This window comes from Bubalus kerabau, chromosome 21 (assembly GCF_029407905.1).
Source record: "Bubalus kerabau isolate K-KA32 ecotype Philippines breed swamp buffalo chromosome 21, PCC_UOA_SB_1v2, whole genome shotgun sequence".
NCBI classification, from domain to species: domain Eukaryota; kingdom Metazoa; phylum Chordata; class Mammalia; order Artiodactyla; family Bovidae; genus Bubalus; species Bubalus kerabau.
Window position 1 is genome coordinate 62400121 of NC_073644.1, and position 72089 is coordinate 62472209.

At 38.4% G+C, this 72089-nt stretch overlaps 1 protein-coding gene and 1 long non-coding RNA gene across 3 annotated transcripts; both read left to right on the top strand.

The window, feature by feature from the left end:
• The first annotated feature begins 7374 nt into the window (after positions 1-7374).
• LOC129636056 (uncharacterized) lies at positions 7375-21751 on the top strand. Of its 2 annotated transcripts, none has more exons than XR_008706604.1 (4): positions 7375-7735; positions 8590-8732; positions 12222-12546; positions 21213-21751. It is a non-coding gene; the product is annotated as an uncharacterized LOC129636056 (long non-coding RNA). The 2 variants fall into 2 exon arrangements; XR_008706605.1 differs by lacking the exon at positions 21213-21751 and adding an exon at positions 19649-19731.
• Positions 21752-29300: 7549 nt separating this feature from the next.
• On the top strand, positions 29301-56236 carry LOC129636047 (glutamate decarboxylase 1-like). The gene is made up of 14 exons (XM_055559316.1): positions 29301-29371; positions 33761-34038; positions 36346-36436; positions 37699-37811; positions 38136-38251; positions 40077-40156; positions 42660-42714; positions 43406-43522; positions 44324-44388; positions 44490-44568; positions 47662-47811; positions 54463-54570; positions 55312-55401; positions 56063-56236. The coding sequence occupies exons 1-14, from the start codon at positions 29301-29303 to the stop codon at positions 56234-56236; spliced, it is 1587 nt and encodes a 528-aa protein (XP_055415291.1).
• Positions 56237-72089: the final 15853 nt, after the last annotated feature.

The following is a 72089-nucleotide window of genomic DNA, read 5'->3' on the forward strand; positions in this document are numbered from 1 at the left end:
TGACAGGCAGATTCATTACCACTGAGTCACCTGGGAAGCTCATGAGGAAGAAGTACCTTTTATTTCTCTGCAGTCTTTAGCTCTCCTACACCTGGTATATACCCAGGGAAGATCCTGAAAGATTTGCAAGAGGGGGCAAGACTTCAGGCTTTGCTTTTCTTTCCTCTAGAGAAGTATACAGAGAAGACTGAGACATGATGTAAACAAGCGTGATAATGTCTGGGGTGTGTGTAACTATGTGCTGAAGTTTGGTAGCACTCGCATGACATTGCTCTTTCCTAAGATTTGCAGAATCTTTTCGTTGTCCCTCTATCTTCTTGCCCTTGAATATCACACTTATAGGCATATATTCAAATATAATGATTATTTTGTATCAATTTAGTAGAATGGTTTATTTTGGATGAAAAAATAAATCCTCACATACTATCCATTTGAGTCATAGAAAAGTATTCAAATTTGCATTTTTCTTTACTAGATTGTGTTTCTTGGATTCTAATAAAAAGAATTCTAAGATATAAGGTGAAGATCTCACGTTATATTGTATGATTTTTCTATTAACTAATATAACTATTTGCTAATAACTAATTATTATTTGTTATTATATTATAACTATAATATATAATATAATATAATATAATATATTTTCCAAGACTGGAAAAGGCCAGTTTTCATTCCAATCCCAAAGAAAGGCAATACCAAAGAATGCTCAAACTACCGCACAATTGCACTCATCTCACACGTTAGTAAAGTAATGCTCAAAATTCTCTAACCCAGGCTTCAGCAATACGTGAACCATGAATTTCCAGATGTTCAACCTGGTTTTAGAAAAGGCAGAGGAACCAGAGATCAAATTGCCAACATCCGCTGGATCATGGAAAAAGCAAGAGAGTTCCAGAAAAACATCTATTTCTGCTTTATTGACTATGCCAAAGCCTTTGACTGTGTGAATCACAATAAAGTGTGGAAAATTCTGAAAGAGATGGGAATACCAGACCACCTGACCTGCCTCTTGAGAAACCTCTATGCAGGTCAGGAAGCAACAGTTAGAACTGGACATGGAACAATAGACTGGTTCCAAATAGGAAAAGGAGTACGTCAAGGCTGTATATTGTCACCCTGCTTATTTAACTTCTATGCAGAGTACATCATGAGAAAAGCTGGACTGGAAGAAACACAAGCTGGAATCAAGATTGCGGGGAGACATATCAATAACCTCAGATATGCAGATGACACCACCCTTATGGCAGAAAGTGAAGAAGAACTAAAGAGCCTCTTGATGAAAGTGAAAGAGGAGAGTGAAAAAGTTGACTTAAAGCTCAACATTCAGAAAACGAAGATCATGGCATCTGGTCCCACCACTTCATGGGAAGTAGATGGGGAAACAGTGGAAACAGTGTCAGACTTTATTTTTGGAGCCCCAAAATCACTGCAGATGGTGATTGCAGCCATGAAATTAAAAGACGCTTACTCCTTGGAAGAAAAGTTATGACCAACCTAGATAGCATATTCAAAAGCAGAGACATTACTTTGCCAAAAAAGGTCCGTCTAGTCAAGGCTATGGTTTTTCCAGTGGTCACGTATGGATGGGAGAGTTGGACTGTGAAGAAAGCTGAATGCCAAAAAATTGATGCTTTTGAACTGTGGTGTTTGAGAAGACTTTTGAGAGTCCTTTGGACTGCAAGGAGATCCAACCAGTCCATTCTAAAGGACATCAGTCCTGGGTGTTCATTGGAAGGACTGATGCTGAAGCTGAAACTCCAATACTTTGGCCATCTGATGCGAAGAGCTGACTCATTTGAAAAGACCCTGATGCTGGGAAAGATTGAAGGCAGGAGGAGAAGGGGATGACAGAGGATGTGATGGTTGGATGGCATCACTGACTCTATGAACATGGGTTTGGGTGGACTCTGGGAACTGGTGATGGACAGGGAGGCCTGGCGTGCTGCAGTTCATGGGGTTGCAAAGAGTTGGACACAACTGAGTGACGGAACTGAATGACTAATTGCTATTTATTAATAACAAATATTGCTATTTAAAGAATCAATGATTTAGTTTTCGTTACTGTTGCTGATATTCACTAGAATGTGAAATAATAAATGTCAATGTCTCCAGCAAAACATAGGACAGAGCCAAAATGGATCCTTTCCATTATAAATAATAAAATGTTGCATAAAATATAAGAACACTTAAAATATACAGATGAGGTGTAAAGAAAAAAGATTTGAGTACTAGAAATAGATAAGACCCTCTATGCCAAGTCAGGAGACTAAAACTGATGATTTTGAAAGCTCTGAAAATGGAAAGAGGGAACAACAAGACCAGATGTAAAGCCTAGAAATTTGGAGCAGAGGTTCTGACTCCATATGGAGACTTGGACTTTTAATTAAGTCTTATAAATAGATTAAAAAATCCTAAGTAAAACCAGAAGACTAGGACCTTGAGATGTTCCCTCTTTAGTGAAAACGAAACAGGAAAAAAATCTTTTAACCTGCCTTGAAAAGTAGAAAGAAGCTTGTAATTTGCCCCAGGTATAGGCTGCCCTATTGGAGTGAGGTATGCCTTTTAAAACTGAAAACAAAAAATGTGACCCATGAGTGATGTTCAAATTAATTATCAAATGATGCAGCATATTTGATCATTAGAATAAAGAAGAGAAACACATGATCATCTCAAAAGCTACAGAAAAAAGCATTTGTGAAAGACAAACACCTTTCGTAGTAAAAACAGTCAGCAAACTATGCTTAGAAGAGAACTTTGTCAAACTGATGAGTGTCATAAATGAAAAAAAAACCCACAAAAATTATAGCTAATATCGTATTTATACATGAAAGACCAGATGTTTTCTACCAAATCCTGAATAAGACGAGAATGTTCGCTGTCTTACCTCTACTCAACAATATACTGAAAGGGTGTAGTCAGTACAAGAAAAAACAAAGGCGTATGGACTGGAAAGAACAAAGATTTTCTCTACTTGCAGATGACATGCCATGATTTTAGATCTAGAAAATACCAGTGAATCTAACCCCACAAGTCTGTTAGAATTAATAAGAGAATTAAGCAAAGCAGCATGACATGAGATCCACATTAAAAAATCAATTGTATTTCTATAAAATAGCAATCAGAAATCCAAAAATAAAATTTAGGAAATGATTAAATATACAATGCTATTAAAAGGAATCACATATCAATACTTGAAAATAAATTTAACAGAGTAAATGCAAGATTTTACATTGGAAATTGCTGGAAATACATTGGAAATTACATTGGAAAGACCTTGTTGAAAGAAATTAAAATAGGTCTAAATAAATGAAAAGCTATTGTGTGTTCATGGACTGAATGACCCAATATTGTTAATAAGGCAAATCAAACCCCTATAAAAACGCCAGTTGTTTTTGTTGTTGTTGTGAAAATTAACACTCAGATCCTAAAAATTCACATGAAAAGGCTGGGAACCTAAATTAGAACATAAACAATCTTGGAAAAGAACGAAGAGGGAAGCCCCACATAAACAAGGATGACGGCTAGAAAATACTTTTGAATATATATAGGAATTTTTTAATGTAATAGAGATAGCAGTATAAAAACCAATGGAAAGGTGACCCTGTCAGGGGAGGCACACTGACTGAAGCCGCCCATGCGGCCAGGGACCGCAGCAACCACTCGCGTGAGCTGTTTTACAACAGGAGGTCCGGGTAAGGAACCCGGAACTAATAAGCCTCCACCAACCGGAAGAGGTCAGGAAAGGTCAAAGGGAGACACCACCTGTCCGACCACCTCCCAGAATCCTTCTCTCTGGCATCCATCTTGGCTGAATTAGGCGTGCACCACCAGGAAGGACTCTGAGTCAGAATGATTCGCTAAAGACAACCCAGAAACTAATCCCATCACCATAAAACCTGAGACTGCCAGCCATGTGGTAGAGCTGTTCTCCTGGGTTCCCTTCCCCTACTTCTCTCCACCTGGGTGCCTTTTCCCAATAAAATCTCTTGCTTTGTCAGTACATGTGTCTCCTCAGACAATTCATTTCTGAGTGTTAGACAAGAGCCCAGTTTTGGGTCCTGCAAGGGGTCCCCCTACCTGCAAAAAGATGGATTGTTCTATAAGACTGATGTTTACCATTGAACTATTTATATGGTTAAAAGCTTAGATCCCTGCTCATAGCATCAGATCAGATCAGATCAGTCGCTCAGTCGTGTCCAACTCTTTGCAACCCAATGAATCACACCACACCAGGCCTCCCTGTCCATCACCAACTCCCGGAGTTCACCCAGACTCATGTCCATCGAGTCAGTGATGCCATCCAGCCATCTCATCCTCTGTCGTCCCCTTCTCCTCCTGCCCCCAATCCCTCCCAGCATCAGAGTCTTTTCCAATGAGTCAACTCTTCGCATGAGGTGGCCAAAGTACTGGAGTTTCAGCTTTAGCATCATTCCTTCCAAAGAAATCCCAGGGCTGATCTCCTTCAGAATGGACTGGTTGGATCTCCTTGCAGTCCAAGGGACTCTCAAGAGTCTTCTCCAACACCACACTTCAAAAGCATCAATTCTTCGGTGCTCAGCCTTCTTCACAGTCCAATTCTCACATCCATACATGACCACAGGAAAAACCATAGCCTTGACTAGACAGACCTTTGTTGGCAAAGTAATGTCTCTGCTTTTGAATATGCTATCTAGGTTGGTCATAACTTTCCTTTCAAGGAGTAAGCGTATTTTAATTTCATGGCTGCAGTCACCATCTGCAGTGATTTTGGAGCCCAGAAAAATAAAGTCTGACACTGTTTCCACTGTTTCCCCATCGATTTCCCATGAAGTGGTGGGACTGGATGCCATGATCTTCGTTTTCTGAATGTTGAGCTTTAAGCCAACTTCTTCACTCTCCACTTTCACTTTCATCAAGAGGCTTTTGAGTTCCTCTTCACTTTCTGCCATAAGGGTGGTGTCATCTGCATATCTGAGGTTATTGATATGTCTCCCGGCAATCTTGATTCCAGCTTGTGTTTCTTCCAGTCCAGCGTTTCTCATGATGTACTCTGCATATAAGTTAAATAAACAGGGTGACAATATACAGCCTTGATGAACTCCTTTTTCTATTTGGAACCAGTCTGTTGTTCCATGTCCAGTTCTAACTGTTGCTTCCTGACCTGCATACAAATTTCTCAATAGCATAGACAACATTAAAAATCTGAAAGTAAAAAGTAAAAGTTTAAAACTTAGAAAAGTACAGATAAACTAGCAAGAGAAAGTAAGTCAATTATGAAATCAATAAAAAACACAGGCGTTCACTGAAGGGGAACCCCAAGAGCCAATAGACACATGAAAAACACCTGATCTTACTGTTTATTAGGGAAATGGAAGTCACGACAGCAGCAAAATATGATTTTCACATAATCGGCATACCTTAAAACTCTGATAATGTCAAGTCTTAGCTAGAACGTGGTGAATCAAAACCTCTCCTACTGGGCTTGTAGGAATGTAAATGTTTGCACTGTTTAGAGGAGCAGCTGGCAATTTCTAGTGAAGCTGAGCTCTGCCTGTGTTTTGATCCTGCCATTCTACTTACAGAATTAAAATCTATTTAAAAGACCTGAACATATGTGCAGGTGAGCATACCAGCGTGATCATTCTAGCCTTTTTTGAAAAAGCAAAAACCAGTGAAAAAATAAATGTTTATCAATATACACAAGGAACACCTTACTATGGCGCTTTTATACAGTAGAAAGAAATTTAATTAATTCCATTCAGAACTGATAAATCTTAAAATCTAACATTGAGGTTAAAAAAGGAAGGTAAATCGTATTATGGTGTAAATCTTAGAAATACACAGAGGAATTGTGTTTGTTATTTATAGATAGTGAATATGTATAAGGTTATAAATCATAATGAGAAGGATGTGCATGGTTTCCTCACGAGGGGACAGGTCGATGGTGAGAGAGAGATTTTTAATCCTTTTTGTAACACTTTATATAAATTTTATTTTTATGTATTCAAAAATCTATATAATAGAGTGTATTACTGTTTACATATTCACATTTTATAATAAATGTGTATGTAAAATCCCAAAGTAAATATGGTGAAGCGATGTTAAAATCTGGGTGGTGAGCACATTGCTTTATTGCTCTTTGTACTTTTATCATGTTTGAAATCCTTCATAATTAAAAATAAATATATGAAAGACTTCTTTTAAAGTAAAAAATATCACTTGCTCCTGGTACTATCAAGAACTGAGTAAGCACAGGGCATGTTTTAGTTTAGTATATATATGTAATAGAAGGCGGGGCTGCTTTTTTCCCAGCTCTGAGGAAGCAGTTAAAAACCAGACTGAGTAATAATATGTTCTTATCATCTTAAGTTGCTTCTAAAATACTGAAAACCAGATATCTTTAAAATGGCCATGTCTAAAATAATATTTATCTTTTCTTTCATATGTGTAAGATTTAATTTGGATTTACCCCTGTACTAAATCTGTGGTCCTGGGTTTATGAAGTAAAGATTATGAATTTATACTTTGTATATACTAGAAGAAATGTAAGCATTCTAGGGAAACAAATGTGTGCCTATAAATCACTGCTATTTACAGAATGAATACTATTCATTAGTAACTCAATAGCCAGTACACTAATACCAATGTTTTTTTTTCTTTTTTTAAAGACAATATCCTTAATGCTTAGAATGGTGAATAGCACTTAGTAATCAATTAGTTATTAATTTTTTATCAAATAAATGAGAGAATGAGTGAGTGGGAACATTATTTCATTTGACCTTCAGATCTTAATGAAGGTATTAATCTCTATGAAGTTAATGAGGTTTTTCTAATTTACCCAAATTCACACCATAAATCGTTGCTTCTTTCACAGTGCCCCTTGGACCATCCTCCAAGAGAGGAATAAGGGTTCCCATCCTACAGAACAGGGTTCCTGTGGATGTATCGGCAGTAAAATCTCCAATCGGGCTGTTTTTTCTAGCAGGTAGAGATACTGTGACCTCCGGAAGTGGGTTCTCCTGCCTCTTTCCTACAGATTAGCGGTGGGAGAATCTGAAGATTTTCTCTTTGGAGAGAGAGTCTGCCCTCATCTCTGTATTCAGTTCTTCTTCTCAGTTAAGAGAAAACTAAACACAAAATTCAATCGCTCTATCTTCCATCATTTCATAGAAATATATCTCCCTGAGGAGCTCAGTACGTGTGCACGTAGTGGGTAACTGAGGCTGTATGATAAAGGACCAATAACTTCTCTTCATCTCATATGTGAATCTCAGGTTAAGTGTTATCCTGCTAAATGGCATTCAGTTTGTTAATGCAAGTTTCAGGCCTGTGTATTTTAGTAGTAATCTTTCTATTCTCAAGCCTTTAAACAGATAATTATATATTTACCTTGGTCAAGAAGCAATGTAGTTCAGTCTGTAAAGAATCCGCCTGCCAATGCAGGAGACCAGGGTTCGATTCCTGGGTCGGGAAAATCCTCTGAAGAAGGAAAAGGCTACCTGCTGTAGTCTTGTTGCCTGGAGAATCCTAGGACAGAGGAGCCTGGCAGGCTGCAATCTATGGGTCCCAAGAGTCAGACACGACTGAGCAACTCGGCACACACAAATATGTTTACCTTGTCTAGTGAGGACCAGCCCAAGTGACACGGCAGGGTGAGATAGAGGCTGCTCACCTGCTGGGGGAGAGAGGAGAACGGGATCACAGGTGGGGGAAAGGGGCTGAAGATGGAAGCTCTGCAAACTGTTCCACTCTCCAGGTAGGTCCTTGCTGGGCCTTTGGTGGGAGGCCTCTCACCTAAGACCAAGAAGGACAGGTGGCTGGCTTTGGTTCTGGGGTCTCTAGACTGAGGCTTCGTGACCGTGGCTCTCGAGAATCTAGCGAGGGGATGACACGTGCTCACAAATGACTGTGATGTGACGTGTGATATGGCAGGACACAGAAGGCCCCTGTGCGGAAAGGAAGAAAATGATTAGATTTCCTTTCAGGAGAGAATGTGTGGGTCACAGTACCAAAAGACTTGGAGATTAAGGTGAAATTTCTCATGACTGCTAACAATTTGGCAGCGTTTTTGACGTAAGGAGAAGAAATGGGATAAAAAATGCAGTTATCTCAATCAAAAGAGGCAATTAAATATATATGGCCTGCATCAAAAAATGAGTGTTATGAACAAACTGAGGATTATTGAGTGTGGATAAATGCTTTCTCTTATTGTGGGAATCCTGGATAATCACATCTAAAGCATATTTTCTCTGTAAATGTGATCTCTCCAAGCCAAGACATATGTTCCCCAGAACTGAAAAACATGTACCGCCTGACCCATTGTAAATTTCTCCACTTCATTTTAAATAATTTTATTAATAATTTTGCTATATTTGTAAAAAAAATTCCTGTATGAATGATTCAGCAATATGATTTTCTTAATACACTGCGAAAGGGAAAAGCACAGGTTGGACTGTCAATAGCTAAAAAGTACTTTTGTCTCTTAATACATACACTGTAAGAGGGAGAAGCAGCATAGAGTAGAAGCTATTAGTTAAAAAAATAGTTTTGGTAAACGAAGTGGGAGACCGGGTCTTGCCGAGTTAAGTGCTTGAATTCCATCCTGCACAGGCTTCCCGCATCTGATTGCAAGTCCAAGAGTGCCATCTACTTCCCATTTTCTGTACAAAATTCCAGTGTTTGGAAAACAACACAGAATGATCCAGAAAACAAAACTCTGACCTCAGATTTATGATTTACATCTGCAAAATAAAGTAAGTATAACAAGAAAAATTTAGTCATATAATCTTTTATCTAAAATACATAATTCTCAATGTTTTCTATTTCTAAATCAGCAATATCTTTTGCTCTTTTTTAAGAAGATAGGTGTCTGGTATAGGTTGCTGGAAAAAAATTAAGTCTTACATATTATGACACTTTTAAAGCCATATCTGAATTTTAAGTAATTTTGGGATTTTTTTTTTTTTTAATGTGATCTCTAATGGTTGTCACTGCTTGGAATTAGATTTCCGGAAAACTTGCTCCTGTACTATGTTTATCTTTGAGATCAAATAACTCTTGAGTTGCCAGCTGTTAATTGTCATTAGTCATCTTTACTTAAATTCATCATATGTTTAGAAACAGCACCCTTTTCTAGATGATTTCTCCTAATAAAAGTAACATAGCAATTTCTTTTGATGGATTCCACTTTTATTATTCAGTGTTCTTATTCAATTTGATTTTTAAGGGTATTGATGTGTGAGGAAGAAGTTTGTGGAGTAGAGCCAACTCAGTTACTTCTGAGCTTGGCCCATGGTCACGGTGCCCTAATTGATATGAATCAACAGTTTCCATTAGATGGAGAATTTTATTTTGTGATTAAAGGTATTATTTCATAGGTAAACATTTTGAGTCCTGACGAAGAAGTTCAGGACTGTAAATGTTTTTAAGGAAAAAACAATAATTGATTTATTCCAGATCATTATTAGCTACTTAATAAATAACATTGGGAGGAGGGCACAGCAACCCACTCCAATCTTCTTGCCTGGAGAATCCCCATGGACAAAGAAGCCTAGTGGGCAACAGTCCAAAGTGAAGTCATTTGGTTGTATCCGACTCTTTGCAACCCCATAGACTGTAGCCTACCAGGATTCTCCGTCCATGGGATTTCCCAGGCAAAAGTACTGGAGTGGGTTGCCATTTCCTTCTGGGTCACAAAGAGTCAGACACGACTGGGCGACTAAGCACAGCACAGCATATACCACTGGGCTTCCCTGGTGGCTCAGTGGTAAAGAATCTGCCTGCAATACAGGAGGCGTGGGTTCAATGCCTAGGTTGGCAAGATCCCTTGGAGGAGGAAATGACAACTCACTCCAGTATTCTTGCCTGGGAAATCCTAAGGACAGAAAATCCTGGTGAGCTACAGTCCATAGGGTCACGAAAGAGTCAGACACGACTTAGTGACTAAACAACAATATACACCATCACATCTTGGGAACCAGAGATACAGAGGTGAATAAATTGAGAGCCTCACTCTCATGGGGACGTTAGAGAAGGGTGTTCAGATAATAAAATCGTCAATAATCAAATGAATTTTACACTTTCAGATAGTTTTGAGTGCTCTGAGAAATTACAGCCCAGTGACATGAGAGTTACAGGTCAGGAGGAATGGATAATTTACAGTGGGAGCACTCAGAAGACTTGTCTGAAAATATGAGGCAGTATCAATATTCAGAATTGCACCAAAACTCATATAACTAACATCATTGGTGTGAGAACTTAGAAATTCTTATTTTCTTCTCTACAGGATGAATGCAAGAAAAAAAATGGGAACTGACATAAGGAAAATTTGGGATTATAGCTTGGTGCTATTTTTGCATTGGATTTAACACTTGGCACAATTTGAAATTAGAATGTTTTAGCAGTCTTTCAATTACCCCTTTTGGGGTGTGAAATGATTCTTAATTATGTTATTTAAATCACATGTAAGTGGCTAGTCTGAGGTCTTTGGTTTATGTTGACTTTGTGTTTTAACTAAAAGTCTGATACTGTAACATACTTAAAGTCAGGTGAATTTAGATAATCGATATAAAAACATATGTACTATTTATTTTTCTTGTTTTAGTTATCTACTATTTATGCTTTCCTTCAAAACAGTCTTTTACCCTGACTATTTTTTGAGCATAAAAAACAAACTGAAATTAATTGCTATTGACCACACCTACTCCCTGATAAGGCTATAAGGAAGGTTCTACTGTTCATCTGCTTGTGCTTGGTATCTGTGAAGTTTCTAAGTGAAACAATTTGCTCTTCAGTCACTAAGTTTTGGACTCTTTGTGACCTCACGGACTGCAGCACACCAGTCTCCCATCCTTCACTATCTTCCATTGATTGCAGAAACTCAAGTTCACTGAGTCAGTGACAATATCCAACCATCTCATTCTCTGTCACCCCCTTCTCCTCCTGCCCTCAATCTTTCCCAGCATCAGGGGTTTTTCCAATGAGTCATCTCTTCACACCAGGTGGCCAAAGTATTGGAGCTTCAGCATTAGCAACAGACCTTCTAATGAATAATGGCTGCTTGTAAATTCAATTCTGTAAGATTCATGGCTTGCATTCTAAGGCAAGAGAAGTCTAAATTAAGCCCCAGCATTTTTAATAGATGTTGAAATTGCAGGTTTATAAAAATCATGCTGCAGTCCTTTTATGAAAACCAATAACACATTCTATATTTTTCTTGGCTGATAAGAAAATTGTAGCTAGTCTCCAAAATAACTGTAATCCATCATGTGGAAATTGGAGGTTTCAAAGGGAAGATTGATCCAGTATTTTCACTTTTGCAGGCAGGATGAAGTTATTTGGATCCCAGAGAAACTAACACAAAGGCAGATTCTGGTTTAAGAGAATATGATGTATCATTTGACACAGATACTTCAGAGGAGATGCTCTATCTTTGGTAGAGTAATTAAATGAGATGATCTCATGATGAAATGTATTGCTAACTTATTTATACTATAGATGATTGCTATAAAAATTAAATTGAAAAACTTGCTGAGTTCTTTGCTAACATCTTGGCTTTCTGTGCATCACTGCTAAACAGAAATACAACAACAGAAAGAAGAAGGAAAGAATGGCTTTATTACTTTCCAGGCAAAGAGGGAACACAGTAGCCTAGCGCCCCAAGAACTGTGCCCCTCTCCCTGGTGAGTAAGGAGAGGTTATATAATCAGGCAAGGTTATGTGATAAGGATTAAGGCAGTAACAGTAACTTTGCATTCTTTCTGCTGCAAAGTTCCAAGAGGAAGAGGTTGCTGACAAGATTAGAATGTGTAGAGTCATGCAAAATGCCAGGCTGGATGAGTTACAAGCTGGAATCAAGATTGCTGGGAGAAATATCAACAACCTCAGATATGCAAATGATACTACTCACATGGCAGAAAGCAAAGAGGATCTAAAAAGCCTCTTGATGAGGGTGAGTGGAGAGTGAAAACATTGGCTTAAAACTCAACATTAAAAAAAACTAAGCCCATGGTATCCAGCCCCATCCCTTCACAGCAAATAGAAGGAAGGGGAGAAGGTGGAAGAGGTGACTGATCTCCACGTCTCAGGCTCTAGGATCACTGCGGACAGTGACTGCAGCCCTGGAGTTAGAAGACGATTGGTTCTTGACAGGAAAGCTATGACAAGCCCAGACAGTGTAGTAAAAAGCAAGGACCTCACTTTGCCGACAAAGATCCGTGTAGTCAAAGCTATGTTCTTTCCAGGAGTCATGTATGGATGTGAGAGCTGGACCATAAAGAAGGCTGAGCACTGAAGAATTAACACTTTTGAACTGAGGTGTTGGAGAAGACTCTTGACAGTCCTTTGGACAGCAAGGAGATCAAACCAGTCCATCTTAAAGGAAATCAACCCTGAATACTCATTGGAAGGACTGATACTGAAGTTGAAGCTCCAACACTTTGGCCACCTGATTTGAACAGCTGATTCATTGGAAAAGACCCTGATGCTGGGAAAGACTGAGTCGGAGAAGGGGGCAACAGAGGATGAGATGGTTGGATGGCATCACTGATTCAATGGACATGAACTTGGGTAAGCTCTGGGAGACAGTGATGGACAGGGAAGCCTGGTGTGATGCGGTCCGTAGGGTCCCAAAGAGCTGGACATGACTTGAGTACTGAATACACAACACAGAGTCTTGGGTGGTGAGTCTTCTAATCTTAATGAGCTTCCCTGGCCTTTTAAATCTTGCCCCAGGTAGTTTCGTTGCTGGAGCTCCCTTGATTAGCAACTGATCTGCCCCTTGGAACTCAGGAAAAGTCATGGAGGCTGGAGTCTTGCCTGCAAGAAATGCAGGACATGTCGGGAAGTCCAATAGGGTACTGCTCAGCATCAAGTTGATATAAGCCATCTAGTCGAGTTATTCAAGTTTATTCTGCTCATTACTATTCTCTCTCTCTCTCTCTCTCTGTCTTTCTGGATACAAGTCTTCAAAAAGTAATGGAAAATAAAGTAAATTTAATTATAGGATATTAATGCCAATTATATCTTTCAACTGGAAGACACTGTATTTCCTTTCCATATGGTAAATTTTATAAAAGAACAAAGGAATAGTTCAAACAATACTTGAATGAACAGTAATTGAATTTCACGCCCCATTAGCCAAATTTAAGGATATTCCCATTGTCTCAGAGCACAAAGCGTGGATTTCATTATATTCAACATAGAACAATATCCTTTAGAATGGGCAACTTTCTGAATTTTGAGAGACTGTGGGTGTTTATGAGTGCTCAGTTGTGTCCGACCCTATATGACCCCAAGGACTATAGCCCAGCAGGCTCCTCTGTCCATGGGATTTCCCAGGCAAGAGTACTGGAGTGAATTGCTGTTTCCTACTCCAGAAGATGTTCCCAGTCCAGGGACCCAACCTGCGTCTCCTGCAGCTCCTGCAGTGCAGGTGGATTCTTAGCCTCCGAGCCATCAAGGAAGCCTGCTGACCTGATCTTTGAGAGGCTAAATAAAGACAAATATATTTTTTAAAAAGCAAGTTTCTTTCTGACAGTTCATCTCAAATAGCTGCTGGTAAAATTAAACTCCACCTAACATTCAACTTTCCCACACATGACCCTGAAACACATTAGATAAATACCTGTACTTTTCAGCATTAGCAGTAATTTGGAGGTAAAATAGTTATGCTTTAACTCAACTCTCTGAGTGTCCACGTTGTGTGTGCATGTGTATGTGTTAGAGGTTGAATCACCTGTAGTCACCTTCTTCTTGGTTTTCATGGTAAGAAAATAATTGGCCCTTGGTCTTGACAGAGCAACATTCTACTCCCCCTACGGGGGAGCCTGGAGGGCTGCCATAGAGGGAGACACAACTGGAGTGACTTAGCAGCAGCAGCAGCAGCCTCTAGAACTGAGAGAAAATAAGTTCCTGTTGTTTAAGCTACTCAACCTATGGCAATTTGTTATGGATGCCCTAACAAACTAATACAGATTTCATTGATCCTTATAGAAATCTGGCCTTCCCTGGTGGCTCAGACGGTAAAGAGTCTGCCTACAATGCGGGAGACCCAGGTTCGATCCCTGGGTCAGGAAGATCCCCTGGAGAAGGAAATGGCAACCCACTCCAGTACTCTTGCCTGGAAAATCCCATGGACGGAGGAGATTGGTTGGCTACTGTCCATGGGGTTGCAGAGAGTCAGACACGACTGAGTGACTTCACTATCACTATAGAAATTCAAAACTTTTCCAACTTCAAAACTTCCTCTATTTTTGAACCTATATGATTCACTTTTATCACACAATTTTTTTCTTCCTCTTGAGAATCAGGCTTCTTAACTTGTAGGCCATTTTACCTGTATTTCCTCCACTTTTAGTCAATTATTCAATTCGTTTCAATTTGCATTCTACCTCAAAGGTATTGAAACTTTTTTCCTTTCTTGTCTCCAGATTTTAATCCTGACGACCACTCTCTCCTTTCTCAAATGCTTCCTTAACTTGTTTTTTATAATATCATATTATGTTGATTTTCTCTCCACCTCTTACTGATGATCACACCATCTTCAGCTCTACTGGGCTCCTGTTTCTCTTTGATATTTGTTTATTTAGAGTTCAAGCCACGACTGTCTTCAATTCTTATTTTACTTTCCATGCTCAGCATTTCAAAGTTCTAGTTCAAGTTCCTGGGCTTTAAAGTCATTGGGAAAATAAACTAATATTCTAAAATGACCTATTTAAGCCAGGACTCATTTTCTGTCCTTCCTGACCTTTCTCCTATTCCTGTGAATGACAGCATTGTATATTCACTTTCCCAGATGAGCAACGTGTCGACCCTTACTCCTTCTTCTCCCCAACATCTCCCATTAAATAGTTCAGTACTTTTGGCTTTTCTTCTTCAGTAGTTCTATACTTTTATACTTCTCTTAATTACATCTCTACTATCTTGATTCCCTAACTTCCAGTCTTGACAGACACTGCATTTATAGTCATCAGTTTGAAGCATTAATATGACTTTAAAGTTATCCTACCTAAAATCTTTCAGAGGTACAAAGGCCCAAATTATTTAGTATGATATATAATGTCCTTTCTGGTTCTGTCTATGCCACCAAGTTTAACGCTTCTCTTTCCCCAGCCTTCATAGTCTATTTTCAAGGGGAATCTGTTTAACACAATTTCACGTTCTCTGATCTGGTCCATTTAAAATGTAATCCCTTTAGTCTGCATCCTCCTCCCTAACCCTTTGCTTAGCTAATTGGTATTCATCCTTCTGGTCATAAATTCCACATTTTCATTTTCTGTAACTTCCCAGAGCATACAAGACGGAATTAGGTTCGCTTCCTATGCAATTCCTTGGGATTTTATGCTGACATGTTTCAGTATTTAGACGGGGAAGCAGTCATGGCTGCTTTGAGGTGATCATTTGTCAGTGGTCTTTCAGTTTACATCAATTTCTGGACTTCTTAAGAGACAATAAATAGCTATTAAATGAAATAATAAGTCAATGCTTGAGTTTTGCATTAGAGGATATTTCTTACGCAAAACTCATGCAGCTTGTAAAAAAAAAAAAAAAAAACACATCTATTTTCAACATTTCCCTACCACACAGCATGGAGCTTGGCATATTATAAATTTTCAAGGACAATATGAACTTGATAAAAACAAAGAAACCCTAATAAATATAACTATTTTAAAATTAGCTTCCCTGCTTCTATGTTAACAATGATATATGTTGTTAGGAAATAATTGACAACATATTTTGGGAGAAAATTATTGAGAATTAGCAGTGACATTTCTTAAACACTCTACTCTGGTGTTCCATTAATAATACCCTAGACACAATCTTATTGTGTTCTTTTCCTCTGTTTTGACTTTGTCAGTCTTATATTTGTGTCTCCTAACATGTCATTGTAGATAAAATAAATAGCAACAAGTCTCTTATATGACTTCAAAAATCCATTTTTCTTAAGTAGAGTCACGTTCATAAAACTAGGCTCTTTATGATGGGTAAAGAAAATTGCTAACTTTAAATCTTAACATAAATTCAAAGAGCTAGGGTGTGTCAGTGACATCCATGAGAAAATGTTTTACAAAACAATGTAAGTCTTCCAATAAAAGAAAAAGAAATGTATTTACTTAGCTAAAAACATGTTATAAAAATAAAATACACACCAAAAATAAATACTATAAGGTGTGGCAGCAATAGATTCCAGACTTTGAAGGAGTGAATGAAGACAGAATGATAGTCAGCAGCCAAAAACAGTCAACAAAGAAGCAGCAGGAAATGCTAAATATTTGCAAAGCTATTTACATACACGAGCAATTGAAACTACAGGTGGGTTTTTGCAAAACCTTTGAGATGCAGTTAAGTTTCTAAAACTCTTAAAGTCAAGTTTCTCATTGGTGAGATTGGTTTAGTAATAATTGCTAAAATCTCAGAAAATCACAAAAAATTGTGAATATCAAACTAAATAATCTGTGGATGCTCTTAAAAAAAAATACACATTGAAGAAACAAACATTGTCTACTATGGGCCAGGATAACAGGCTAAATTATGGGAGTAAGGGTGAAAAACATCTGCTGCTGCTGCTGTTAAGTCGCTTCAGTTGTGTCCGACTCTGTGCGACCCCATAGACAGCAGCCCACTCAAGGCGAGAACACTGGAGTGGGTTGCCATTTCCTTCTCCAATGCATGAAAGTGAAAAGTGAAAGTGAAATCGCTTAGTCATGTCTGACTCTTAGTGACCCCATGGACTTCAGCCTACCAGGCTCCTCCGTCCATGGGATTTTCCAGGCAAGAGTACTGGAGTGGGGTGCCATTGCCTTCTCTGGTTCTAGAGGCTAGAAGTCTTGAGATTAAGATGTCAATAAGACTGGTTTCTTCTGAGTCTGCTCTGTTTTCTTGGCTTTGTAGCTGGCCGTCTTTCTCTGTCTTACTTGTTCTTTTCTCTGTGTATTTCCGTGACCTGATTTCTTTTTCCTATAACAACACGAGTTATATTGGATTAGGATCCATCCTAATAACCCCGTTTAACTCAATCAGCTATGTAAAGACCCTATTTCCAAACGCAGTCGCATTCTAAGGTACTGGGGGGTAAGACTTCATCATATGAGATTTGTGGGGACTCGACCCCACCCACAGAACATTCTGTTGGAGCTATGTTTCCTGTAAAGGGGAAGGAGTTGGAGTCAGAGGAGAAAGAAGGGAATCAAGAGGGAGTGAAGTCCCCATGGGAGATAGAATAGAAAAAGATGCAGATGAGGACCGGCCATCGAGGAGGGGTCGTTAAGGTAACAGAAACCAAAATCCAGATAGATGCAGGTGCCTTTAGTGTGCAGAGGTACTGGAGCTCGATGGTTGTTATCACTGCAGGAAGAAGAACTATGGTAGAGGAGTTGGGCTGAAATTTTGAGGAAGATCTACTGGGTGGGAAAGAGGCTAGAAAACAATAAAGCAAGATGTTGAGAATATTGACAAGAGACTACAGTAATGAACCTGGGGCCTCTGCTAGCTGGGGAAGGGACTAAAGATAGGAAGTAGTTAATGGGAAGGTATTAAAGCAGGTGTTGAGAACTTGAAGCTCTCATGATTTAGTATTGATTCTTTTGAAAAATAAAATCTATGGGATTTTGCTTTTCCTAACTCTTATTATTAGCTAAATCTATCAGTGTTTTATCATCTTCAAACATCATTAAACTCTCCATATAAGAAAGCTGTTTGTTCTTTCATAGAGGTTAATACAATCACCCAGTACCTCCTTTTATATCAGGTATGGCTTATTTACAGTACAAAGCATATTTGCTTACTATCTTATGATGTTTTGAAAGACATTGCCCTTGGATTTAAGAACATAATACTTATTTTGAAGGAATAGAACTGAGGGTTAAAACGTCCATGACTACTAATGAAAATTGTTTTTTGCAAAGGATGAGAGATTGCAGAGGGCACCTACAAGTGGAAAGCAGAAAAATAATTTGTTAAGAAATCTCTGGAACAGAAAACAATGGTGGGTGTGGGGTGGGGAATAAATCTCCCTTGCAAGAGCATCAAAGTAAATAAAACGAGAGCTAAAGAGAGTGACATAATTATGGCTGGGTTGTAAATGTCTATTTTAAGTCTGCTTCATGTAGTTTAAACTGTTTTTCAGCTCCTTACTTGTAAGTTAGTACTGCACAATTATTAAAGTATGTTAAAATTCATACCTTTAAAGCAAGAAAACTAAGATATGAATTTATTAAGCATTTAGGTCAAGTGCTGCTGCTGCTGCTAAGTCGATTCAGTCGTGTCCGACTCTGTGTGACCCCATAGACGGAAGCCCACCAGGCTCCCCCGTCCCTGGGATTCTCCAGGCAAGAACACTGGAGTGGGTTGCCATTTCCTTCTCCAATGCATGAAGGTGAAAAGTGAAAGGGAAGTCGCTCAGTCGTGTCCGACTCTTAGCGACCCCATGGACTACAGCCCACCAAGCTCCTCCACCCATGGGATTTTCCAAGCAAGAGTACTGGAGTGGGGTGCCATTGCCTTCTCCATTAGGTCAAGTAGTGTATTCTTTAAAATAAAATTTATTTTCCAAAAGTACAGCTAGTGTGTCATGTGATACAAAAACCCCACTGATGATTCGTCACTTTGACCACCTTCACTGCTTGCTGACCACTATTGCTCAGATCAGATCAGATCAGTCGCTCAGTCATGTCTGACTCTGCGACCCCATGAATCGCAGCACGCCAGGCCTCCCGGTCCATCACCAACTCCTTGAGTTCACTGAGACTCACGTCCATTGAGTCAGTGATGCCATCCAGCCATCTCATCCTCTGTCGTCCCCTTCTCCTCTTGCCCCCAATCCCTCCCAGCATCAGAGTCTTTTCCAATAAGTCAACTCTTCACATGAGGTGGCCAAAGTACTGGAGTTTCAGCTTTAGCGTCATTCATTCCAAAGAAATCCCAGGGCTGATCTCCTTCAGAATGGACTGGTTAGATCTCCTTGCAGTCCAAGGGACTCTCAAGAGTCTTCTCCAACACCACAGTTCAAAAGCATCAATTCTTCAGCACTCAGCCTTCTTCTCAGTCCAACTCTCACATCCATACATGACCACAGGAAAAATCATAGCCTTGACTAGACGAACCTGAAGAGGAACTAAAAAGCCTCTTGATGAAAGTGAAAGTGGAGAGTGAAGAAGTTGGCTTAAAGCTCAACATTCAGAAAACAAAGATCATGGCATCCGGTCCCATCACTTCATGGGAAATAGATGGGGAAACAGTGGAAACAGTGTCAGACTTTATTTTTCTGGGCTCCAAAATCACTACAGATGGTGACTGCAGCCATGAAATTAAAAGACGCTTACTCCTTGGAAGGAAAGTTATGACCAACCTAGATAGCATATTCAAAAGCAGAGACATTACTTTGCCAACAAAGGTTCGTCTAGTCAAGGCTATGGTTTTTCCTGTGGTCATGACCACTATTGCTGGTGTGATGTAAACTCACAAATGTCTCTCATGAAATGTGAGTCTTCCTTCAATCTCCTGACTTCTCAGTTTCACTCCTGCTCCATCTGTCCCTTGATGACAAAGAAATAAGTTATTTGATGATTTAGAAAATGGAATTAAATGAATTGTACATGGTTATGCTAATCCAGTCTTTACCTCAAAGAGTTCCACTCTTACATTCCTCACCCTTTTCAGATTCCTTTCTCAGCTACATTCCTTCAGCCTTCCATGGATGCAAGGATCCTGCTGAGATGGACTTAAGTGGAATCTGAACCTCAGAGTGAAGTAACTTTTCAGCGTCAGTGTTAATTTTAAAGGTCAGAATTTGGGTTCAAATTTAGAATTTAGATTCATCAGCTGGACTCATTCACATTTGCTTTATGGGGACCAGTTTGAGCCGATGGAAAATCTGTTTTGGGACAGATGGAGAAAGCCAGGTAAAATTCAGTAAAAAGAGGATGACGTAGGGATCCTCCTCACAGCTTATTTGAAGGGAAGCAATCCAGTTCTGGTCCAGTTCTGAGGCTGAAATAATTGTTTTGTTCATTTGAAAAGTCTTAATTGAATGTGTACTAGGTCCTAGGTATATGCTAGAGCCCTGAGATATGGAATAAAGCAAGCGCTATTCCTGACACTGAAAAGGCCGCAGTCTAGTCAAAGATATTACTTGGTTTGAACTTACTGGTTGCCAAGGCTCAATCAATTACACAATTGTAGTGGTTCATATTGGAGAAGGAAATGGCAAACCATTCCAGTACTCTTGCCTGGAGAATCCTGTGGACAGGGGAGCCTGGTGGGCTGCCATCTATGGGGTCGCATAGAATTGGACATGATCGAAGTGACTTAGCAGCAGCAGCAGCAGCATCAGTGGTTCATATGTATCTTGGGAGGAGTAAGCTGTTAGCAATACTATAAGAATTAGGGAATCTTCATAAATAAGATTAGAACTGACTTTGAAGTATAAATTGGCTAGGTATGAAAAAAGGAAAATATTCCAGGCAAAGGGAATAATACAAAGACACACAGAGAAGTATATGACTGTTCCAACATAGTTTAAATCTGCTCTGAATACGGAAGGTCTTTGCCCCATGATTTTTCTCCAGAAAGAAATAACTAATCTTTATGTGGCCTTTTAAGATTAAAGAAGTCCTTAAGATAATTCAGTTTTGAAGAATTAAGCATAGCAGAAAAGGGAAATTGTTGGGATGCTACATAATATTGAAAAAGTATATGTCAAATGATGAAATGACATTTTCAAACAAGCATCTTCAATTGTATTGTTTTATAGTAAATTACATCAAGTATGCAGCCATGGGGCTTCCCTGGTGGCTCAGTGGTAAAAGATCCGCCTGCCAATGCAGGAAACTTGGGTTCGATCCCTGGGTCAGATCCCCTGGAGTAGGAAATGGATATCCACTCCAGTATTCTTGCCTGGAAAATTCCATGGACACAGGAGCCTGGCGGGCTGCAGTCCATGGGGTTGCAAAGAGTCGGACATGACTGAGCATGCCCACATGCACGTTTCCCTAGAAATTCTTGTCAGTGGAGAAGGCACTGGTGTAAATCTGCATGACAACCTTACTCTTGTTGTTCCTGACAACCTCCCACAACTGGTCTCCCCTCAGACTTCCAACATATTCTTTTATCTTTAGCTGAAAATGGTATTTAAGGTGGTAGCTTGGGCCATTTTGGGAGTTATAAAAGGTTTTTCTGGCTAAATCTTATGTATGCAGAAGGTAAACAAGTTATTAAACTTATTATTGTTTTGACAGGAAGGCCTGGCGTGCTGCAGTTCATGGACTTGCAAAGAGTCAGACATGACTGAGCAACTGAACTGAACTGAACTGAATATGTCTTTATTATAGGTGAGTCTCAGCCAAGAACCTGGAATTTCCTGGAAACAAAAACATCTTTTCCTCCCCTACAGACACATTACAGTCAATAAATGTCCTTTGAAGAAATCAGTGAACTAACATAACACTCACTTTACTGTGGTTTTTAAGCGTTGAATAAAATTTAATTAGTGTTACTTTGTTCTGAATTTTCCAAATGTCCTGTAAATGTGTTATCATACCTTCATAATTTAAAAAATAAAAAGAAAAAAGAAAGAAATATAATTACAAAGAATAAATTCAGTTAGGAAATTTTTGAAATCTTGCTGGCAACTTAGAAGAAAATGAGACAAAGATATGATTTAAATTGACTTCCAGAAATGGAACCTTGGTGTCACAGATGCCTCAATTGTAGGTCTATATTTTGCATTTATTACAAGACTTAAAAGCATGCATTTTATATTTCTTCTTTCATGGTAAGATATAACATGTTCTTAAATTCTTATTCAATAATAATACAAAATATAAAGATGGTATTCTTGATGCTTTATTTCCTTGGTTAAAATTTAATTTTTGGTCCGCACACCAGGTGATTTGGACTAAGCTAATAGAATTTTCTGAGGTTGTTTAATTCACTTCATTAACACAAAATAGCCATCTACTAAGTTCTCAGTTTTGCACTACATCAATACAAAGGTGAGAAAGACACAATAGCAGTTACTTCAAGAAACTGATAATGTAGTCAATGAAGCAGGATGTATAAAAGCAAATAATTACATTGCAAGATAATCAACACCCTCAGGTAAAAACCCAGAATACTGAAAAAATATTCTGTATCAATAATAAGGAAACAGAAAACTATTTTATCTTATGGTATTGAGAAAGAATAAGTGAGTCCTGTAAGAATAAGTAGGACTTCAAATAATAAAGGAAATTTGGGGAAGACATGCAAAATTGAGTTAACAGCAAAACAAATACATTTAATGATTAATTAACTCAAGTGACTAAAATCCTCTCATCTTGTATATATAGATCACACTGTAGACTAAGTGAATGACAATTAATAGATAAATAGAACTCCATCCTCATTCCTACTGCAAAGTAGAAAGATGAGAGATGAATGTATTGTCCTCTGCTCTTTTCTGGTTAATCATGGCTATCGGACAGTTTTAAAGCTTTCTGATGTGTAAACAAGAATCAAGCTAATATCTCATTTTCAAATAGTGTTCAGTTATGCAAATCTCCGTCTTTCATCTGTGCTTTATATTTGCATAGTGGTATCCAGTGATTATAATGGGAAAGGATTTTTAAAAACTATTCGAATGTCATTTATACAAGGAGCAACATTTTTGTATAAAGCATCTTCTACAAAAAGATGCATAGATAAATAATTCTATGAGTTTATTCACTTGTTTTATCTATAGAAGAATTAATGTACAAATAAATATTCATAAGCCAATTTGTGTTACTGGTTTATTTCGTGATATCCAGATGTTATCTTTCCCTCTTTGTGTTCAGTAATGATCATCTGAGATTCAAATGCAAACACTAGATGTTATTCATAAGCCAATTTGTGTTACTGGTTTATTTCGTGATATCCAGATGTTATCTTTCCCTCTTTGTGCTCAGTAACGATCATCTGAGATTCAAATGCAAACACTAGATGTAGCTGTCATACCTGTCCATCATTAAAAAATGAATAATACATCTTCATGAGGAAAAAAATAACGTACTGCCTCCTTTTCAATAAGACAATACCATTTGAAATCCTGTTGTGTATTTCAGAACAATTTTGTATCTACATTGAAGTTTACAAACACAGCACTTTATAACTTTTTGGTCTCAGGATCCCTTTACATATAGTCTTAAGAATTAGTGAAAACCTCAAATAATTCACTTTATGTGGGTTATATCTAATAATCTGGTTCTACTAGAAATATTCCAAATTAAAATTAAATTTAAAATATTTATCAGTTTATTTAAAAGCAAAAACTGTAAATCTATTATATATATTGCACTTCCCTGGTGGCTTGGATGGTAAAGAATCTACATGCAATGCATTATATGTTAACAGAAATAACATGTTTATAAAAAATAATTCTATTTCCCAAAACCAATCTAAAGCTCATCGTAACAACTATTTGTAGCAAACTGGATACTATTAACACTTAGCTGTTTTCTGGCTTTCGTGACCGGGATAACTTGAGGTTTGCCTTTGTTTTCTAAAGCTGCTGTCAGTCAGTTAGTGCAGATGTTATAGATCTGGTTCAGGCCAGGTTACACTAAACTCTGTGAAATTCAACTTGGAATTATTTGTTGCTATTAGTCCGTATTCTAAAATCATGCTTCAAAATGTAGGCTTTGAGAAAATGTAGGAACTTCTGAGAAAAGAAACATAAAGTGCATGTGTGAACAAATAGAATGTAGCAACATGAAATGGCCATTCAGTTCCCCCAGTGAGGGGCTTCCCTGGTGGCTCAGATGGTAATGAATCTGCCTGCAATGCAGGAGACCTGGCCTTGATCCCTGGGTTGGGAAGGTACCCTGAAGAAGGGGGTAAATCAGAAATTTGGAAAGCCAAGGATCAGTATTACTTTACATATTAATATTTTATGTTGAAGTGAAAACACACACCAACTGAACACAATATAAAATATTAATAACATGATAGGCTGTATTTTAAAAAGTCACTAGGTGGAAAGAAATGGGAAATGGTATGCTATGTTGTTTTAATAAAATAAAGAGAATAAAGTTGGAAGATCTGCGTTTTGGTCTGGGGTTGCATCTCTGTTCTGAAAGTTGTTAGTTATACTTTATAGGGGGCAAACTCCCTAAGTTTTCTGTAAAATAGTTTCTACACTGTTGGTATTTTGTTAGAATTATATATCTGAATAATGGGAATGGCATTTGTTTTGCTTTGCTACAAAAAAACAAAGCAAAACAAAAACGCTCTTTTTCTGCTTTACAAAGCAAGCTGATAAAAGAAAGATGTCCTGTAGTCTAGACACAAAAAGTACAAAGAAAAATATTGGCTCAAGTATGTTGAATGATTATAGTCTTTTCTCCTTACAATGTGTAAACAGCAGGTTTGCAAGTGCTCACGGGAGAACTACAGTGAAATGCAAGAGGAAAGAATCACATTATTGTAAAGACCAGACTATTCCATAAGCAAGAGCTGTCCTCTCTGTCCTTTGTATATTTAGAGTATTGTGCTTCATGGTATTGTTAGAATCGTTTCTCAAAGACGAAAACAAATTCTCCCAGAAGAAATCAGTGACTAACGAAAACAAATGAAGTCAAACCTTACAAAGTAAACACACATCAATGTCTTCTGGGAGTTATTTGTATCTTTCTATTCCACAGTCTTAATTATTTACTCTGTCTTCAAATTTATCTTTCTATTTGAACCCAGATAATCAGACATTATATGGAAAGAAAGGCTAATAAATATTCCCAGTGAAAAGGGTGACAAGTCTTCTTTGGACTTTGTAGTATGACTAAACATCATATAGGTATGAAAATAATTAAATGATTTTCTGAAGACAGAAAAAAATACTCTTAAATATTTTTTTCTGTTTTCAAAGTTTATGCAATTTAAGGGATAGAATATCAACACAGGAAAAGTTAAAAAAATAATAAAACATTAAATGGCAATGATCCATACCTTATTTTTTTAACAATATATTGAAATTACAAACATCCTTTCTATTATGGTCCAAAAACCTTTTTTTTTTCAACTCTACTCGTTAAAAACTATAAATGTGCCCAAGGTACATGATCATCTTGTGTTTCCCATTACTCATCTAAAGGAAGTTCTACAGTAGTATCTGCACATGGCATAGACTGTTAATTTTTCCCAGTATCCCTCTTCTCTTCTTTGTTTTAGAAATGGAAAACCTCCCTTCCCCCGCTCCCCTCTTCCTTACCCTATGCACAAAGTGTTAGCAAAGAAGAAGTCTGTTTAGAAGGTCACTATGGTTTCTAACCTAGCCTCCCAGCGGTTCTGTATGACCAGTTCAGCTATCTCTGACCATGGAACTAAGATCTGGCCAATGGGATGTATGTAAGTTCTAACTCACACTTTAAACAGTAGCCTAATTTCTTTTATCTCCTTTCGCCCCGTTCCTTGATCTAGAATTCAGGTACAGTGCTAATAAGCTAGCTTTGTGGATAAAAAGTAGGTAAAAGAAACAATCTTGACTTGTGCTGTCCAGTTCAGTGGCCAGTGGCCACGTGTGGCTTTTGAGTACTTGAAATGTAGCTAGGGTAATTGAGATAAATTTTAAATTTTACTTCCTTATAGTTAATTTAAATATAAAAACTCATACTCGATTTAGTTATTGGAAACTTTTAAGTATCTTTGAAACGATTTATGTATGTTCATTTATTTTTTAATTGTAAATTTCATGAAAGCTAAATACAGACTAAGTATTTCAAATCAAATGAGTGAAGTAAGCCAGAAAGAAAAACACCAATACAGTATACTAATGCATATATATGGAATTTAGAAAGATGGTAACAATAACCCTGTATACGAGACAGCAAAAGAGACACTGATGTATAGAACAGTCTTATGGACTCTGTGGGAGAGGGAGAGGGTGGGAAGATTTGGGAGAATGACATTGAAATATGTGTAATATCATGTATGAAATGAGTCGCCAGTCCAGGTTTGATGCACGATACTGGATGCTTGGGGCTGGTGCACTGGGACGACCTAGAGGGATGGTATGGGGAGGGAGGAGGGAGGAGGGTTCAGGATGGGGAACACATGTATACCTGTGGCGGATTCATTTCAATATTTGGCAAAACCAATACAATATTGTCAAGTTTAAAAATAAAATAAAATTAAAAAAAAATAAAAAAATTTTAACATCCTCATTGAGAAGCAGTTCATGCTTCAAATGATAAAACTTAAAATATATTATTATTTAATTTCACCTGTTTTTAAAAATTTTTAAGTACACAATTTTTCTGAGCATTTTTTTTCTCTTACTTTTAAGTGCCATATAAAATAGATAGTGCAGATCAAGGGAATGGCTGTGCCACAAGAAGAAAGGAACTCAGGTCTTTGGATGAACCCATACACTCTGAACACCTTCCATCCAGTTCAGATTTCTTTGTAAAAGAGAAATAAAATTATTGGTTTAAATCACTCTTATTTTTGTTTCTGTTAAGGCAGCCATACACTATATTAACTAATAAACTACTTCATAGATTTGTTGAGAGGATTGAATGAATTAATGCTCCTGAAGGGCTTAGACTAGAGCCTGCCATACTGAAGCCCAGGGCTTTCCAGGTGGCTCAGTGGTAAAGAATCTGCCTATCAATGTAGCAGACGCAAGAGATGTGGGTTTGATCCCTGGGTGGACAATCCCCTGGAGGAGGAAAAGGCAACCCTCTCCAGTATTCTTGCCTGGAAAATTCCATGGACAGAGAGCCTAGTGGGATACTGTCCACGGGGTCCCAAAGAGTCCGACACAAGTAAGCCCACATGCTCAGTATACTAAAAGTTCAAAGCTTATAAGATTTATCCTTCTTAATGTATTTCCAAACGGAAAGAAATTTTCTCCCTCCATAATCCTATAGCCCATTTTATATATTTGTATTACATAGTGCCATCATCATTCAATTTCATGCCTTTGATTGGGATTCATTTTGAAGAATTTGTCAGAGAGCCTACGCTCCTGCTTCTAGCATCTCTGCTGGTCTCACAGACAATTAAAAAAAAAAACAAAAAACCTCTTGCTCTAAGTTTTACCAAGAGACTGACTGTTTTCAATCACAATCCCTTCACAATTGTTTCTACAACCAGAAGGAAACCACGATCACGTCATTCCACAGCCCAGATCCTTGTGTGGTTTTGTAACGCTAAACCCCAAACACATTTATGTGTCTTTCCCACTTCCCCTGTTGATAACTGCTCCCCGTTGGTTTTCTGGGGTGTCACATACACTTATTTTTCCTTATTTCCTCAATTAGCATCAAGATATTGTGCATTTAAAAAATTTTCTTGGATGTGGTTTTCCTGTCTCATCACCTAGTTAAATTCACTTAGTTCAGATTTCAGCTCACACACACCCTCTTCAGAGAGCTGCAGATGGCCCTTCAGACTGTGTTAGTCTTCTGTGAATTCTCTCAGAGCAACTTGGTGACACATTCATGGACCACGCCGTCCCAGGTCACTACTACAATGCTTGATTATAATTTTATTATGTGTGGCATTTTTCACATCATTAAAACATATTGAGTTTTGTCTTGTCTGTTACTCTCCTTTCTGCTAAATTGTAACTTCCTTGAGGGTGGATTTGATTGTACTTTTTGTACCTCCCCTCCAACACCAAGATAGAACTTCTAATAAGTACATTGAACTGCCAAAGGAGCTGTACAAAAGTTTAAAAAACTTTGCTGTGATAATTCAGAGGGAAATAAAGATCACTTCAGCTCAGTGGTGGAAATATGCAAATATTTATGGAGCTACTAAGATATGACAAGAGGGTATAACAAGAAAGTGGACTCTACAATGAGAATGATCAAGTTTGAATCCTGGATCTGCCACTTACTAGCTGTGTGATCTCTGGAAAATAGCTTGACTTCTCTGTGCTTTAGGTTCTTCATCTGTAAAATGAGGGAAGTAAATAGCAGTGTTTTTATAAGGCTGCAGGGAGAATTAAATGAATTAATGTGAATCTATCTTACAAGAGTGCTTTGCACATAAGTACTCAGTAAACGTGTGATACACGGGCTTCAAATTAGGAGAAAGAAGGAGAGAAGTCATTTAAAACATATGATGTTGCTCTATATAAAGTGCAAGAAAGTAAGAAGAGGTGATGTTAATAGGAGAGAGTGAGGGAATTATTTTTGAGATGCAGAAGGTTTCTGTAGGTGAGTGGTAGGAGGTAAGGCAAGAAAAGTGTCAACTTAAGGACTTTATAGTAGATATCATCATTAGAAGTTTTTGGTCAAGGGAATGGCATTATCAGAATCATTTTTTGATTGTTTTTGTTCTGTCTGTCAAGATTATCAGGAAAAATAATTCATAGTTTGCTATAAACACTTCAAAAGCATCCTCTCTTTTTATACTGAAAGCTCATGAGTAGGTATTACTATGGTGCCCACTTTATTGATGGGAGGACTGAAGTAAAGAAAGATGTGAAACAGAACACAACAGTAATAATATCTAAATCACTGAAGTTCTATGAGGAGTCAATATATGAAATATATTTAGCACTGTATTAAATACAGTAAGTGTCCAATAGGAAAAAAGCTATAGGTTTAACCTTGAGTGACTGTGTTTTCTAAGAGTATTATCTCCATTTCCTCTTGAAGTCCTATCTAATATAGTGTAATATAATACAAGAAATCTTGCATATGCTTTGCAGATAAAAATTATTGAGTTTTCATTTCAATTTATATATGTTTTACAAATGTATAAAATTTGAATCAAGTGAAAAAAATAGAAACATTAATTTCCCCTTGGGGTGGGGAGGGTCAGCTTCACGCTGTGAGTTTAGAAATAAAGGTCTCATTGTCAGGACATGAAGGGGAAGAAATAGAGTGACAGAGAATACTCTGTGGGGGAGACCCGTTTCCTCAGAACCGGGATTGTCCGAGCCCTTCCGAGCCAGAGTGCCCTGGTCAGTGTGTGGGGAAGGAGCGGGTGAGGAGGAGGAGGAGGTGGAGGAGGAAGGTAGGGGACTTTGTGGGATGAACTGTGTAGGGAGGGGGTTCTCACAGAGCAAGCAGGGCAGGGACAGAGCTGGGTTTATGAAGAGAAATGAGCGGGGGTCCAGGAGTCAAGAGCAGAGCCGATCTTCAGTGAAGATAATGAGATAATCTTCCCTAGCGGATGTGGTGACAGGAGTGGTGAAGAACCCGCCTGCCAGGTCGGAAGATCCCCTGGAGGAGGACATGGCAACCCACTCCATCTTCTTGCCTCGGGAGTCCCACGGACAGAGGAGCCTGGTGGGCTCCATCCGTGGGGTCGCACAGAGCTGGACGCAGCGGAAGCGGCTTAGCACTGCCCGGTGGATGTGGCACAAGCAAGGTTTGCAGACCATCGAAGGAAACGGAAAAGCAGCTACGGACCCCGGGAAGCTTATGTTTTCCATTTCCCCCCTTTTATGTCACTTTCCAATCATCAGTCAGTTCTACTGGAAGCAATGAAAGGAGGAAGAAAGACACAGAGAAAATGCTTTTCAAATCATCCAATGTTTTTTATTTGTTAGAGGCTCTAGTGAAATCCTTGATGAGGAAAAGATTGTAATAATGGGTCCAGATTAGGTTGAAGTTTGTCAATGGCTTTTGACGACCCTCATTTTTATCCCTGTCATTATCAGAATGAATTAGACATCACTGAATCTTTTTATCCTGGAGAAGGAAATGGCAACCCACTGCAGTATTCTCGCCTGGAGAATCCCATGGAGGGAGGAGCCTGGCAGGCCACAGTCCATGGGGTCGCAGAGAGTCGGACATGACTGAGCGAAGACTGCACCAAATGCACAGAAGAGAAGCTAACATATTTCCAGGTCCTTTTGTTTTGTGAACCACCGATTTTTTCATCAGAGAAGGCAATGGCACCCCACTCCAGTACTCTTGCCTGGAAAATCCCAGGGAGGGGAGAGCCTGGTGGGCTGCCGTCTATGGGGTCGCGCAGAGTTGGACACGACTGAAGCGACTCAGCAGCAGCAGCAGCAGCAGCATCTTTTCATGTTCTTTCATTAGCATGCTCAAAAGATGCTTAATTTTTAAAAATAGCAATGTTGACCAGCACGTTATTTAATAGTTGTAAATTCCAAGGGACTAGTTGACAAATTCTTGAGAAAAGGTTCACCTGGAAATGGGGCTCAGAAATGACAATCATTATGTATTTTTGGGTTATTTTAGAATTTTCAATCCAAAAGTAGAAAATAATTCCTGTGTTACAAACATGTGAATTATACTATCAATATGCCCATGTGTTATTTTTGTTTGTACCCTAGAATATTAATATACCTATCTGTCAATCTATAGATAAAAGTTGTAATTGTTAAAGGGAAGTTGAAATTCATTTTTTTTCCAGTAAATCATACTTTTAAAAAGAAGTGATGTTTAAACACTGATACATACAATTATAACTTCCCTGGTAACTCAAATAGTAAAGAATCCACCTCCAAAGGAGACCCAGGTTTGATCCCTTCGTTGAGATGATTTCCTGGAAAAGAAAATGGCAACCCACTCCAGTATTCTTGCCTAGAGCATCCCACGAATAGAGGAGCCTGGCGAGCTACAGTCCATGAGGTTGCAAAGAGTTGGACATGACTGAGCAACTAACCTTTACATACAATTCTCTCTCAGTAAATTCTCTAAACAAATAGGAGCATTGTATTGCGGCCTTTTTTTACAAATAATGGAACTGCTCCAAATTTCTATGCCATCAAAAAAAAAAAAAAAAAAAAAAAAGAACCTTGAAAGGGTCCCTTATAAATTACAGCAGTTACTCATCTTTAATAGTCAAGTTCTTTTCATTACATCAAAGCGTGCTCTGGCTGCAGGAATTCTCTTAAAGTAGATATTATTTTTTCACTGTACATGGACCTCAAGGAGTGTGGATATAGCCTGGCAAGTAAGTTGAAATTTTGTGAGAAAAAGTGAAAATTAAAAGTTCAGACTCTAAAGTCTTGTTTATTTTCTATGATTATTAGTTATTAACATATTTTGACAGAACATATTAGCAATCTTTGTCTTACTTATGCATTTAAAGCAAGCATTTTGCTATTAAATATTAATTTAATTTCAGGTTGTAGAGCCAATGCATAGTTGAACTATTAATGGAGTATAATTCTTATTTTGCTATATCAAATCTTTTAGTTGCTACATAACTTTTTAATAAATGTTCTGTAATACTCTTTCATGTATAGAATTTTTTTATTTCACTTTTTTGTGGTTTTTGTTTCCATTATGTATAAGAAGTGATGCATTTAAAGCTTTAGTACTTTAAAATTTATTTATTATCAATTATCACTCATTGTCTATAGCACTGAAACTTGGAAAAAGCAATTTTCCTCCAGAAAAAAATTGTACAAAATATTAATTTATGTCTACTGGATCACCATGTAATATGAAAATCTGTTTTTAAGTACACTGAATTCTCTGCAAAATCATCTCACATTTCTGTAATCTATGCTGTCTTTTCTTATGTGCAATTTTCTCGTGTATTAGGATTTTATTTACAGAGAAAGCTATACTGAAACACTTTTGTCTGTCATATATAAACATTTAAAATGCTTATGTTTTATAAACTGATAAATGTATCAATGCTTAAAAGTTAAACCAAATTAATCTTGCTGCAGTCTTAACAAATGCAATCTGGATTATATAAGGGAGTAACTTATTTTATTTCAAGAAAACGCCATTAGAACTTGAAACAATACTACTAAGCTTACAAAATAGAAGCTACGAAATTTAGCCATACATCTTTTTCTGATTTGCTGTTGTTTTTTAGTCGCTAACTTGTGTCTGACTCTTTTGTGACCCCATGGACTGTAGCCCACCAGGCTACTCTGTCCATGGGATTTCCCAGGCGAAAATACTGGAGTGGGTTCCCATTTCCTTCTCCAGGGCATTTTCTGATTACTTCATGTTTTTTCTATAAAACTATTGGCAAACAAGTAGATTTTATAAATCAGTTTGTACTTTCTTTTTTCTCCTACATTGTTCAGGACATGAAATGATATTAACAATGAAATAGCTTGCTTGATGGGATATTTGGTTTAACAATTTTATTGAAGAAGACTCTAAGACTTATTATTTTCAAATATTAATTTTTAAAGAGGATAATGTATTGATCTTTGGATTCAAACACTTGTCTATAAATTCCAGTCCAACCATATGTAAAGCCATTTTTGTTAATAATGGTATCCATGTCATAAGCCTATATTATGAGGATTGAATTGAATGACACATGTGAAGTACTTAGAACAGTACCTGGGCCATAATAAGTGCTCAACAAGAGTTAGTTTATTACTATTACTTAACTTCTTTAAATCTGTTTATTGACATACTGGGGAAATGTTCCTATATTGTATGGTTACTGTGAGGATCAAATTGTGTGCACAGCACTTAGGACTCTTAATATGTAGTAGATATGGTTGCTGCTGCTAAGTCACTTCAGTCATGTCCGACTCTGTGAGAACCCATAGACGGCAGCTCACCCTCCCTGGTATTCTCCAGGCAAGAACACTGGAGTGGGTTGCCATTTCCTTCTCCAAAGCATGAAAGAGAAAAGTGAAAGTGAAGTCGCTCAGTCGTGTCCGACTCTAGTGACCCCATGGACTGCAGCCTACCAGGCTCCTCCGTCCATGGGATTTTCCAGGCAAAAGTACTGGAGTGGGGTGCCATTGCCTTCTCCGAGTACATATGGTTATATGTACTTAAATGTTAATACACATGCAAGGCACTTAAGGATCTTATCCTGTAGTAGGCATTGTTATTTACAGTTAAAGATAACAGGTCTTCCCTAGTGGTTCAGACGGTCAAGAATCAAGTTGCAATGTAGGAAACCAGGGTTCAGTCCCTAGGTTGGGAAGATCCCCTGGAGAAGGGAATGGCAATCCACTCCAGGATTCTTGCCTGGAGAATTCCTAGTGGGCTCCAGTTCATGGGGTCACAAAGAGTCAGACATGACTGAGTGACTAACACTTTCACTTTACTTTCATGATAGGTCTTTATTATTAGATTATTAATCCTCTATGCTAAGCTAATATGAAGCTAACATGTAAGAGTTGTATCATTGCTCTCTATGTGGTGATAAAAGAACCTTACATAATTTCAGTAGAGTTCATGCTTCTCTCCAGTTTATCCCACTCCACCAGAGATCACATGTAAATAAAAATTTCAAATGTTATGAGTTTTTTTGAGGCATCCACTTGATTACAGATTTGATTACAGTAATACATCTTATTAGCATGTTTTAATAATTATAAATATTTTCTTTCTCAACTTAGATAGAAAACAGATGAGAAAAAAATCCATTCATCCTTGTCAATCAACTGACAAAGAAGTGATAAAAGAAGATCACACTGAGAATTTAATGACTAATTTATCAAATGCTTATGCTTCAGGTATGGATGCTGTTAACAAATGTTATTTGTTTTATTTTTTTTATAAAATTCTATGTTATCTACATATTACTGAAGTAATTTTGATTTTCTTAAGATCTATAGACTAACTTTTATAAGTATACTTTGACTTTTAAAAGTATAACTTACCAGCTCATTTTTGACGACAGTCAAATAAGGACCACCTGGTAGAGCTTAAAGGGCCAATTACTTTCGTGGCGTTAATCTAAAGTGGCTTACTTTTTGGTGAAAAGTGTTATTCAGTGGGACTTAAAATGAAGATTATTTGTAGGATTTGGACAGATGCTGCTTTATTTACTATTTGACATGGCCTTCAAATATCTTTAGTTTTCTATGATTAAATTCTATCTGATACTTTCTTTGACTCTTTAGAAACAGACCTTGTTGTTTATTTCTTTTTTCTCTAGATTTGTTGCCATCCAAGGAGGGCGGAGATTTAACAAAATGTTTTCTGCTGCGAGTGGTAAATATTCTTCTGCACTACATTGAGAAAACTTTTGATGTTAAGAGTAAAATATTGGACTTTCATCATCCTCATCAACTTCTTGAAGGTTTGGATGGGTTTGACTTAGAACTGTCTGACCATCCTGAATCTCTGGAGCAGTTGCTTGTTGATTGCACAGACACCTTAAAATATGGTGTAAAAACAGGTAATTTTCAAATCTGTTTTTCCGAACTGGAGACTGAATGAGTAGCCTTAAGTTTACATTTGCATTGAAAAATACCCTAATTTCATTCATTTTTATTTAAAACATTTGTCTAGTTTATTTTAAACTGGTATTTTCATATAGAATTGTTTATTAATTAACAGAGAAAGTAAACAAAATGATTTTGGTTTGGAGGGATATATCCCAATGGCAAATAACATACAGTTTTTATTTACCTTTTTCATTTTTTGCTTTATTTGATCATATTCATTACTGGATGCTTGATTTATTATCTCTGTACTTCAATAAAATATAGAATGCTAAAATTAGATATATGTATAATTTATATATACAGCCTATATTTTAGAAAGTGTTTTCTGATTAAAATGACATCATTGTAACTTAATTATTAATCTCTTAAAACAATGGTACTTCCAGGAGCAAACAACATTTGAACAAAACTCTAGAGGCAACACAGAGATTCACAAAGAGCTGTCACACACATTATCTTTAAGATAGAGTATAAAACCAGTGCACAGAACAATCCATTGTGGAGCGAAGGAGGAGAAGCTTAATTTAAACTGAGTTCAATATAGATTGTTCAATTTGACAAGCAGTGTTTGGTGATTCTTCCTTAATATAAAATTTTGAAAGATCATTATAAGAGGAACCTGATATTTTTATAGTTGAAATTATTTATGTTTTTTTTGCTGCCTGTATTTTTAAAGAATTCTTTTCCATTATGGTTTCTTACAGGATATTGAATATCCTATGCTCTACACTAGGACCTTGCTGTTTATCCATCCTACATGTAACAGTCTCCATCTGCTAACCCCAAACTCCCAAACCAGTTCGTCCTCCACCCCCTCCTCCTTGGCGATCACAAGTCTATTATCTGTGCTTGTGATCCTGTTTCTGTTTTGTAGATAAGCTTATTTGTGTCATATTTTGGATTCCACATATTTGTTGTTCAGCCGCTAAGTTGTGTCTGACTCTGCGATCCCATGGGCTGCAGCACGCCAGGCTCCTCTGTCCTCTATTGTCTTCTGGAGTTTGCTCAAATCCATGTTCATTGAGTTTGTGATGCTCTCTAACTATCTCAGCCTTTGCCGCCCCCTTCTCCTTCTGCCCTCAATCTTTGCCAGCATGACAGTCTTTTCCAACGTGTTGGCTCTTTGCATCAGGTAGCCAAAATAATGGGGCTTCAGCTTCAGCATCCAGAGAAGGCAATGGCATCCCACTCCAGTACTACTGCCTGGAAAATCCCATGGACGGAGGAGCCTTGTAGGCTGCAGTCCATGAGGTCGCTAAGAGTCAGACACGACTGAGCGACTTCACTTTCACTTTTCACTTTCATGCATTGGAGAAAGAAAGGACAACCCACTTCAGTGTTCTTGCCTGGAGAATCCCAGGGATGGGGGAGCCTGGTGGGCTGCCATCTATGGGGTCACACAGAGTCGGAAACGACTGAAGCGATTTAGCAGCAGCAGCGGCGGCTTCAGCATTAGTTCTCCCGATGAATAATCAGGGTTGATCTCCTTTAGGATGGACTAGCTGGATCTCCTTGACGTCCAAGGGGCTCTCGAGTCTCCTCCAGCACCACAGTTGGAAAGCGTCAGTTCTCCGGTGCTCAGTCTTCTTTATGGTCCAGCTCTCACATGGTGTTTCTTGCTTAGTATGATAATCTCTAGGGACCTGATATTTCACCCAAAAAATGTATAAGCAGCTTTGGAAGGAAAATTATTTCATCTTCTAGGTGATCTTTCCCCCATCCACTGAGGTAGCTTCCCACACCCCACCCTCGGTCTTTCTACTTCAGTTGGGTTCCTCACTCTGGTATTTGAGCCCTTTCTCATTTTGGTGCCTTCTTATAGCTGCTCCTCCTCCTCCACTGTTTGGAAATAGACTTAAGACCTTCTCTGAAAGATCACTTCCTCCAAAAGCCTTCTCTGGAGACTGCCTCTCCTACTCCTGACCCCTTAGAAATGGTCTTATAACATCCTGATCCTTTGCTTCATAATTTTTGCTTATTACTGTACTTAAATACACTTGTGTCATTATTTGATTGTGTCTCCTTCTTTCAACAGTAAGTGAGATCCCCATGTGGCGGCTATGTCCACCCTGTATGACCACTGGGCCCTAATACCCAGAACACTCCCAGCATATGATAATCGCTCAGGAATATTCACTGAATGAAATCGTGTACTCGATCCGTAACACCTGTTCACTGAGAAACTGCTATGGAATTTAACCACATTTCAGCCCTGTGTTTACACTTTGAGCCATGTGCAATTTTGTCTTTTTTCCCAGGACATCCTCGCTGTTTTAACCAGCTCTCCAGTGGGCTAGATGTGATTGGACTTGCAGGGGAATGGTTGACAGCCACCGCAAATACCAACCTGTGAGTATCCTCCTGGATCTAAGGAACGTGAGACTGTGAGACACGGAGCAAGAGTGAAGGTGTCAGTTGTTGAAGTTCCGTTTTGCTGGACAGGATGTTTGCTCTATCAGAAACAAATATGTGATACCAGAAAGAAATGCAAAGAAGATGGTTCCTGTCCCCTGAGGACATTTTAACTGGTCCTCTGGACTGTCTCACCTCTCTAGAAACTCTTAGGATCTGAATTTCCTGGTAAATTAGTAAAGTGCAGTTGATTAGTCTGAGTTATTAGTGTGCAGACTGGGAGTCCAGCTCCGGGACTGAAATCACTGCAATACTACCCAGAAAAGCCCAGAGCATAGAGTCCAAAAACGACACACGCCAGTGTAGGGAAAGTTGCCTGAGTATTAATTGGAACTTCAATCTGCTCAAAGGTGAAGAAAGTAAACTATTCAAGTTAAATCGAGCTCCAATGTGATTCCTTAAAAATGTTGACCTTTGTCAGAACAACACTTGCAGTTATACGAAATGAGACACACTGCTGTGATGTTTTGAAGTAAAATTCACTTTAGGGCAATGTATTTCAAGTTTAAAGGAATAGGGAAGTGATTGGACATGCAACTGGAAGGAACAGTCTGTCTCAGATGTTAATATAATTTAACTACAATCAAAAGAGATAGCTGGTAGAAATTTAAACTTTAAAACCAGGAACTAAACATTACCAGAAGTGACTGCTTTACTGTGTAGGAAAGCTGTGGTTTATTTTACCTGTTCAGTTGTCACTGGGATCTTAATGGTGCACAGGGTTTTATAAATGTGAAATGCAAAGAAAAATAAGCTGCACAGTTTATTGCTAGTTTTAGTTTTCATTGTTTGATTGTAGCCCTTTATTTGAACACACATAGAGTAACACTTTGGGGAGCTTCTCTGATAGCTCAGTTGGTAAAGAATCCACCTGTAATGTAGGAGACCCTTAACGAACCTATATCGTTTGTGATATATAAAATGTGATGCATTTTATTACATAAAAATCATTTTACAAATCTTACTCCATTATTTGGAATCCTATTGCTGCGAAACAATCATTCTCTGTTCAAAGAAAGTATAGATTTTTGGTTTAAATAGAGAAATAGTAGAAAAACGCAGAGAGAAAGGATTTAAGAGATGGTTCTACACGTTTGAATTATTCTTTAATCAACGGATGTGAATACCTAGAACATGATTTTATTTATCCTCTTCCATGTAATATAATTCACAGTGGAATTTCTATACATATATTATAGGTTTACCTATGAAATAGCTCCAGTATTTACTGTCATGGAAACAGTTCTTCTTAAGAAAATGTGTGAAATTATTGGCTGGAGAGAAACAGAAGCAGATGGAATATTTTCACCTGGTAAGAAAAAGGTTTATAAGTGAAAAGAAATAATAGGAGAAAGTAAAAATGTATTTAAATTAATATGATTGTTTTTGAGTCATTGAACTAATGTGAATGTTCATAAGCCATAGTGTTGGCTATAATCATAAACAGAGTTTTTTGAAATCTAAAAGTTGTGGATTTTGTTCTTTGTGATTTCCTTTAATACTTTCAAGGAAGAGTATTTTAAAAATGACATCAGTAATTTGGCACCATTTTACTTTCAGAAAACTCTCAAATCGTCTCAATCAACATTTTCAGATTTTTGAAATTAGATTAACAGTCACAATTTCTCTTCCATAGGTGGGAGTATATCAAACCTCTATGGTATATTAGTAGCTCGTTATAAACAATATCCAGAGATAAAAGCAAGAGGCATGGCAGTCCTTCCATGCATTGTATTGTTTGTTTCTGAACAAGTAAGTATCAAGTCTAGATTTTTCTAAGCTTGAAGAATCTTCTAAGATATACTGATAAAGTAATTTAAACATTGAGAATATTAGCTTCACTTTTACGGTAAAAACACTCTGTAAACTGTGTTTGGATCTATATATTGATATTGGAAAGGAGAAAAACAACTTTCCAGTCTATACAGACTATATAGATTAGCAATACAAATAATTCAGGAAAAAATTTTTTCAATATAGGAGAAACTAACAGAAAAAGGATATGATTGTAAATATAAAACATTCTGCTATCTTTACCAAAAAAAAAAAAATCAAAGCATAAAAATTTCAAATATTTAATGCTTCTTTTTAACATTACATGGAGAGAACAAGAAAGTGATTAATGTTCTGTTTTTCCAGTTCGGCCTGAAGAAGTTGGTTGAAGAGAAAGCTTTGTTTTTATATGTCCTCAGCCAAATGTTTATGAAATTGACAATAGATCCACTGAGGTCTCCTTTAGCTTTCATGTTCCAAATCTGTGTATAGTATCAAAGCTTCTTTAAAAAATCAATTAATCCCTCTGATAAATCTGACCACTTTTCTTTTCCACCATGGTAACATTTATAATCTTAAAATATAATTGAAGTCCCAGCATGAGAATTGTACCTAAAAGTACTTGGAAACAAACACTGGATTTTCTAAAAATGTCCCTATGTCTGCAATGTCCTTTCTTTACTAAACTCAAATTAGCATTATATAAATACATATTATCAAATTGGGACCATTGCTGCATTGTTGTTTTGGTTCGGTGGCTAAGTCTTGTCTGACTCTTTTGTGACCCCATGGACAATAGCATGCCAGGCTCCTTTGTCCATGGGATTTCCCAGGCAAGAATACAGGAGTGGGTTGCCATTTCCTTCCCCAGGGGATCTTCCTGATCCAGCGATTGAACCCGAGTCTCCTGCATTGCAGGCGGATTCTTTACCACTGAGCCACCAGGCAAATCCCACTGCTGCATACTTAATGTAATTTACTATAAAACAATACAATCAAAGATACTTATTTATAAATGTCATTTTTATCATTTGACATATACTTTTTCAATATTATGAGCAAATAAGCTGAAATCCCATAATGTCATTTTTTTAAAAAAAATCATTTCCTATTTAATCTATGTATTGATATTCTCCATTGAAATGAAAACATCATAAGGGTTTTAAATTTCCCTTTTCTCTCATATATGTGGTCTTTTCCAGGCAACTAAAAATAACCCAGGAAAAGTTTATCTTTGAGCTGTCACTTCCATCTTACTGATTCTGTTTATATTATGCAAACTATGCCATGAGATAGTAGTCACCCAGAAGGCAAGAAATCAAAGTTGATATCAAAGTTAAAATTAAAAACTACAAGCAGAGGAAAAATTGATTCCTTTCTTTAGGCTTCTCTTAAAAAAAATTGGAAATTTAAGACTTAAAGCTGTCCATAACATGCAAGGATTTACCTGGAGGATATTGTCAGTAAATTTACAAATGACATGATTCATGTGGATACAGAAAACTAGAATAAGAATAATCACAGTCCTGTGTTTAAAGTGTTGTCTGAGTGACAGTGCCTCCTAGAGAGAGGTGCTACAGGCTTCTTCATCTCAACTAACGTCATGGTAAGGGTCTGGAAGTATGCCTTGAGAACCTCACTTCTGTGTGTGTGTGTGTGTGTGTGTGTGTGTATACATGTATTTATATATGCACAGATCCAGTCAGAGGTATGCACATATGCCCTAATTTGAGTAATGCACTAGTGTAAGTGATGATTTAAGGCAGGAAAACTAATGCCTTTCCTGTTTTCATTTTTGCCCAAGGGTCATTATTCCATAAAAAAGGCTGCAGCAACGCTTGGCATTGGAACAGAAAACGTCATTGAAGTAAAATGTGATGAAAGGTATGCTTCTCAACACATTCTCAAGATTTTTATGATCATTATGCTTCATATAAAGATTAAAACCCCATTTTTCTATTATCCCAATTTTTAGCAAGAATACTTTCCCAGATTAGTTTCAATAATTTTAACTAGAAGTAATTATGAAAGAAGCACCAAAGTTACCCTATACAATATCCTATACTGATATAGTCCTATTCAAGTGAGAGTGTTGCATGCCTTTACTTTGTTTTCAGCATATTGAAGTAGCAGTATAATGATGTCTGGAGATGAAAAATTCAGATGCATCAGAAATCTACAGAGTAAAAATATATTTCCATTTCTCTTGAAATGAATAAACTATATTATAAATACATATATTCTGGAAGATCATTTTGATGCATATTAAATATATGTATACATCTCAAGTTCTGTGTTACAATCTGCAACTTATTTTGTTAATTTTTTTGGCTTTAGAGTATATCTTAGAAACCTTAGCCTGTGAATTTATACAGACTTTCCTTATTCTTTTTTAATTACTTTGGAGTTTTCCATTTTGTAAATATAATTTCACATATCTTATTTAAAAGGTTTTCACCTAGATTTAAGTATTTAAAGACAAGGATTAAATGAATGTGTGTGTGTGTATGTGTGTGTGCTCAGTCGTGTCTGACTCTGTGACCCCATGGACTGTAGCCTGCCAGGCTCCTCTGTCCGTGGAATTTTCCAGGCAAGAATACTAGAGTGGATTGCCATTTCCTCTCAAAGAGATCTTTCTGACCCAGGGATCGAATCTGAGTCTTTTGGGTCTCCTGCATTGGCAGGTGGATTCTTTACCACTCACAGCACCTGGGAAGGCCTGATTTAATGAATATAATTATACAAGTATACTTGAGTGTCTGTATTTGAATATTTCTCACATGAATCCCTAGAAGTTGAATTACAGGTTCAAAGATTGTCTACACTTTAAATGTCATACAGATTTTCATTTGCCTTTCAAATATTTTTGAGTTAAATGATGCTTATCTACTTGGGAGAAACTTGAATATTATCAATACTTCTGTACTTGAAAATTCTGATAAATGAAGATGACCTTCAGTTGTTTGGAACTATATATGTCTAGTATCCTGACCAACCAGCTGTGTGTTACCGCAATATGTCTGTTCATTTTCATTTGCCAATTTTTTATTGGTAGTTTATTATTTATTGGCTTGTAAAAATATTTATATATTGAGATATTTTTTAATGTAAAATATATGAATATAAAATATTTTGCAAATATGCTTTATAAGTTTGTCATTCTATATGTATTTCAAGTTGTTTGGTTTTCTTTATATAAACCCTGTACATTTGCTGAGAATCTCTTTCCCAGATATTTTGTATCTGTTTTTACTACTATGAATAGGATATGTTCTATGTTTATTAAGAACAATTAGTTTTAAAAAAAATAGGAACCTAATTTACTATTGTAACCCTCCCATTGCTCAACATTCTTATAGTTTTCAAAAGTTTTTCAATAAGCAATGTTAGGCATTCCAGGTGTACAAGCATATGTACTTGAATTAGGGATTTTTCTTATTTTCGTTTCTATCTATTATCATCATGATTACCTCCCTCGATAGCAGATATTTCTTCAGAAAAAAGATGCTGTAATATTGATGGTGGTGGCATTCTTACTTGACTCCAGACTTTAAGAGGAATGCTTCCAAGAAGACGGTGTTTCAGTCTGATAACGGGGTGGAGCAGAAAGATACTGGCTTTTGTTTTTTTGTCCCAGAAATTTGCTGTGAAGAAAAATGTGAGACCACCTGAATTTTTGCCACATTCCCCCCAACAATTTGTATCTTTGATTTTTATGTCTTAATGCCAAGAAGTCTTTATGAAAATGAAAGTCACTCAGTCGTGTCCGACTCTTTGTGACCCCATGGACTATACAGGCCAGAATACTGGAGTGGGTACCTGTTCCCTTCTCCTGGGAATCTTCCCAACCCAGGGATCGAACCCAGGTCTCCCACATTGCAGGCGGATTTTTTACCAGCTGAGCCACAAGGGAAACCCAAGAATATTGGAGTGGGTAGCTTATCCCTTCTCGAGGGGATCTTCCCAGCCCAGGAATCAAACCACCGGGGGTCTCCTGCATTGCAGGTGGGTTCTTTACCAACTGAGCTATCAGGGAAGCCCTAAGAAGTCTTTATAATTAAAGGTTAATCATTAGAGAAAAAAAGGAAGAAAGAAAAGGAAGGAAGAAAACCATTATGTATCTTAGAAAAATCAGAATCTTCTGATATGTAAATAATGCAGATTTTAAGATGATTGAATAGTAAACTCAGCTTCCTTTAATTCAAATAACATGATATTTTATCTTGGTTTTAGGGAACTGCTTATTGCTTGTTTTCCACACCTATAAATACCTTTGGGAGTCACTAAAAACTAATTTTTTAATCTTGAATATTATTAATTCTTCTAACTGGTAGAATCGATATGTTTATTCACTCATAAGAAAACAATGTGTATTTGACTTTTTAAGGGGAAAGATGATTCCAGCTGAGTTAGAGAAAAATATATTACAAGCTAAAAGAAAGGTAAGTTCTGAAGTTCCATATTTAACTTGCAAATGCATCTTTATTTTCTTTACTGACTTTCATTAGTGGCAAGCAACTGATAAGAACTGCTACAGGAAATAAAGTAATCTCTAAATGTAGGAAATTTCTTCTAAAGCTGAAGTGAAATAATTAAATGACATTGCAATATTTCCCTGACCATTTTGTTTCTGTTAAATATCAAAAGACAAATTATCACCAAAAGTAAATCAAGTAGTTTATTTACTACTAAAGGAGTTTAGTCATCTTTATTGTTGTGGTATGATTTTCTGAAAATAAATTCAGAGAGAAATAACAATAAATGAGACTCAGAGGCAATGATATTTGTTCATCTTATGGTTAAGCTACTTTTTCCATTACTGTAGGTGCCTCTAAATATTTGAAGTTATTAGTTATCTAATGTCCTTAGTCAGGGGCTTCCCTGGTCGCTCAGCAGTAAAGAATCTGCCTGCCAGTTCAGGAGACATGGGTTCAACCCCTGAGTTGAGAAGATTGGCTGGAGTAGGAAATGGCAACCCACTCCAGTGTTCTTGTCTGGGAAATCCCATGGAAAGAGGAATCTGGCGGGCTATAGTCGGTGGGGTTGCAAAAGATCTGAATATGAGTTAGTAACTGAACAGCAACAACGGGCTTCCTGAGACTGTAAGAATGATGCAGCCTTTGTCCTCCCCAGGGCCAGACTCCTTTCTGTGCTGTGGCCACAGCTGGCAGCGCCGTGTTCGGGGCCTTCGACCCGCTCCATGACGTCGCAGATATTTGTGAGATACACAAACTCTGGATGCATGTGGATGTAAGTCATGTCCTAGAGTCTGGCTCATAATTTCCCTTTTTTAAAAATGTTACCTGTGAACAATCCTCATAATTTCTTAACTGACATTACAAGCAAGACCAAAATTTCTCTTTAACTCTAATTTTTATAATGAATAAATATCAAGAAAAAACAGTCTCATTTGCATAAATTACCTTAAAATAGACAATGCACTACCATAGAAAGAGCTATGTATGTATCAATATTTTTTTTAAAAAGTCTAAATGCCTATCAATATTCAACCAACAATTTAGAAGATCAATTTGAAGAAACAGTTAAACCTGATTTTAAATCAAAGAAACTTAGCCCCTTACTCTAATATATATTTCTTAATTAATAGCTGTTATGGAAGTCAAAACTTTTGATGTTATTAGTACAATGACTTTGTGCAAAAATGTCTTTGGCTTTGATTAGAGTTGGACAAATGTAAAGTTATATAATATGGTAGCTATTTTAATTTTTCTGTAGTATTGCCAAATCTGATGCCAACTTTTAAAAAATTCTGTCTCTGGAAATTATACAGAAGGTGTCTCTTTGCATTAATTATCAATAGAAACCTAAAACTTTACTATCTCATGAAGAGATAATGAGAATTCATAGGAGGAAAAATTTAAATGCATGGTTCTTTTAAGTGAGACAATTATAGCCAAGTTTGTAATTATCTAGTATAGCAATTAAATCTTCATCAACTTTTGAAATAAATATAACATAGGAAAGAGCAGTCAGTGCTATGTAAAAAGAAATCATTAATGTAAACACACAAATCCTTTGTGTCCATTATAGGCAGCTTGGGGAGGTGGATTGCTGTTGTCCAGAAAGCATTCCTATAAACTCAGTGGCATTGAAAGGTGAGAACTGGGCCGCTGCTCATGCAAGTGGAAGGGCCTCCTCGGGCTTCTGTTTGTCTCCTTAGCCCGTGAGCACTAACAGGACTTGTTTTATCGCCTAGGGCCAACTCCGTGACCTGGAACCCCCACAAACTCATGGGTGTGCCCCTTCAGTGCTCTGCTCTCCTGACCCGGGAAAAAGTAAGTGATCTCTGTTTTCGAGTAGTGACGTAATGGAGACCTTGGTCATGACTAGGTTCATTGTGCATGTTCAAAACCAGAATCATTATGGCCTCATTGAATTCATGTAGTGCAGGACCATTTGGCCTGTAGAGGAAAGCTGCTCCTTAATTAGCAACCACTGGGCTTCCCTAGTGGCTCAAATGGTAAAGAATCTGCCTGCAATGTGGGAGACCCGGGTTCGATCCCTGGGTCAGGAAGATCCCCTGGAGAAGGAAATGGCAACCCACTCCAGTACTCTTTCCTGGAGAATCCCATGGGCAGAGTCCATGGAGTCTCAGAGGCAGACGTGACTGAGCAGCTAACACTGACAGTGGGTGACTAAAGTGTCACAAAACCCAATGGTGTAGGGCCACAGGTAGTAAGTTAATGTGTGGATGAGATCAGGGATAAGACAATAGACAGTGGTGAGAAATAGAACAGATGATAGAAAATGTGGTCACTCGTGACCTCCCTTCTAAACACACCGTGAACAAAGGTAAGGTCTCTTTGGAGTCAGATTTGGCCTGCTGACCAATTTGTTACCTCAGCAAGTAAGGCCAAAATAAGACTTGTTTTAAGTAGGGATAACTATCAGTAACGGTGATGTACATTTAGCATAAAAAGCAAAAAATTATGGGTTGTATGAAATTATTTTTTGCTTATTAGTTTGTGTATTTTATCTCTGCCAAATAGTAAATGTAATGCTACATAAGGAGATAAGCCCATGATCTCCTGCAAGAAGAGATACAATTACAAAGTTCAATTTGAATATTCCCTGTCTCTGCTTAGCTGTCAGAGGTGCAGACACACTTCACGTGGCTATCATTTGTAGCTTTGTTCTCTTTCTCTCTTACTTACAAGCAATCCAGTGATTTGAATTTAAAAATAAAGTGCTTGTCTTCCCATTGTAAACTGCCTGACCTGGTACTCCCCACTTACTGTTGAGTGTTAAATACACACCTCTTCTTCTCTAGCTCTAAGACAATCTTTGTTCTCTCCTAACCCAAGGCGTTCTCAGCAATTCAGGCTGGAACCATTGGCTCTGCTTTAGCTTCTGCTCAATTGGCTGCATGGCAACAACCCCTCCACTTTGCTGTCAGGTCTATAGTCCACTTGCAGATTTCTGGTACTTTTATGTTTAGGGCTCAAAAACAAATTTTCTGCAGTCTTTCTTCATTTCTTCACTCATAATGAGTATGTGAAAGTAGCCCTGCCCTTCTCTGCTCAGCCTCCTACAACCCAGACTGTAAACTCAACAAGGCTAGAGTTTTTCCTTACTACAAATCCACAGTCCCAGCACAGAGCATGACAGATTTTAGGTGCTTAATTTTTACCTCAGAGGCTTCCCAGGTGGCACAACAGTCTAAAGCATCCACCTGCCAATGCAGGAGATGCCAGAGATGTGGGTTCACTCCCTGGCTTAGGAGGATCCCTGGAAAAGGGAATGACAACCCACTGCAGCATTCTTGCCTGGGAAATCTCATCGGCACAGGAGCCTGGTGGGCTATAGTCCATGGGGTTGCAAAGAGTCAGACTCAACCGAGCACACACACAGTCTTTATCTAAGAAACTATAGTTAAAACTCACATTGTTTACACTGTTTTAAAACATTTTAGTTTCTAGTTCCTGACAAAATATTTAAGTCCAAGTTTGAAGTAAACTACAGGGAAAATATTTCTCATGTGTGAATTGGGCCCTGCAGTGTGTAGCGTATTCGTCATTCAGTCATGTCCGAGTCTTTGTGACCCCATGGACTGTAGCCCACCAGGCTCCTCTGTCCATGGAATTCTCCTGAGCCAGACGGTCAAGAATCTCAGAATCTGCCTGCAGTGCAGGAGACACAGGAGCCATGGGTCAGTCCCTGGGTTGGGAAGATCCCCTAGAGAAGAGAATGGCTACCCACTCTGGTATTCTTCTACTTTAATATTTTGTTAGATAGGAACTGGAGACTAAAGTATTTTAAAACAGTGTATGTAGTACACACATATATATGTATGTAGTATATTGTGTATATATATACACACACACACAAAGTACTCTCCTTTGCAAGGTATCCTTTCTTCTCTATTTCACCCCGGTACTTCAAATCTTATCACCAATTGTGATCCTTCCCTTAGACCCATAAGCCGCTCCTAAATAAGAGTGTGAGTTTTCTTCCCTTGGAAATTGGATTGCCACAGACTCCCAGACGAACTACCCTCTTGTTAGCTCTCAAACTTAGCACTGTATAGATATATGATCTTGAAAATTCCTTACTGTGGTGAAGTTTCTGTCTCTTCAATCTATAAAAATGATGTAACAGTAGCACTTATGCCCTAAGTCTTCCATGAGGTTCAGATGGTATATTTGTGATGTGTCCAGCATATAATAGGCACGTGATAAATACGTTCTTATTTGCTTCATATTCAAAAGGTTATAGTTGGTATAGATTTAAACTCTACCCAGTCAGTGCACGCAGGTTTAGCCTTTGTTATGCTGTGGCGATGCATATCTTTTGAGAAAAGCCTCTTTTCAACTGGTTGATGGAAAACATTTCATTTCTCTAGTGGTTATTATTTAATCATTCAAAAGGAGTATTTCTCCATTCTTCAACACCAAGGAGGAAAGTTTTCGACACCTTTTATGTAAGAGGAAATGGCTAGGAAAGGGCAAAATCAAATAAATGGGCTGTTTTATTCTCTGCCTCCCGTGGCCATCAGAGCAGTTTGCTTGACTGGCATCTAAACTGTTGATTCATGAGAAAGCTTAAAGTGAACGAGGCACTCAATTCTAATTAACTTCAGTGCAGGCTGGTCACATAATTTCAAAAGAGCAGCAAAACTTCAAGGTTTTTAAGAAAAGTTAAAGAAATATAGACAACTGGTAATCTACTGTTCCAGTTAAATCCAAAGAACAACTGAATCCATGAAAATCCTAAGAAAGTAACATATTTTTATATAAAATAAACAAAAAATCTGTTTAAATGTGCCTGTAAGGTAGAAATGCTAAGTGAACTGAAATGAATAAGTGGTTGTGGCTTCTTATTGAGATGTGGATGGCTTACACACGGTAGATATATCGTTCCTTTTTCAGGGTCTTCTGGGAGCATGCAACCAGATGCAGGCTGAATACCTTTTCCAGCCTGATAAAGTCTACAATATTAACTTTGACACCGGGGATAAAACTATTCAATGCGGCCGACATGTTGATGTCTTTAAGCTCTGGTTAATGTGGAAGGCAAAGGTAGGAATTTGCCATCTTTTATTAGGTCCTATGTACTTGGATACCCGATGTAACTAGTTCCATATTTTAGAGCTTACTTTGGATGTCTTTCCCCAAATTATAGTCCTTTTATTTTATTAAGTTTTTCTCTTTTTTAGATTTTATTTATTTGTGTTTGGCTGTGCTGGGTCTTCACCACTGTGCAGGCTTTTCTTTAGTTGTGGCGAAGGGGGGCTATGCTCTAGTTCCGGGGCTTCTCGGTGCAGTGTCCTCTCTTGTTGCAGAGCACAGGCTCTGGGTGCTTGGGGCTTCGGTCGTTGCGGCGCGTGGGCCCGGTAGCTGCAGTTCGCAGGCTCCAGAGCACAGGCGTGGTAGACGTGGCACACGGGCTTATTTGCTCCGCGGCAGGTGGAATCCCCCCAGATCAGGGATTGAATCCCTGTCTCCTATGTTCGCAGGAGGGTTCTTTACCCTTGAGCCCCCGGAGGAGCCCTATGGTCCTTTTGTTAAACTTCCGTAGAGGAAACGGCTCTAACTGCAAAGGCAAGCTTCGTTCTGAGCTCAAAATTCTACTGAGGTGGAGAAGATTTTAGCTTGTTTTACCATTAATGTATATTCTATCAAATGGTAGGAGTAAAATCTGTTAAGAATATAAATTTGCCTGCAGGCTTAAAAAAAAAAAAACTTTTTTTTTCTAATTGGAATTGGAAATAGGTCAAGCCACTTAAAGTTAGTATAGATTCCCAGATGTGAACACTTATTAATTACCTGAATATTCAATCTACCTTAGAATCAAGGTCAGGGCTTCCCAGGTGGTGCAGTGGTAGAAAATCCATCTGCTAACGCAGGAGATGCAAGAGACCCAGGTTTGATGCCTGGATTGAAAAGATTCCCTGAAGAAAGAAATGGCACTCCACTCCAGTATTCTTGCCTGGAGAATCCCATGGACAGAGGAGCCTGGCAGGATACAGGCCATGGGTCGCAAAGAGTCGGACACAACTGAGTGACTAATACACACACACACACGCACACAGAGTCAAGGACAACAGATACAGCCTCTCCGAAGATGGCAACAGCAGGACATGTGCTACACCCTCCCTCTGCTCCTTGTTTATCATTTTTAGCTTAAATAATGGAAATCCTTTTAGGAAGCTATTTCTATCACCTCCTTCCCAATCCTCTATAGGAAGATAGGCAGTAGGTCCTCTGAGGATGAAAGCTTTGACATGAACCAGCAGCTTCTTTAACACAGTGGGAACCTGATCCTCCACAACACATCACTCACCCTCTGCATCTCAAGGGGACTCTTCTGTGTATCACAGGGAGTTATCCTTCTCCAGAAGAATTGCTTAGATTTTTATTTGGTGGATATAGAATTCCTAGTACAAAACACAAATAGAAAAACATGTTCTGTAACATGAATCACAGAGGCAAATTCATGATCCTTCTTTCAGTTCAGTTCAGTCACTCAGTCATGTCTGACTCTTTGTGACCCCATGAATCGCAGCACGCCAGGCCTCCCTGTCCATCACCAACTCCCGGAGTTCACTCAGACTCATGTCCATCAAGTTAGCGATACCATCCAGCCATCTCATCCTCTGTCATCCCCTTCTCCTCCTGTCCCCAATCCCTCCCAGCATCAGAGTCTTTTCCAATGAGTCAACTCTTTGCATGAGGTGGCCAAAGTACTGGAGTTTCAGCTTTAGCATCATTCCTTCCAAAGAAATCCCAGGGCTGATCTCCTTTAGGATGGACTGGTGGGATCTCCTTGCAGTCCAAGGGACTCTCAAGAGTCTTCTCCAACACCACAGTTCAAAAGCATCAATTCTTTGGCGCTCAGCCTTCTTCACAGTCCAACTCTCACATCCATACATGACCACTGGAAAAACCATAGCCTTGACTAGATGGACCTTTGTTGGCAAAGTAATGTCTCTGCTTTTGAATATGCTATCTAGGTTGGTCATAACTTTCCTTCCAAGAAGTAAGCGTCTTTTAATTTCATGGCTGCAGTCCCCATCTGCAGTGATTTTGGAGCCCAGAAAAATAAAGTCAGCCACTGTTTCCACTGTTTCCCCATCTATTTCCCATGAAGTGATGGGACCAGATGCCATGATCTTCGTTTTCTGAATGTTGAGCTTTAGGCCAACTTTTTCACTCTCCACTTTCACCTTCATCAAGAGGCTTTTGAGTTCCTCTTCACTTTCTGCCATAAGGGTGGTGCCATCTGCATATCTGAGGTTGTTGATATTTCTCCCAGCAATCTTGATTCCAGCTTGTGTTTCTTCCAGTCCAGCGTTTCTCATGATGTACTCTGCATATAAGTTAAATAAGCAGGGTGACAATATACAGCCTTGACGTACTCCTTTTCCTATTTGGAGCCAGTCTGTTGTTCCATGTCCAGTTCTAACTGTTGCTTCCTGACCTGCATACAGGTTTCTCAAGAGGCAGGTCAGGTGGTCTGGTATTCCCATCTCTTTCAGAATTTCCACAGTTCATTGTGATCCACACAGTCAAAGGCTTTGGCATAGTCGATAAAGCAGAAATAGACGTTTTTCTGGAACGCTCTTGCTTTTTCCATGATCCAGCAGATGTTGGCAATTTGATCTCTGGTTCCTCTGCCTTTTCTAAAACCAGCTTGAACATCAGGAAGTTCACAGTTCACGTATTGCTGAAGCCTGGCTTGCAGAATTTTGAGCATTACTTTACTAGCATGTGAGATGAGTGCAATTGTGTGGTAGTTTGAGCATTCTTTGGCATTGCCTTTCTTTGGAATTGGAATGAAAACTGACCTTTTCCAGTCCTGTGGCCACTGCTGAGTTTTCCAAATTTGCTGGCATATTGTGTGCAGCACTTTCACAGCATCATCTTTCAGGATTTGAAATAGCAACTGGAATTCCATCACCTCCACTAGCTTTGTTCGTAGTGATGCTTTCTAAGGTCCACTTGATTTCACATTTCAGGATGTCTGGCTCTAGGTCAGTGATCACACCATTGTGATTATCTGGGTCGTGAAGCTCTTTTTTGTACAGTTCTTCTGTGTATTCTTGCCACCTCTTCTTAATATCTTCTGCTTCTGTTAGGTCCATATCATTTCTGTCCTTTATCGAGCCCATCTTTGCATGAAATGTTCCCTTGGTATCTCTAATTTTCTTGAAGAGATCTCTAGATCCTTCTTTAGTAATCTATAATACGTTGGCCGCATTTTCTCTTACAAATTTATCTTTTATCACCTGCTTTTTCCTAACCTTATAATCACCTTGTTTGAAATAAGCATTAAAAAACCCACTTTGAATAGTGTATATATATTGATAACTCACCTTAAATTATTTCAATAAGGCATTGAAATAATAAAAAATCTATTCAATAGTATAGATCTTCAGTAGTCATGGGTTTACCATACGTTGAACATAGATTAGGCTACAAAGCTTTACTTATGTAATTTAGCTTACGTGTCCCAACAGTTGAGCTGGTTATATCTGGTAAATAGGTAAAGAAATTAACTTGCTGATGGATGAAGAGAATTCAATCTAAGGAGCACAGCTGACTCTCAAATTCAAAATCTATTTTTCCACAAATCCATATTGTCTTTCTTAACATAATTCATAGCACCATGGGAATGCTAAAACTCATCTAGAGTAGTGATGAAAAAGCAGGTTCATCACCTTTTGCATATGGAAACTATGTTACAAAAAAAGGTGTATAAACAGATATTATGTAAGCAAGGCCATTCCTGAGAGTAGGGAAACAAAATTCCAGTATACAGCAGAATGGAAATTATTTTCATATTTAAGAGCATTTTTATATGTTAAAATGCAAGTTCAGGTAAATATCCATGGCAGGCTTGAAAGGGAGGAGTTGACTTGCAAGTTTGTTGCATGATCTACAACTACTAAATATTTAAACATTTGCTGGGTGAGTCTCCATCCATACTCTTGACAAGATGATGGGAATTAAGAAGAAAGTCTAAAGATATAAGTGAAAAATTTATATTTTTTTCCTCATTTGCTGTAATTACAGAATGAATACTTCATTGATTACAGAAAAGAGGATCCATTTTTAATGAAATTCATATTTCTTTAAAGTAAAATTAATTCCATAAAATACTGTGGTAGGTTATAAAACTAAGTAATAAGAAAATCATATAGAAATATAAGATTCCACAAACACTGATTATTGTCCAAAAGCAAATCTAATGCACAATCTTCTCTTTTTGGATGGATTTGCTACAGAAGTTGGACTAGTTTTATATTCATAAAATGACTCTGTTTGGCCAGGAGAAAGCTATCGAGCTTAATTGTGCAAGAGCCCCATCTGCTTCTTCTAAAGTCAGATTGCATTTGCCCTGGGGCTGGGCTTCCCGGTTTTCTCCCATCAGTGACTGACAGTGAGTGGCAGGGAGGCTAAGGGGTACCACTCCTGAGAGACAGGAGACTGTTTCTGATAGCTGAGCTGACGTGAAGAGGTCTTAAAGGCCTTCCTACATCTTAGATTTCATTGTAGTCTAGGATGCGTCCACTCCACCTTTGCCCATCTTTTTCCTTCACTTAGAGTCATATTTGGGCTTGCCTGGCAGCTCAGATGGTAAAGAATTTGCCTGCAATGTGAGAGACCAGGCTTCAATCCCTGGGTTGGGAAGATCTCCTGGAGAACGGAATGGCAACCCACTGTAGCATTCTTGTCTGGAGACTCCCAGGGACAGAGGATCCTGGCGGGCCACAGTCCCTGGGGTCACAAAGAGTCAGACACGACTAAGCCACTAACACACACACACACACACACACACACAGAGCCATATTTATTCACAGTCTGAAAGCTTTCCCAGTCTGCCTGCCTCCTTCCTACTGTCTTTCACACAGGTATGTGTGTTCACACAGGTATGTGTCTTTCACACAGGTACGTGTGTTCACACAGGTATGTGTCTTTCACACAGGTACGTGTGTTCACACAGGTATGTGTCTTTCACACAGGTACGTGTGTTCACACAGGTATGTGTGCGCGCTCAGCTGTGTCTGACTCTTTGCGGCCCCAAGGACAGTAGTCTGCCTGGTCACAAAAGCCTAAGTATTGAGAAGGTGCTTAAGTGCCACCTCATATTGTTGTAGAGGCTCTGCATTGCATACCCCTAAAGTAACCAGCAATGGGTACCCTCAGCAAAGAATATCTGGGATGTACAGACAGAAGCAGAGATCATTAGAAAGCAAAGTCAGTAATGCAGGAGAGGGTGATTGGGCCAGCATAGTGGCAACAAATAGGTTAAGATATATTAGAATTTAATTACCTTTTGAAGTTAAATCCAGTGGAATTTTCCAAAATATTCTACTGGGTGTGGGTGTGAAAAAAGAAGAAAGTCAAGGATAAGATGCTGATGGTTTGGACCTTAGCAACTAAAGGATAGAATGGAGATTGGGAACACTGGGAAGTACAAGTTTGTGGAGAAAGGTCAGGAGTTCAGTTCTGGGCATGTCATTTTGAGATGTTAGTTATATTAACAGGGAATCAAACATATGAATCTGAGGTTCAGAGATGAGGTCTCAGGTGGAAATATAAGGGGGAGAGTCATCAGCCTTTACATATTGCTTAGAGCCATGAGACAAGTGGCAATCACCAAGGGAAAGAAGGCGAACAGAGACAGAGATGGGTGGGTTTCTCCGTGCCTTCGCCATCCACTTTATAGCACTCTAAGAGCAAATTAAACCAAGAGTGCAAAGCACTGACCTACATACCTGGGCTACAGCTAAAGGTCAACAACTCTTAGTTTTAGGATATCCTATGCCAGCCAGTATGCCAAGGGCTTTATTTGTCATATTTCTTCTGTTCCTCACTGCATTGTATAAAATTTTTTTTAGAAATTTGCTCTGCATACTAGACATAAAAAATTAGATGTCAAGGGCTTCCCTGGTGGCTGAGTGGTAAAGGCTCCACCTGCCAGTGTAGGAGACATGGGTTCCACCCCTGGTCTGGAAAGATCCCGCATGCTGTGGAGCAGCTGAGCCTGCCAGCCACAACAGCTGGGCCTGCGCTCTAGAGCCCGGGGATCATGGCTACTAAAGCCCACGCACCCTAGAGCCACGCACCCTAGGGCACACAAACCCTAGAGCCGCGCACCCTAGAGCACACACACGCTAGAGCACACGCACCCTAGAGCACACGCACACTAGAACCACACACCCTAGGGCCACACACCTGAGAGCCATGCACCCTAGAGCACACGCACCCTAGAGCACATGCACCCTCGAGCACTCGCACCCTGGAGCCCGTGCTCTACACAAAAGAAGTCTGCACCCCACAACTAGAAAGCAGCCCGAGTCAGCACAGCTAAAGAAAAAGCCCTCCCAGCAGGGAGAACAGCACAGCCAAAAACAAACAAATAAGTAAAAGTATTTTAAAAACTCATGTCAAAGTGTTTATCACACATTTGTAGATCTAGGCAACAGAAGCGTAACAAGGCTAAGTAACTTGCCTCAAGTTCCGCAGACAGTTGGGAGTAAAAGCAGATTGAGAAGATAGAGATAAAATGCAGTGAGAATAGAGGATACCTACTGTTAGTAAGATAATAATCACATTTATTTAAGTAAGTACATTTAAATGGATTTAATACATTTCAAGAGCTTCTTTAGTTTAATTTAAAGGTACTTACTTGAATAAAGCGTTTGATGTTTTTTTAAACTACAGGGAACCTATGGCTTTGAGATACAGATTGACAGATATATGGAACTTGCAAAATACTTCTATAAAGTTTTAAAGAAAAAAGATAACTTTAAGCTTGTATTTGATGCAGAGGTAAGGACTCTATTAGTGGGCTTTTTTTGGTGGTACTTTAATGTATCTATTCTGTCTTTGCTGAGTATTTTTTCTTGAATCTATTACCTGTCTAACACTTTGAGATAATTCAAAAGTTACATGCAATAATTATCATACACATTTTATTTTATCTAAGTGCTGCAAAACATTTAGATCTTAAAAACTTTTCCATTAAATTATCTTTTTTTATAGGCCTAGGGCCTAATAGATTAATTTAATAGTTGCCTTGCCTTTGTGCGTCCTTAATTATGTCTGACTCTTAGTGATCCCATGGACTATATCCCACTGGGCTCTCAATTAAAAAAAAAATTAAGATAAAACTATTTGGTTATAATTGCTTTTCTGATTTTGATGGCACTTAATCAAGAGAAATTTAATTTTTCCTAGCATTTTTCTTGTAAGTTAAGACTATGCAGTTGGGTTTCTGGAGAGTAGGTGACATAAGAAAAAGTGGTCTTTAAGTTACCTGATAATCCTTGGTTAATTATTACTAAGGTACTAAATTATAGATATTAATGATAAAATTGAGAGTTTTGCTAGTATTATATCCATCTTCCTCTTCAAGGGCTAGTCAGCCCCTTGGCAGCCTGATGGCATGGGTAATTAAAATACTTCTGGGATAATTAAGCAATTAGGTAGGGCTTTAAGAATACTCGTAAAATTACTAAAGAAGTAGATGAAACTTTAAGAATACTTGTAAAGTGTTAATTTTTGATTTAGCCTGAGTTCACCAATGTCTGCTTCTGGTATTTCCCACCAACACTTAAACACATCCCAAAAAGTTTTGAAAGAGATCAAGAACTGCAAAAGGTAAGTCTGTGTGTGTGATATGGGGGTTATGATTTTAATACTGCATTAAGTAACGTGTGCATGCCCTCTGCATGCCCCAGGTCTCAGCACCACTTTGCCCTATAGTATCCATAGTGACCGCAGAGTGTTATGTGATCTCACGTCACCTGCGCAGTGTTGTTTTAGGAGCTGTGCAAGACATTAAACAGGTAGAATTTTCCTCTGTAGAATTTACAAAGAAACCATATTTCACTGCAAAACAGTGACCTTGTTGAAAAGCTCAAGTTGTATTGTAATAATTCAGAGAGTGAAAGTTAGAATATCAGAAGGTATTCCTACTTTTCCTTTCTCTAGTTCATTTTACCTCTCTCCCAAAGATGGCTGTCTAGATTGACATATAAATGTAAACAAAATGTCATACAACCTTCTTTAATGTATTCTAGTACACTTGCATTATTTTATGAGTTTGGTAATTGTGAATCATGGGCTAGCAAGAGTGTTAATATGTGTTTAGAACAGGCTGCTTTTTTTCTGTAGTAAGCTGCTTATTAAAAATTATCCCTGACAGTTTTAAATTGCCTGCAATTTACCTCAAGCTAATGATAGTCATGTAGTCATCTAGGAGGTAGAACAGTATTTATTTGTAAGCTTTCTTTTTAATGATATTTGTGTTTATACACAGATTGCTCCAAAGATTAAAGCTCAGATGATAGTGGAAGGTACAGTCATGCTCAGCTACCAGCCCTGTGGGGACAAAGTAAATTTTTTCCGAATGGTCTTTTCTAATCCTGCCACAAGACAAACAGATGTTGACTATCTTATTGATGAAATTCAAAGACTTGGAAAAGAATTATGATACTGCAGCATAAACTTGAATACCAAATGTAAAAACCAACTTAAAAAATCTATTGCTGAAGACAATAAGAAAGGGGTATTATAAATGGTATCCTCTCTTTAGAATGTTTGATTCTTTTTTATCCTGTGTTATGTAAGATGATGACAGGGGAGTGGGTTCACTGGAGACAGATATAGAGATTCAAGTTTGTTTATGTATTTGTTGTTTTCACTAATTCAGTACAATTTATGGAAAGTCACAACTGTCTTGGGCTTCAAAATCACTGCAGATGGTGACTGCAGCCATCAAAATAAAAGACGCTTGTCCTTGGACGAAAAGCTATGACAAATCTAGACGGCGTATTAAAAAGCAGACATTACTTTGCTGACAAACGTCCATCTAGTCAAAGCTATGGTTTTTCCAGTGGTCATGTATGGATGTGAGAGTTGGACTATAAAGAAAGCTGACTGCCAAAGAATTGATGCTTTTGAATTGTGGTGTTGAAGATTCTTGAGAGTCCCTTAGACTGCAAGGAGATCCAACCAGTCCATCTTAAAGGAAATTAGTCCTGAATATTCATTAGAAGGACTGATGCTGAAACTGAAGCTCCAATACTTTGGCCACCTGATGCAAAGAGCTGACTCATTAGAAAAGACTCTGATGCTGGGAAAGATTGAAGGTGGGAGGAGAAGGGGACGGGACGACAGAGGATGAGATGGTTGGCTGGCATCACCGACTCAATGGACATGAGTTTGAGCATGGCCCAGGAGGTGGTGAAGGACAGGAAGCCTAGTGTGCTGCAGTCCATGGGGTCACAAAGAGTCGGACACGACTGAGCAACTGAATAACCACCACAGCTGTCAGGGATATTTCTTGGTGCATTAAAATACATCAGTAAATTAAAAAGACAGAAATCCCTCCTCTTATAAAGAAAGAAATTTCATTGTAAAATTTGGTAAGTTAATATATATTTACATGATTGATTTCATTGCATAGAGACTTGCCAAGTTCAAATAATTTTCAGTATCATATGGTAGTATTCTGTCTCTGTAAAAAATAAAGTAGTACATATGTTCCTCTATTTCAATAAATCAGATGAAGAAGTGTTCTGTATTTTGGAGCAGAGAGTCAGAGAAGAGAATGACAGGGCTGACAGATTGGCCTTTTGATCCTTGCATTTTTATTTAGAAGGAATTGTGGCTTCTACCAAGCTTATATGCAGTGATTGAATTAACTGTTTCTGCAATGCCATTTTTAATGTCTCTGAAGATCAACAACAGTGATATTTAATGTCCATCTAAACATATCTGCTCTTTTCCTAATCCAAATCCCCAGCATAATGTGGATACAAATTCAATAAATATTTTTACAGAAATATCAGAGTTGATTTTCCCAATCTCATGTGAGGCTTCTTATCTCTAGGTCCCCATTTTAGTTTTCCTTTCACAAATACAAGAATAGATGTACATTAAATCTTTCTGACCTTCACTCTCACATGGAATGTCTTTTCACGTAAAAAAAAAAAACTTTGCAAGACACTTCCTTGATAAAGTGGTGATAGTGGCTATGCTGATATGTTATTTAAACTCCATATAGGAGTAACAGACAGCCCATTAAACCACACCTGTATACTCTCAAACGAATGAGCCATTTCTGAGGAGCACTGTTGTGACTTAAATTCTGCAGCTCATTGGATATTGAAACAGTCTTACCATCTAGCAACTTCCACTCAGTATTGTGAACTATCCTATTAAGAATAACTTAAAAATTTCTTTTAAAAAGTAGCTTTGGTAATCTAGATGCACATCTGGGTGTGTATGTGTGTGCTCAGTCACTCAGCCGCTTAGTCATGTCCAACTCTGTGTGACCCAGTGGGCTGTAGCCCACCAGGTTTCTCTGTCCATGGAATTTTCCAGGCAAGAACACTAGGTAATACTAGCATTACCTACTCCAAGGGATCTTCCCAGCCCAGGGATAGAACCTACATCTCTTGTATCTCCTGCATTGACAGGTGGATTCTTTATCACTGGCACCACCTGGGAAGCCCAGATGCATACCTTACCATGTTTTTAATTATAAACAATGGAATATTACTCAGTCATTAAAAAAGAACACATTTGAGTCAGTGCTAATGACGTGGAAGAACCTAGAGCTTGATTATACAGAGTGAAGTCAGTCAGAAAGAGATAAATATCATATATTAATACATATAAATGGAATCTAGAAAGATGGTACTGATGAACCAATTTGCAGGGCAGCAATCAAGAGACAAACATAAAGAACAGACTCATGGACACAGGAAGTGGAGGGGAAGAGTGGGTCAGATGGATGGAGAGGGGAACAAGGAAACATACGCACTGCCATATGTAACATAGATAGTGGGAATTCGCAATATGACTCAGGGAGCTCAGCCCGGGGCTCTGTATCAACCTAGAGGGGTGGGATGGGGTGGGAGGTGAGAGGGAGGTTGGAGAGAGAGGGAACATGTGTATACCTGTGGCTGATTCATGTGGATACACGACAGAAACCAACACAAAACTGTAAAGCAATTATCCTTCAATTAAAAATAAATTTAAAAAGTTAAATTGGCTGTGGTCAATAAATTCTAGCAGTACTTTAAATTCTAGCAGTACTTTATGAAGCTAAGGTCCCTGAAAGCCAAACAAATAAAACAATTTTCAATTATACTCAGGTTTTATAATTTTATTTCCTAAGTGCAAAGAACATCACCTTTCTTATAAAATGACCAGACTTTATCAGAAAATATAATATTAATCTAGAAAGAAGAGACATAACCGTATCAGGAAAAGAAGTTTTATACAAATTTTATCCGTGAATCGTCCCTGACCCGCGTGATTTTTCCTGGCTGTCTCCTGTATTTAGCACATGTGTGATCTTGGTGTCTTAAAGGCTGAAATACAGCAAGAACGAGGTTACTCATGTGAATTATGGAGACATTTATGAGAGTTGGAAATTTTTGAGACAGCCAGTAACCCATGTGGATCAAAACAATGAATGTTATGTTTGTTGAGGTTGGTTCTGTATCCCAGGCAGACCAAATAATCTTGGCTGCAGAGATATCTCATACATTTGGAACTTGTACTTGGAACTGACCCACAATTTCAAATTTTCTCTCAGCAACTCTGCAATCTTGACGGTATTTTACCATTGTGGTCCCTTGGGAATATTTTATGGCAAATTTAGCTTTCCACGGGTAGTAGACACAGTTTTTCTGTCTCAGCTCCTATGTTTCCATTTGTCAAATCATTTCAACATAAATAGAAATCAAAGTGAAACCATACCTATCCGAATTATCTTTGATTTATTCAAAGTCTTAAAGGCCTTCCCAGGTGGCACTATTGGTAAAGAAGCCGCCTGTCAACGCAGGAGACTTAAAGAGAAGTGGGCTCGATCCCTGGGTTGGGAAGATCCTCCAGGGCAGGGCAACCCACTCCAGAGGTATGACAGAATTTATTTGTGCATGCTAAGTTGCTTCGGTTGTGTCTAACTCTTTGCGACCCTATGGACTGTAGCCCACCAGGCTCCTCTGTCCATGGGATTCTCCAGGCAAGAATACTGGAGTGGGTTGCCATGCCCTCCTCCAGGGGATCTTCCTGACCCAGGGATCAAACCAGCATCTCATGTCTCTTGCACTGGCAGGTGGGTTCTTCCCCACTAGCGCCATTGGGGAAGCCTGGCATAATTCATACTTTACATTAATTCCCTTTGCCCAGATCACAGAGCTGAGGGAATAACTTGCATAATTAAAAGTAAAACTTTGTTCAAACAATTTAACTTTAGGACATGTCCTTTATTTCAGTGATTTATGGATAACTTTGAAAATCAGCATTACTCAGCCCCTCTCAAATGCTATGGATTGATCCTTGTATAATTACAGCAAATGCATTCAGTAACTGTGTTATAAATTAAAATTTCCTTTGAACAGATAATTTATCATGATCATTCAACTGTGCTTGATTTTTGTTACAATGACTCTGCCTAGAAAAGTTAAATGTCTCCTGAAAGTAAGTTGACAAAAATGTGAGAATGCCAACTATATAGAGTTGTTTTATTCCTTTATTAAATTTGGTTTCTATTTACTTTTCCCAGGGCTTCCCTGGTGGCTCATATGGTAAAGAATCTGCCTGTAATTCAGGAGACCTGTGTTCGATCCCTGGAGAAAGGAATGGCTACCTACTCCAGTATTCTTTCCTGGAGAATTTCATGAACAGAGGAGCCTGTCAGGCTACAGTCCATTGGGTCACAAAGAGTCAGACACGACTGAGCAGCTAACACACACACACACACAATCCACTAATACTCCAGTAGTTTTGTTACCATAATTTTTAAATGCCTCCAGGAAGTGAGATGACAAAAATGTGTGAATGCCAACTGTATAGAGTTGTTTTATAGCTTTATTAAGTTTAGTCTCTGTTTACCTTTTCCTTGACTTCTAAAGCAAAGAACGTTTCTGTGGGTTTTTTCTTCTTAAATAAGAAGAACAACTTCATATCATTTTGCCTTGCATTTTATTCTTACCTTTCACCCTGTAACTCCAAGACCATTAAAATTAGGGTTTCCTAACTGAGCGCTGTGAGGCAAGAGTCAGTCTCAGTTCAGTTCAGTCGCTCAGTCGTGTCCGACTCTTTGCGACCCTGTGAATTGCAGCACGCCAGGCCTCCCTGTCCATCACCAACTCCCGGAGTTCACTCAAACTCACATCCATCGAGTTGGTGATGCCATCCAGCCATCTCATCCTCTGTTGTTCCCTTCTCCTCCTGCCGCCAATCCCTCCCAGCATCAGGGTCTTTTCCAATGAGTCAACTCTTCGCATGAGGTGGCCAAGGTATTGGAGTTTCAGCTTCAGCATCAGTCCTTCCAAAGGACACCCAGGACTGATCTCCTTTAGGATGGACTGGTTGGATCTCCTTGCAATCCAAGGGACTCTCAAGAGTCTTCTCCAACACCACAGTTCAAAAGCATCAATTCTTCGGCACTCAGCTTTCTTCACAGTCCAACTCTCACATCCATACAAGCATAGACTGGGAGAAAAATCATGTTTCCAACAAAGCACTTGTTTCCAGATTATATAAGAACTCTCAGGATCCAGCAATAAGAAAAAGAAGGAACCTGATATTAAAGAACGGGCAAAAGATCTGAACAGATACTTCATCAGAGATGGCAAATAAGCACATGAAAATATGCTCAACATAATTATTCATTAGTAAAAGCCCCGTCAAAACCACAATGAAATATCACTAAAGACTTAACAGAATGAAAAAAAAATGGCAATACCAATTGCTTACCAGAATGCAGATCAAGTCTAACTCTCCTGCATTACTAATGGGAATGCAAAATAGTGCCAATTTGACCTTTTCTTAGGCATAGACTTCTTATAAAACTCACTAAATTCCACTCTCAGTTATTTGTCTAAGAGGAATAAAATCTTGTTTGTATAAATCTTGCAGGCAAATGTTTATTTATAGCAACTCTATTTCTTATCACCAAAAAAACAAGAAACAACCCAAACGTCCTTCAACCAGTAAACGGATAAACCGACTGTGGTATATATCGCATTGTATGCTCTCAGTAAGAAACACAAACTACTGGTTCCTGTAACAACACAGATGACTCTCCAATGCATTTTGTTAAGTGAAAGCAGTTATGCATGAATTGTAGGAAAAGGCAAAATTATTAGAGACAGAGATCAGATGAATGATTCTCAGGAGTTGCAAGTCGGGGGAGATGGTCCCTGAAAGAGACGATCAAACTATTTTGTGTAGAGGCAGTAGTGGTGGATGTGATACTCTATGCCTTTGTCAAAACCCAGAGAACTGTGTATTGTGAAAAGTTAATTTTACCCTTTGTAATTTTTAAAATAAAAAATAACAATCTGGAAAATTAAAGCAAAGTAATAACTACTTTGTCCTCGGTTGCACTTCTGAAATAATACAATGATTTGACTCAATGATTTGAGAGTCAACCTGAGACAAACGGTAGTCACAAAATACCGAGCACTGGTAAATATTTCAAAAATATTACCCTGCCACTATACTGCTAAAATTGGGGGATTTGCCATGCTTGTTATAGTCATTTTACCAGATATATTAATTATTTACCAGATGCATTAATTATAGCTTATAACATGGATGGACTTTATTTTCACTCCATTCCATAGGCAGAAACTCCTGGATGCAAAATAAAATGTTGGAATCCAAAGGTTCGTGAGGGATTCATCCATTCATCCAAAAAGTAATATCTATTTTAGATACCATTGCCATTGGGTTTAGGGTAAAGATGCCTATACTTGCTTCTATTACTAAAAAAAAGAACCAAAATTGCAAATCTATTAACAGATATTTTTTTAAGTAGAATCACTAATGATAAGATACATGGAGACAAATAATTGAGTTTAATATTTTGTAAATAAAGGAAGGAAAGAGTTTACAAATAGAATTAAAAGTATATTTTATAACTAGAACCATGTGGAAAACTTCCACTCTGGCAGAAAATCTGCACGTCTACTTTGACAGATGATCTGAAGTCTTAAAATAAGAGTGAGTCACAAAAATTAGGGAAAGACCAGTATTTAATAGGGCCTATTTAATGGGCTTCTGGCTGATTCTTCTCGAGCAAAGGAAAATAGGGAAACTCATATCCAACTTTCTATCCTTCATTTCAGGTGACTGATCACTCAGTGGGTCTTCTATATTTGTTGCCGTGACAACAGAGATGTGGAAATGGAGACGCTATTAACTATGTCTCTTTAGAAACTCAATTACATGTCTGATAGGGGGATGTGGTTAATCAAAAATGGCAGTGCGACACACCGCTCCAAACTCTGTCTGAATTCTCTTTGTGCAGGCTGTCTTCTGAGCCATTCCATCAATGTTTATGATGTCAGACCTTGGCAAACTGTTTCCTCTTGATCTAGTGGTCCTCATAAACTACTGCTTCTCTGGACTGTGTGTGTGTGTGTGTGTGTGTGAGTTGCTCCGGCGTGTCTGACTCTTTGCGACCCCATGGGCTGCAGCCTACCAGACTCCTCCATCCATGGAATTTTCCAGGCAAGAGTACTGGAGTGGGTTGCCATTGCCTTCCCCTTCTCTGGACTACATACATTTCCACAATATTCTCCATTGATGACCCTACTGCTGCTGCTGCTGCTGCTAAGTCACTTCAGTCGTGTCCGACTCTATGCGACCCCATAGACAGCAGCCCATCAAGCTCCCCCGTCCCTGGGATTCTCCAGGCAAGAACACTGGAGTGGGTTGCCATTTCCTTCTCCAATGCATGAAGGTGAAAAGTGAAAGTGAAGTCACTCAGTCCTGTCCGACTCTTAGCGACCCCATGGACTGCAGCCCACCAGGCTCCTCCGTCCATGGGATTTTCCAGGCAAGACTACTGGAGTAGGGTGCCATTGCCTTCTCCAGATGACCCTACTACTGTGCTGAATATACTGTGCTCGATATACAATTATTACTAGCTTGATGGTTTTCCGGATGCTTGTTCATCTGCAGCAGAAGAGAAAGTTCTTGCTCAACTTGCCTGGGGAGATAATCAACCAACTATGAATCTTAATTCTGTCTTTACATATATATCCTTATTTATAAGATTTTTTTCTAAAATAATGTTTCTTTCAATAATATATACTTCTTATATTCAATTAGACAATTATCTCTACAAAGATGAGGATGACCTATAGGACTACCATTTTGTAACCAGGACCAATTATATGGTGTCAAGAATATAATTGTAAGAAAAGCTATGATAAACCCAGACAGCATATTAAAAAGCAGAGACATCTATTTTCCAACAAAGGTCCACAGAGTCAAAGCTATGGCTCTTCCAGTAGTCAGGTATGGATGTGAGAGTTGGACCAGTAAAGAAGGCTGAGTGCTGAAGAATTGATACTTTCAAAATGTGGTGCTGGAGAAGACTCTGGAGAGTCTCTTGGACAGCAAGAAGATCAAACTAGTCAATTTTAAAGGAAATCAACACTGAATATTAGAAGCTCAATACTTTGGCCACCTGATGCGAAGAGCCAACTCATTGGAAAATACCCTGATGCTGGGGAATGTTGAAGGCAAGAGAAAGGGGTGACAGAGGATGAGATGGTTGGATGGTTGCATGACTCAACATGGACATGAGTTTGAGCAAACTCTGGGAGATAATGAAGGACAGGGAAGCCTGGCATGCTGCAGTCCATGGGGTGGCAAAGAGTCAGACATGACTTAGTGACTGAACAACAGTAAGAATACAATTAACACACATTTACTGACATGGGTAATACTGAATACATGACATGGCATTGATATGCTTGGCAAACTGGCTCTCTCACTGGACAGTAACCTCTTCTGGGCCAAGGATGATGCTATTCTTCGCAAGTGCTAGGTATGCAGTGATGCCTAGTACATTGCTGTGTCATGCTCTTAACTGTACGAGGGTAATGCTTCAAGGGTTAGATAACTGTAGTGTAATGAAATTTAGGACTGTTTTCCTCTATGGTATAACGTGTCATTTCTTATTCCCTGTTCTGTAGAGAAATGGTACAGAAGAAAATGGTACAGAATAATTTAATGCAAAGAGCAGATAACACATAAACCACACACATATAAAAATTACATAAAATCAGGAGCAATTATATAAAACAAAAGTTAATTCATTCATTATTATAGATGGCCCTAAGCAAGACTGTAGTATGTTGAATTCCAAGGCTATATACATGAGTGTATTATGAGGAGGCAAAGCCAGAATTTTAAAAATATAGTGACATTATTTGATTACTCTTCACACATTATATTGACAAGGACTTGGTGGCATTCTTTCTCGCTTTTTAGTAAAACACAGTTTTCTACAGTGTTCTATTAGAGAGAAATTACTTGGCTGGAATTCAGCGCTTCGGGTGTTTGAGCCTTATTTTGCCTCTGGTGGTTTTTAAACTCTGGGTCATGACCCTGTCTGTTCATTCAACTCAGTTTTCTCTGGGGGAGGGTTTTTTTTTTTTTTTTTTTTTGATACAATGCAAGGAACCACCCAGACAAATTAAATGAGAACTTTTGGGATTATGATCAGAATAGTTTTTAAAGCATCCCCAGTGATTCTAATGAACAGTTATAGTTGAGTCTCTGGCTTATCAGCCAATAATGTTAAACAGAGAAGTCTGACCTCACTGAGTTCTATTTTCTGTACAGCCATCAATACACTGGCTATTTTTTTGAGGGAATGAATGTACACATTTATTGTACACAATGTTTTGCTCTACCACAACGTTTAATGAAATGTCATGAGAAACGCTGGGCTGGATGAAGCACAAATTGGAATCAAGATTGCTGGGAGAAATATCAATAACCTCAATATGCAGATGACACCACCCTAATGGCAGAAAGTGAAGAAGAACTAAAGAGCCTCTTGATGAAAGTGAAAGAGGAGAGTGAAAAAGTTGGCTTAAAGCTCAACATTCAGAAAACAAAGATCAACGCATATATATGAAATTTAGAAAGATGGTAACAATAACCCCGTGTACAAGACAGCAAAAGAGACACTGATGTATAGAACAGTCTTATGCACTCTGTTGGAGAGGGAGAGGGTGGGAAGATTTGGGAGAATGGCATTGAAACATGTATAATATCATGTATGAAACAAGTTGCCAGTCCAGGTTCAATGCTATACTGGATGCTTGGGGCTGGTGCACTGGGACGACCCAGAGGGATGGTATGGGGAGGGAGGAGGGAGGAGGGTTCAGGATGGGGAACACATGTATACCTGTGGCGGATTCATTTCGATATTTGGCAAAACTAATACAATATTGTAAAGTTTAAAAATAAAATAAAATTAAAAAAAAGAAAAAGAAAACAAAGATCATGGTATCCGGTCCCATCACTTCATGGCAAATAGATGGAGAAACAATGGAAACTGTCAGACTTTATTTTTGGGGGCTCCAAAATCACTGCAGATAGTGACTGCAGCCATGAAATTAAAAGACACTTACTCCTTGGAAGAAAAGTTATGATCAACGTAGACAGCATATTAAAAAGCAGAGACATTACTTTGTCAACAAAAGTCCATCTAGTCAAGGCTATGGTTTTTCCAGTAGTCATGTATGGATGTGAGAGTTGGACTTTGAAGAAATTTGAGCGCCGAAGAATTGATGCTTTTGAACTGTGGTGCTGGAGAAGACTCTTGCGAGTCCCTTGGACTGCAAGGAGATCCAACCAGTCCATCCTAAAGGAGATCAGTCCTGGGTGTTCATTGGAAGGACTGATGTTGAAGCTGAAACTCCAACACTTTGGCCACCTGATGTGAAGAGCTGACTCATGGGAAAATACCCTGATGCTGGGAAAGATTGAAGGTGGGAGGAGAAGGAATGACAGAGGATGAGATGGTTGGATGCCATCACCTACTCAATGGACATGAGTTTGAATACGCTCCGGGAGTTGGTGATGGACAAGAAGGCCAGGTGTGCTGCAGTCCATGGGATCGCAAAGAGTCAGACACGACTGAGTGACTGAACTGAACTGAAAGTATCCAGTTGACCCAAAGAGCTCATTATCTGAGCATTTAATGTATTCATAAAAAGATCTCTGGTATTTGAATAGATGTCTGGCTTCCCTGGTGGCTCAGACTATAAAGAATCTGCCTGTTATTCAGGAGATGGGATTTGATCCCTGGGTCAGGAAGATCCCCTGCAGAAGGGAATGGCTACCCCCTCTAGTATTCTTGCCTGGAGAATCCCATGGACAGAGGAGGCTGGTGGGCTACAGGGGAAAAAAAAATAAAGATGCGGCAACAACTCCTGTTCTCTCTATAATTTATTCAACAGGTAGAGTTGCCTCAGGATTTTTTTTTTTCCTCTAGACAAAACATGCAACCAAAAAAGAGTGAATCCAATTTTTAATTTCAACTAGCATTTCAAGAGCATTTTGGAAAATATCCTTTTATTTTCAAGGTATAAAGAATAAATCTAAATTGGAAAAGTCTGAAATGTATGTCATCAGTCTGTGTCTAAAGGTCGAAACTTTAATATGAGGGTTTGATAAAAGAAATACTTATATAAAAACTTTTACCTCCAAAAAGTCTTGACTTCTATACTGCTGATATAAATTTAGTATTGAAAAAGAAATTATTTCGCCAAATGATGTATTCTCCTCATATTCTAAATAAAGAAAACAAACCTCGGGCAAAATGATCAATAAATGGATAGAAGTACATGTTAACACTTAAGATGAAACAGGGCCTCAAATACAGATTTTAAAAATGATAATAAAATTGAAAGCAAAAATTAATGTTAATAATTTTGAAGAACATATTACCATAATACTCTCAATAAGAAGTATCAAAATAGAAGAAAGTAAACACATTAAATCAGTTGACACAGCTACCCTATAGTGGAGACAGACATCGGGTCTTGGTATTTTTGTAGGTGGGTTTTTTTACAGCCTCAAGACACAGTATAATTTCATCACAGAATAAGAAAAGAAAGTAACCCCTAATTCCCAAATAAATATGTATTCTAACTGTTTTAGTAAGACCAAAATAGAATAATATAATAAAACTACATTTTACACCAAACACTCTTGTGACCACTGAGTTGTATGTTTTAAATAAAATACCATCAGATCGTATTCAGCAGTGTTTGCTCCCCTAAAAGAAGACTCAGTGTCTTAAAACGGAAGGTTTTCTTAAGTAATCTTTACATTCAAAGCAGTTTCAATCAAATTCTCAACAGATGTTTTGTGTTTATTTTTCAAAACTTGATAGCCTGATCTCAAACTTCTGATAATGGAACAAAGAACCATGAATACCTAAGTCATTCTGAAGCATAAGTATCAGCATAAGGAAGAAGAACTCGCCTTACCGAATATCAAAACTTCCTGTAAAGCTCAAGTAGTTCAGACACAGGTAATGACAGAGGAGCACATCAGTATCTTACTGGATGACTGGAGTTGAAAGTGAGAATTCATTTATATGTAATAGAGAAGTAAAAATATGGGTGAGCAGAATACACACCAAGTTCAGGATTAATAACTTCCTTCTTGACACAGGAAACAGTCGAGATAGCATTTCAACAAAACATGGAAACTGATGTTTCTTTTTTTCCCGGTTTTATTGAAAAATAATTGGCATATATCCTTCTTTAAGGTTCACAGCATGATGGCTTGATTTACGTACATTGTGAAATGATTACTAACATCCATCATCTCATGCAGATACAATAAAAAGAAAGGAGAAAAGGAAAGGAAAATTTTGTACTTTTGATGAGAGCTCTTAGAATTTACTGTCAATAATTTCCCTGTATATCATGGGGCATTGTTAACCATTGCAGGAAGGTGGTAAAAAGTCTAAACTTCCAGTGGGAAGCGCTAGGGATGTAACGTCTGACAGGATATCTACAATTAACACTGCTGCACGGGGTACAGTGAAGACACCAGTTACATTTCTTGACTATCAAGCAAATGGAAAAAACAATATTAAGCTTTGTTTATCCGAATGATGGGTGAATGGAAATTTGTTAAATCATCTTCTATATGATTAAAATATTTCATATTTGAACAAATTAGAAACTCATTTTTGGAGTAGTTGGAAAATATGAACTGAAAGTCAGAAAACTTGAATTTTCATCCCTTTTCAGCCTTTAATTATCTCTATAACTGAGCTGTCAAGGATCAGTGTTCTCATTAATAAAATAAAGCCACTAGAAGAGGTCTGTGCCTTCAGCCACCAAATGGTAATGTCCCTGGCTGCTCTAACCCATGTATTTCCCAGGAATTTCAATGAGCTTTGAGTTGTAGCAGAATTTATCAGCCAGCCTGTGTTTGTCAAGCAGGTGACTACAGTTCTTAACTCCTGCTCCTTAATTCTCCGAGGAGCAATTATGATAATATCATCAATGTAACTCACTAACTGGCTGTTAATGTTTATCATTTCCAAGCCCTTCCTCATCTAATTATGACAAATGGCCACGTATTCACATACCCCAGTGGGAGAATAGTAAATGTCTACAGAGTTCCATCCAAAAGCATGGAAAGTGGGCCTGGCTGGGCTTCAAGTTTGCACTTCTATGAGGGAAAAGAAGACCTTAGCCAGATCTGTGAGGACACAGCTCACTTTGAATCGTTCATTCTTTTTCCCATTCCATAGAGCGGGAGCCATCAAAGATACCACCTATGTGATTCTCCATACTCTTAACCTCCAGAGTGTCTACTTTACTTACTGACCAGACAAGCCTATTAAGAGGGGATTTAGTGGGACTTCCCTGGTGGTCCAGTGGCTCAGACTCTGAGATCCCAGTGCAGGGGCATCTGGTTGTGGAACCAGATCCCACATGCAGAACCTAAGGCCTGGCACAGCCAAAGAAATAAAGAAATAGAAGTATTTTAAAAAGAGGGGGGTTTTTTAAAAAGATACGAAATAATACTTCTGCTTCAGTCATTTTTTTAATAAGAGTAGTGATCTCTTGCTGCTTTCCAGGCAGGTCTCAACGTGGTCATTTAGTCTGGTTAGTCGTAACTAGGCACAGGGCAGAACTAGACCACAGGAAAAGGAGTGGACAGCACGACTGTTCACTCATTGTATCCGCCCCACTCATGCGTTTGGAAAAAGGCAACAAGACTTCAGAGTAACCTTTCCAGCTACATTTTCTTTGCACCGTGTAACACAGTTCACACCTTTCTATCCTCTTCAGCACTGACTCGCCATACTGGACCTCCCCTCTGCATCACCGGGCCTCTCAGAACATCATCGGTGCCCCTCGTAGCCACAAAGCCAAAGCATTTTGCCCGTGATGCTCCCTGCCTGCTTCACTCAGAGGGTGGCCTGGGATCCCCACTAGGGGTAGGATGGTTGGCCAAGCAGATCGTGGGCTCTAACTTTTTTTTGAGATTGTATCCCTTAAAACTGAGACAGTGAACTCAGCTCTGGTTCAAATATTTTTCATTCCAAACTGAAATCCTCACAGGTGAATTTGAATTCCTTGTCTTGGAGGTATAAGGAGAATAGATTCTGTCATCCTTTTTTTGGGGGGGGGTAGTTTTAATTAATTGCTACTGGGGTATAGTCGCTTTCCAATGCTGTGATAGTGTCTACTATACAGCAAAGTGAGTCTGCCACATGTATACACACACCCCTCTCTGGGGATTTTCTTCCTTTTACGTCCCTGCAGAGCACTGAGCAGCTTCCCTGTCATCTTCATTGATAGAGTGCTGAGCTTTGGGTGGACAGGCACTTAGGTTACTGGAGTTACTCTGTCGGGCCTGAGAGTGGACACCTAGCTGTCTTTTTTCCAGGACTTTAAAAAAAATATTAAAAAAGGCACAGGAGTATAGTTTCATGAAGGTGCCAGCAGATGTCAGCAAAAGGCAAGGCAATCACACTTGACTTTTGTATTGGGACGTCAAATATTTAAGTATCAAAGTCATAGCTTAACAAAACATATCAAGTTTTTATATTCATTTACTTTGTATTTATATTAAAAAATGGGGGGAGTGGGGAGTTGTGCTTCACAGCACACAGGATCTTGGTTCCCTGACCAGGGATGGAACCTGAGCCCCTTGTAGGGGTGGTGGTGGTTTAGTCACTAAGTCGTGTCCAAATCTTGCGAGTCCATGGGCTGCAGCCCGCTGGACTCCTCTGTCCATGGAATTCTTCAGGCCAGAATACAGGGTGGGTTGTCATTTCCTTCTCCACGGGATCTTCCAGGAATCGAACCTGGGTCTCCTGCATTGTAGGCAGATTCTTCACCGACTGAGCTACGAGGGAATCCCTTGTAGTGGATGGAGGCTTAATCATGGCCACCAAGGAAGTCCCTCACGTTTTCAAATGCAGTGACTGTACCTTTAATTCCCTTTCTGGGGACAGTGGACAAGGGGGATAGCAAAAAGAGAAATTTGATCTTCCAGGGTAGAAGTTCTACTCTTTGATGCCAGAAAAATTGCTACAAGTCACTCAGTTATTCTGGCTGATCGTAGAGCTCTGAGAATTCACACTGAGAAGACATTCACAAAGAAATCTCACACCTGGAAGGGGCCAGCACCCATTATACCTTATACCTGATGAAGCTGTCTGAAGTTTCCCTCAGTGTGACTAAACTTTAGATAGACTTCTTCCTGATGCTCAGTCAGACCCTGACTTTCCTTCTCTGAAAATATTCGTTTTAGAAAATTTATAATTGTAAATTTGTCAACTAACCCTTTGAAATATAAATCTTTTTAAAACTTCTTGCCATTTTTACAGTCTAAGAATGTCTTTTGCAAAGACCTGGGAACCATGCCTTTGAAATGTCATGGAGTAAGCTTACTAAACATTTCTTTAAAGCACATTTTAATATTTAAGACTATTAAAAAAGTCATAGCAACTTTTCAAAAGGGTCTGTTAGATGGTCATGATAAATAAGGGATGGCTAAGTTATCCTTCAGGAAATTTTTTACTTAAAATTTTTGAAAAAAAATTATTAAAATAATATTTTATTATAAAATGCTGATGTATAAAGAGCTCTCAATACAAAACCACACGTCCATAGACAGTGTATTCCTGAATTAGATATAAAATCTAAGACTTTAAGTTTTAATTTGTCTCTATAAGTGACTAAGCAATGTATAAAATTATACCAGATAATAGCAAAAAATACTTCCTTAATCATGTAGCTAAGAAAGTTCAGCTGGTATAAGAGCTTGATTGTGAGCACAATAATTCCTTAAATCAGTTAAAAGTTATTTAATAACCTATTTGAACAAATAAAACCAAAATATTCTCTTGTTACCAATGCTGAGTCCTACTGTAAGGGCCATGAAATTGACAAGATAGATGTGCTTGAAAACGGTGGCAACCAGGTTAGCAGATAATTACAACAGAAAAAGTGCATTTAATTCTATGTGGA

Excerpts from the sequence above, each read along its gene's own strand:
- LOC129636047 (XM_055559316.1), top strand. The coding sequence starts at position 29,301 with ATGTGGCACAAGCAAGGTTTGCAGACCATCGAAGGAAACGGAAAAGCA. Across the intron at positions 34,039-36,345 it reads AAAATATGGTGTAAAAACAG|GACATCCTCGCTGTTTTAAC; the intron begins GTAATTTTCAAA and ends CTTTTTTCCCAG. Across the intron at positions 40,157-42,659 it reads GAAGTAAAATGTGATGAAAG|GGGAAAGATGATTCCAGCTG; the intron begins GTATGCTTCTCA and ends TGACTTTTTAAG.